The following is a 72,089-nucleotide window of genomic DNA, read 5'->3' as shown; positions in this document are numbered from 1 at the left end:
CACGCGCGCCCGCACCCGCACCCGTCCCGCACTCGCGCCCCTGCCACCGCGCCCCTGCCCCGCAGCGCCCTCGCGCGTGCACGCCGCCCGCCTCACCTTGCTCGCCTCCTTCGTGCCCGCTCTTCGTCGGCCCCGTGCTCGTCGTCCTCACCGGCCCAGCGAGCGCACACCCCTGCTCCCCTGCCACCGCACGCGCCCGCACGCTCGCCGGCCTGCAGCGCCACCGCTGCCGGCTCGCCCACTTGCCGGTGCCGCAGTCGGCATTTGGCCCGTCCGCAACCGCCCGACCGCTCCGCTCGCACGCTACACCCCACTGCTCGCCGCCTGCCTCGCCCGACCCCGCCCCGGCGCTGCCCGACCCCGCTCCGGCGCCGCCCGACGCTCCTCTCGTCCCACCCACTCCGGCCACTAGCGACCGGCCTCGCCGCGGCCGCGGCCCCCCCTCGCCGGCCGCCGCTCGAGTCCCCCTGTCCTGCAGCGCCCGACAGGGCGCCCGTAACCGCGCTCGCGCCCGCTAACCCGCATCGCCCCCCTGGCCCAATGACATATGGGCCCCGCCCACAGAATGTGTTTAACAAAAAAAGGATTAAAAAAATAATAAAATAATAATAATAAATTTAATTAATTAATTAATTAGTTAAGTTAATTAATCCTATTTAATTAATCTAATTAACCTGTTAGTTTAATTAGACAGTAATTAGTTTAACCTAAACCCTAATTAACCTAATAGTGTATGACACGTGGGTCCCACTGGGCCCACACGTCAGTTTGACCAGTCAACACCTCTGTTGACTGCTGACATCATGCTGACGTCATGATGACGTCAGCAAACACTGTTCTGGATAATGTTGATTTAAATTAATTAAATAAATTCTAGAAAATGATTAAATCTTTAGAATATCATATAAAATAATCCGTATCTCGGATGAAAATACTTTCTACATGAAAGTTGCTCAGAACGACGAGACGAATCCGGATACGCAGCCTGTTCGTCCGCCACACATCCCTAACATATCAAACTCACAACTTTCCCCCTCCGTTTCATCTGTCCGAAAATGCGAAACATCGGGAATACTTTCCCAGATGTTCCCCCCCTTCGCCGGTACCACCTACTCCTGCGTTAGGGCACACCTAGCACCGCTCATTGTCATGTCACGCATCGTCATGCTTATGTTTGCATTGTATTTACTGTTTCTTCCCCCTCTTCTCTCCGGTAGACTACGAGACCGACGCTGCTGCTGCCCAGTTCGACTACGGAGTTGACGACCCCTCCTACTTGCCAGAGCAACCAGGCAAGCCCCCCCTTGATCACCAGATATCGCCTATACTTCTCTATACTGCTTGCATTAGAGTAGTGTAGCATGTTACTGCTTTCCGTTAATCCTATCCTGATGCATAGCCTGTCCATGCTACTACTGTTGTTACCTTTACCTGCAATCCTACATGCTTAGTATAGGATGCTAGTTTTCCATCAGTGGCCCTACATTCTTGTCCGTCTGCTGTGCTATACTATCGGGTCGTGATCACTGGGGCGGTGATCACGGGTATATACTTATATACTATATACATGACACCTGTGGTGACTAAAGTCGGGTCGGCTCGTAGGAGTACCCGCAAGTGGATCTTTGTGGCGGAGCGACATGGCAGGTTGAGACCACCTAGGCGAGAGGTGGGCCTGGCCCTGGACGGCGTCCGCGGTTACTTCAACATAACACGCTTAACGAGTTCTTGGTATTTGATCTGAGTCTGGCCATTTGGTCTATACGCACTAACCAGCTACGCGGGAACAGTTATGGGCACTCGACGTCGTGGTATCAGCCGAAGCCTTCGTGACGTCAGCGACTGAGTGGCGCGCGCCGGATTGGACTGGAACGCCACTAGGCTAGGTCTGCTTCCGGCCGCGTTCGCAACGTGCAGGTGTGCAATGGGCGATGGGCCCAGACCCCTGCGCCATAGGATTTAGACCGGCGTGCTGACCTCTCTGTTGTGCCTAGGTGGGGCTGCGACGTGTTGATCTTACAAGGCCGGGCATGACCCAAAAAAGTGTGTCCGGCCAAATGGGATTGAGCGTGTTGGGTTATGTGGTGCACCCCTGCAGGGAAGTTTATCTATTCGAATAGCCGTGTCCCTCGGTAAAAGGACAACCCGGAGTTGTACCTTGACCTTATGACAACTAGAACTGGATACTTAATAAAACACACCCTTCCAACTGCCAGATATAACCCGGTGATCGTTCTCTAACAGGGCGACGAGGAGGGGATCGCCGGGTAGGATTATGTTATGCGATGCTACTTGGAGGACTTCAATCTACTCTCTTCTACATGCTGCAAGATGGAGGCTGCCAGAAGCGTAGTCTTCGATAGGATTAGCTATCCCCCTCTTATTCTGGCATTCTGCAGTTCAGTCCACTGATATGGCCCTTTACACATATACCCATGCATATGTAGTGTAGCTCCTTGCTTGCGAGTACTTTGGATGAGTACTCACGGTTGCTTCTCTCCCTCTTTTCCCCCTTTCCTTTCTACCTGGTTGTCGCAACCAGATGCTGGAGTCCAGGAGCCAGACACCACCGTCGACGACGACTCCTACGACACTGGAGGTGCCTCCGACTACGTGCAGCCCGCTGACGACGACCAGGAGTAGTTAGGAGGATCCCAAGCAGGAGGCTTGCGCCTCTTTCGATCTGTATACCAGTTTGTGCTAGCCTTCTTAAGGCAGACTTGTTTAACTTATGTCTGTACTCAGATATTGTTGCTTCCGCTGACTCGTCTATGATCGAGCACTTGTATTCGAGCCCTCGAGGCCCTTGGCTTGTATTATGATGCTTGTATGACTTATTTATGTTTTAGAGTTGTGTTGTGATATCTTCCTGTGAGTCCCTGATCTTGATCGTACACATTTGCGTGCATGATTAGTGTACGGTCAAATCGGGGGCGTCACATGGGTTGCCTGGCTCTTGTGTTTATGCCCTACGTTCCCGTTAATTCGGCTAGGGCATAAGGGGAGCACCTCTGCGATTGTTACTGCCGGTTCAGCCAGATGTGTACCTCAGACTGGGTGAAGCCGAAAGCTAGCGTTCTTAAGGGAATACTCGGTCGGTGAACAAAAGATGACTTTTATTTATTGTAATACATGCCCCCAGATGTTTATATCCTGCGTCTCTTTTCGCAGTTCGGACATGCACATTAATGCATGCGTACCCAGGGAAAGGAACCCTTAGCGGAACTATTCTCCCTGGAAGATGTTTCTTACTATCCATGTAATATAACATAGCTCGTTGGGTACTTGTCTGTTCAAGCACTTATGACCCCTACGCCTGGTTTCCACGCGTACCCCGGTTTTTACATAACTGAGCGGGTATTCGGATACACTCCGGACTATCGGGTCCGGAGGTTGAAGCGAAAAGGTCCGCCATGACAAATGATTTACAATCCGGCTAGGAACAATACATGTCACTTGAAGTACACAGTCACTTAGACTGACTAAATTCTTCTTCTATACCATCCAACAGGCAGTCTAGCCTACAATCCTGTTGGGAATACTTTGCGGCTAATTCTACCTGGTTATACACCAAACTGACGGGGATCTCTTTCCCATCAGACCCCACAGGTCCGACCTCGGCCATGTGGTTCGGGTCAGCCTTTGTATATCGCGTTTTCACCATGGCCCAGGCTTCCTTGCACCTTGTCGGAAGGCTGATATCTTCCATAACCGGAAGCGCCGCCGCGCTCCCTTGAGCTTCTCTACAAGCTCCCCCATGCCTCCTGGCAGGGAGGCGGATGGCCACAAGGCTTGGGCAATGCCCTGCATCACCTTCCACACTTGTTCGTGCAGTTGTGACAGCTCTGGCAGAAGATCGCCCGTAGACCCGGGCATCTCCTCTGCGGGACGACCCGTCAGCATACCTACAAATATAACTCTGTTAGACGGTTTCTTCGCCGAACTCTATAAAAGCTCGTTCAAGCACTTACTAAAAATGCCGCGTCGAAGCCTATTATTCTCCTTTACGGAGTCAGCAAGCTGGGCCCGAACATCTTTCAGTTCAATGCTCAGCCGGGTATTGGCGTCTTGGAGATCGTTTTTCTCTCGCCTAACTTGCGTAAGCACGCGCTCGCCAGCCTTTAGCTGTCATTGAGCATGTTGCTCATCCGGATTCACTCTGGGACCATCTGCATAATCTATTGTTAGATTTGCACGCATGCCGCATACTACCTCGTACATGACATTCTTTGCAATGAAAACAAGTGTTACCAGATGGGGCCTTCTCGGACTCCTTCACCACGGCAACTCCGGCCTGAAGCTAGGCTTTGCACTCGTCCAGCTCTAGAGGCAACTGGGTATTCTTCTCCGTAAGAACCTATGCAAACAATGATCCTTAAATCAGTTGTGCCAACTGTTTCAAGTCTCAGGGGCTACTGATATACATAATTATTAGATTTCCTTACCCGTATATCTTTTACATACTGGTCCGTGGCTCTGGCAAGACCATTTTGAGCAGCTCGGATGTACGCGTCTCCTGAGTTGAAGGCATCGAACGCCTCTTGGGAGAAACAAGCGTCACGGAGTATGGCCCGGCGACGCCTGTGATTCATGGCGCTCTCCACTTCGGAATTTGTAGCGGATAGCCTATCCGCATCCTCTGTAGGAGGAACATCCGACGTTGGCCCCATGTTAGCGTCCGCCTCTATGTCCAGCTCTGGAGCCCGCTGGTGGAGGCGTGACCGTCAACCTCTCCGGATATAGTCCGGCGAGCGTTTTTCCTACCAGGAAACATGGGCGTTATTATATTTTAAAAGACGACCACCACAGAGCGGGGTTCTCTTTCGTACCTCTGCGACGGCGTTTCCGTCCTAACTGCCTTCCTTTTAAGCCTACCCGGCTTCGGTGCCCCTTGTTGGGGAGTCACTGCGGGTTCGCCGTGGCATCCCGAGGGCCTTCCCTGTAAGACACCATATGTGTGCGGTAGGTGAAGTGCAGAAAAAGGGATCCTTCTTGGAAGTTAGGGCTTCGGTTTTACTTACATGCGATGCGGGGAGCAGTCCAGGATAATAGGCTATGATGGCCACCAAGGTACCGTCACAGCTCAACTGATAGAACGTTCTGTCGATGAGCTCCACAAATGTGTCCGGATCCTCTTCGAGTCCGGGGTCGAGGGCCCGGTCAGGGTCATCTGGTTGTGGAGACGGGCTGTGGACCTCCCTCTCAGCTTTTCGCAGTTCCTGCTATGAAATAGAAAGGTAAATACTTATGACAAAGAATGCGGAAAGGATTGGAGTGGAAAGTAGCAGCTCACCCAGCTTGGGGGGTTGTACATGGAGAATCCATCCCGTGGCATAATACGGGCGAACTCCTCTTTTTCTCCTTTATACAAATCGGACAGTATCTTCGCTAGGGCAGCGACGGAGTCCGGACCTTTACGACCGCAGCGGGTGGCATCGTCTTCTCCATTGAAGTGCCACATGGGTTGTCCCTGATATTGAAGTGGCTACACCCCCCGCATTATACATATGAACATAACCTCGATTATCGTCAATCCTGATTTGGCCAGCATCTCTATCCGGCCCATCAGGTAAAGGACTTCTCCGTTATCTTCCTCCTAGGGGCTCCGAGGGCACCAGCTGCGGCGTTTCTTCAAAGGGGCATTGTCGAACTCAGGAAGGCCCATCCGAATAGGGTCTGGAAGGGGGACGTCCTCCATATAAAACCACTCCGAAGGCCAGTCTTCGGACGTCTTCTTCGGGGTACCGGACAGGTATCCGGTCCCGGCGATGCGCCATATTTCGGCTCCGCCCACTTGATATATTGACCCCTTCTGTGTACGGGGCACAAGGCAGAATAGCCTCTGCCATAGCTCGAAATGAGCTTCGCAGCCTAGAAACAGCTCGCAAAGGGCGACATAGCCAGCGATGTGTAATATGGAAGCGGGGGTAAAGTTATGCAACTGGAGGCCGTAGAACTCCAGGAGCCCGCGGAGGAACGGATGGATTGGAAATCCAAGTCCCCTTAATAAGTTAGGGACAAGGCATACCCGCTCCCCTGGATGGGTTAGGGAAGCTTTCCGCTTGCTCCCCGCCATTGTAGGTAGCGAGCCCGGCTCGAACGGGGACCATATACGCTGGAGGGAGAAATCCCTGGGTCTGTAACTCTACTACTTGGCTGTGAGGGACGGAACACTTCTTCCAATCACTGGGCTTAGGGCTACGGGAGCGAGAGGAGGAGCTGCGATGGCCGGCCATGTTGGAATGGATTTTTTCAGGCGCGCTCCGATGGATACTCGCTGTGGGAGGATGGTGTGATCCGGATCTAAGAATCCCCGTCTCTTTAATAGACGGTTTACTCACATGGCTAGGGAGGCAAATGTAAAAATGCCCTGGCTTCTCGCATTCGCTCGACACGTGGAAGATAGCCATTATTAGGCACGAAAGCCAAGGAGTGCAACATTTATGGGAAGCCGGACACTACTCAACAGGTACTCAGAATTTGGAGAAGAACCCGCCTTGCAATGCCGAAGACAATCTACGCGCCGGACTCATCGTCATTGAAGCCTGGTTCGGGGGCTACTGAGGGAGTCCTGGATTAGGGGGTCCTCGGATAGCCGGACTATATTCTTTGGCCGGACTGTTGGACTATGAAGATACAAGATTGAAGACTTCGACCCGTGTTCGGATGGGACTCTCCTTGGCGTGGAAGGCAAGCTTGGCAATACAGATATGTAGATCTCCTCCCTTGTAACCGACTCTGTGTAACCCTAGCCCCCTCGGGTGTCTATATAAACCGGAGGGCTTAGTCCGTAGGACAACAACAATCATACCATAGGCTAGCTTCTAGGGTTTAGCCTCTATGATCTCGTGGTAGATCAACTCTTGTAATATTCATATCACCAGGATCAATCAAGCAGGAAGTAGGGTATTACCTCCATCGAGAGGGCCCGAACCTGGGTAAACATCGTGTCCCCCGCCTCCTGTTACCATCCGCCTTAGATGCACAGTTCGGGACCCCCTACCCGAGATCCGCCGGTTTTGACACCGACAATCTCATCACGCAATTTTGCAACCTCCGCGTTATGCTGATCTTGATTAGTCGGGTTAACATTTGCTGTAAACAATGTTGTCAGATTATCCAGCAAATCAGTCAAAACCTGAGCCGGCGGGCGCACAGGGCCTCCTGCCCCGGCTGCCGTTGTTGCTGCTAACCCGGAAACCATTACCGCTGCAGTTCAAGAATTCTGCACTGGCTGCGTACCGGCCATAAAAACCGCGACCCGGTTCGGCGGCTATTGGGGATATAACTATTGAGTATAAACCGCCCAGGAGGGGCCGGGTTATACTCAGAGTGAGTTCTTCATATTTAAGCCCACGAAGACAAGGAGTATGGCGCTTTATGGAGGAGATTTAACATGAAGGCCCAAGGACCAAAGGCGGATTAGGGCCCGTAGATGAAAACCGCCATATGATGTATGATTTGTGTTGTAAGATAGGAAAGGGTAGAAACCGAGCCGGACACGTTTATGAGCCGGCCGGGATTCTGTAAACCGCCGGGCATCAACCTGCGTATATAAAGGGACGACCCGGCGACAGTTTAGGGACAAGAAACATCAGATCGAGAGCCAGGCTTAGCGTATTCTCTCCCTGGTCATCAAAACCCTAGCAATACCACTGCAACTGGATTAGGCCTTTACCTTCACCGCAAGGTGCCGAACCAGTATAAACTCCTCGTGTCCTTTGTCCTGTTTAACCCCTTTAAGCTAGCTACGTTGCGATGACTCCACGACTAAGTCCTCACACTAGGACATCTGCCGTGACAATTCCACGACAGTTGGCGCCCACCGTGGGGCTATCGCACGATGGTTTCATGTTCTTAGAGGGCAATTTCGAAGGGCTCAAGGGATACGATGTGGGCCGGATGACTAAGAGTCGTCGTGGCAAGCTCTACATCGAGACGCAGGTTGGGGCCCCGAGGCCGGCTCAATCGAGTACGGGCACCGGGTCCCCTTCGGCGGAATTCATGTTTTCATTGGCAAGATTGGCGAACCGGGCCCTGAGCCGGACATCTGCACTGACATCGTCGAGATGGCTCAGCGTGCAAGACCTGCCCGAGTTTAGCCCGCTGTGAAGCGTGCCTTCGTGGGATTCATCAACGGTGCAGAACCTGAATCGGTATCTTACGGTGAGACGGTTGTCTATTCAGATGGCGAGTCATCCACCGGTGAGACCGAGTCATTATATCAGTTGCGAGATGGCCGGCTTGGGGGCTGTTCCGATGGCGACAGTATTCCGGACCCCCGTGAGTCGCCGAATCGGGTTGCAATCTTCATGGCCGGTATGCAACCTGTGCAGCATTCATCAACTGCAGCAGAATTGATTTCTGGATCAGCAGCGGCAACGGCTGCCGGGGCAGGAGGCCCTGTGCGCCCGCCGGCTCAGGTCTTAACTGACTTAGTGGACAAACCGACTACGTTAATAACGGTTGTGGTTAATCCGGCGGATCAGGACCAGCATGATGCAGCGGTCGCGAAGTTGCGCGATGAGATAGCACAGGCCAAGGAGGAGCTAAACGCAGAAAACACCAGGATGGCTGAAGAGCGGGCCGCTTTGGATGCTCAGGCACATTGGATTCAGGTGGAATCTTACCGGCTCATGTTAGAATACAACGCTTCAAACGATGCCATGAGAAGGAGGCATCAGACTCGTTTGCCCCCGGTTTATGAAGCAAGAAATCTCTTTAACACGCCAGGAGCAGGAACCAGTACGCCGGCAGCGGTAAACCAGATCAGAGCACCTGGGACAGGAACGCCAGTTCAGCCACACACGACGGACCTGCCTCGTCAGAACAATAACCCGCCTCAGCATGTGCCGACACCGCCGGGTCATTACGCTAACCCTTTGGATAACATGATTCCTGCGGCGTCGCGATTGGTGGCTCTTCCAGTTGAAGGTGAGTCTCCAGTGGCGGTTGAAACCCGAAGAGCTCGAGAGCTGTTATAGACAGCGTTGGTTCAGCAGCAGGCTTATTCTTACAGTCATGAAAGGATTCATTCCACCCCTCGCCCAAGCCGGAGTTACAGCAGACATATCGATGAACCGGCTGTGTCGAGTTGTGCGCGGAATCGTAACCCGCCGCGCGGGCATAACCCGGCGGGCGATGGTGCTGAGACGCGGAACATAGTGGATCAAGGTAGAGCGCGTCGGGAGGCCGAGCTAGCGACTCAGTACGCGGCCCGTCAACCTTCTCCGGTTCATCCGACGACTTTGGTCCAGACAGGTGTAACTTTCAGGACTTTGGGTGTGCCGTGTTTGGCCCCGGCTCTACGTAACGTGCTGTTGCCCAAGGATTTCAAAGGTCCCTGTAAGGTGCCCAACTACACCGCCGATTTACCTCCTGAAGCATGGATTGAGAGTTATGAGATGGCGATGGAGTTGTTGGATGTTGATGAGCATGCATGCGCTAAATACTTCACCATGATGTTGGAAGGGACGGCTCGTACTTGGTTGAAGGGGTTATCGGCTAACTCCGTCGGGTCATGGGCCGAGTTAAAAGCCCGGTTTATCCAGAATTTCAAGGACACGTGCAAGCAACCCATGTCAATTGTGGATTTGGCCTCCTGTGTCCAGGAAGAAGGCGAGTCGACAGCCCATTGGGTGCGCCGGGTTTAAACGATCCTACACTCATCGGACCGGATCAATGCCGATTCAGCGGTCTTGACGTAAGAGAAAAATTGCCGTTTCACGCCCCTCAAGCAGAAATTAGGGCGGCTAAAACGCCACTGCAATGACATGGGGACGCTCATGGAGGCTCTGCTAAAATATGCTGACTCTGATGGTACCAAGGACCCCGAGTCTGACGATGAAAAGACGGGAAAGGGAAAGAAGAGCAGCAACACCAGAGGGCAGCAGCATAACCCGGCGGCGAATCAAGGAGGTAATGGTAAGCGCAAAGCTGATAATAGTTTGGACTTTGTGGCAAATACCAATGCATAGAATAATGGCCAGGGTCGTAAGGGTAGACCGCCCCCACAGACCGGAGGACCCGGAATGAATCTTGAGCATCTGTTGAATCAGCCCTGCCCAAGGCATGGTACGCGTCAAAGACCGTCTACTCATCTCTGGAAAGATTGTTACATCATGAAGGAGTTCAAGAATTCAAATCTTTTCCAAGGCAACCATGGGCCAAGTGGTGGTTCAGGATCCGGCTCTCAGGGTCCGGGTTATGGTGGTGGCGGTTCAAACTATGGATTCCAAGGTCATCAAGGAAATCAAGGCAAACAAGGCAATCAGGGTGGTTATCATCAACAACCAGGTCAGGGAAATCAGCAGCAGCAGTCTGGATATAGAGTAACCCAAAATAGTTGAATAGTGGGCAGTACCACGTCTTTACAACGAGTTTATGCAAGAGGGATCAGAAGCTTTATAAAAGGGCAGTAAACTCCGTTGAACCGGCAGTTCCCCATTATTTGCGCTGGTCTGAACAGCCCATCGTGTGGAGTCAGGAGGATCACCCACCCCGGGTTCATAATCCGGGTCACCTGGCATTGGTGGTTGCAACTCAAGTTTGGGGGTATAAGTTCACCAAGGTGCTCATGGACGGAGGAAGCAGCATCAATATTCTCTATTATGACACCTTCCGTCGCATGGGGTTGACAGATAAAAATCTTAAACCGTCAAACACTATTTTCCATGATGTGGTGCCTGGTAAATCGGCATATCCAGTTGGTAAAATAGCTCTGGAAGTTGCTTTTGGAGATGATCACGATTCTAGGTCTGAGACATTGACCTTTGAGGTGGTAAAAATCAAGAGCCCGTATCATGCCCTGTTTGGACAGCCGGCTTATGCTAAGTTCATGGCAAGGCCCTGTTATGTTTATCTACAGCTCAAAATGCTGGGTCATAAGGGGACCATCACGGTACATGGGAGGCGGAAGATAGCTTTGGAATGTGAAGAGGGTGATGCGGCTTATGCTGAGTCGGTTTGTGCAACAGAGGAGTTGAAGTTCTATAAGGACAATGTTGATCCTGCGGATATGACTTCTTTGAAAAAGCCAAGTACCGAGCATGATAACCCACAAGTATAGGGGATCGCAACAATTTTCGAGGGCAGAGTATTGAACCCAAATTTATTGATTCGACACAAGGGGAGCCAAAGAATATTCTCAAGTATTAGCAGCTGAGTTGTCAATTCAACCACACCTGGATAACTTAATATCTGCAGCAAAGTATTTAGTAGCAAAGTAGTATGGAAGTAACGGTAACGGTGGCAAAAGTAACAGTAGCAGTATTGTAGTGATTGTAACAGTGGCAACGGTAAAGTAACTAAGCAAAGAGCAATATGTGAAAAGCTCGTAGGCATTGGATCGGTGATGGATGATTATGCCGGATGCGATTATTCATGCAACAGTTATAACATAGGGTGACATAGAACTAGCTCCAATTCATCAATGTAATGTAGGCATGTATTCCGAATATAGTCATACGTGCTTATGGAAAAGAACTTGCGCAACATCTTTTGTCCTACCCTCCCGTGGCAGCGGGGTCCTATTGGAAACTAAGGGATATTAAGGCCTCCTTTTAATACAGTACCGGACCAAAGCATTAACACTTAGTGAATACATGAACTCCTCAAACTACGGTCATCACCGGGAGTGGCCCCGATCATTGTCACTTCGGGGTTGCCGGATCATAACACATAGTAGGTGACTATAGACTTGCAAGATAGGATCAAGAACTCACATATATTCATGAAAACATAATAGGTTCAGATCTGAAATCATGGCACTCGGGCCATAGTGACAAGCATTAAGCATAGCAAAGTCATAGCAACATCAATCTCAGAACATAGTGGATACTAGGGATCAAGCCCTAACAAAACTAACTCGATTACATGATAAATCTCATCCAACCCATCACCGTCTAGCAAGCCTACGATGGAATTACTCACGCACGGCGGTGAGCATCATGAAATTGGTGATGGAGGAAGGTTGATGATGACGATGGCGACGGATTCCCCTCTCCGGAGCCCCGAACGGACTCCCGATCAGCCATCCCAAGAGCGTTTATGGCTTGACGGCGGCTCCGTATCGTAAAACACGATGAATCCTTCTCTCTGATTTTTTTCTCCCCGAACACGAATATATGGAGTTGGAGTTGAGGTCGGTGGAGCACCAGGGGGCCCATGAGGCAGGGGGGTAGGCGCGCCTCCCACCCTCGTGGACAGGGTGTGGGCCCCCTGGCCTTGATTCTTTCGCCAGTATTTTTTTTTATTTCCAAAAATAATCTCCGTGAAGTTTCAGGTCATTCCGAGAACTTTTATTTCTGCACAAAAATAACACCAAGGCAATTCTGCTAAAAACAGCGTCAGCCCGGGTTAGTTCCATTCAAATCATGCAAGTTAGAGTCCAAAATAAGGGCAAAAGTGTTTGGAAAAGTAGATACGACGGAGACGTATCAACTCCCCCAAGGTTAAACCTTTGCTTGTCCTCAAGCAATTAAGTTGATAACTGAAAGTGCTAAAGAAAAACTTTTACAAACTCTGTTTGCTCTTGTTGTTGTAAATATGTAAAGCCAGCATTCAAGTTTTCAGCAAAGATTATGACTAACCATATTCACAATAACACTTAGGTCTCATGTTTACTCATATCAATGGCATAATCAACTAGCGAGCAGTAATAATAAATCTCGGATGACAACACTTTCTCAAAACAATCATAATATGATATAACAACACTACAGGAATCAGCTAATTTGCCGTCCGCCAAGGCGGACGGCAAAGGTACAGACGGCAAAGGCCTTTGCCGTCTGCCGCGGACGGCAAAATGCACCGGCAAAGAAAGGAAAGGAAAGAGCTTCTTTGCCGTCTGCTTTCCGAAACGGACGGCAAAGGGGCCTTTGCCATCCGCGGCGGACGGCAAAGAAACCCGACGGCAATAAATTCGCTGTTAGTCCGTTGGGTGGCTAACGACAGTGTTTGCCGTGCGTGGCTGACGGCAAATAGCATCAGGCCTTTGCCGTCCGCCTGATGACGTCAGTTGGACGTCACTGCCCAGCAAGTCTTTGCCGTCCGCCGCTGTAGCCAAAGGCTTTGCCGTCCGCCACTGTAGGCAAACTGACCAAATGGGTCAGCTCCCAGGAAGTACAGTTGGCTGCCACGTGGCTTGTTTGCCGTCTGTCGTGGACGGCAAAGAGTCCATTGCCGTCGGTGGCTGACGGCGAAGAGCCTGCATTGGCTCTTTTTCTGTTTTTTTTAAAATCCAACAATTTTCACAGCAAATATATATGACATATATTGATATATTTCACAGGGTTATTTCACAGCAAACATATGACATATCCAGCACATAGGTTTCATCGTACATACATATATAGTTCCATCCATTCATACATAGCAAGTTGCACATACACATTGTTCCATCATAGCAAGCTAAGAATACTAGAAGAGAATGAAAGAAAAAACAAGCACTCCATCATAGCAAAATAAGAAAGTTAGAAAAAAGGTGACTAGAAGAAGAAGTATATGTCATTTATGAGCTAACTAAGGTGAAATGGATCATTTTAGAGCTAACCTAGGTGAAATGGATCGTTTATGAGCTAACTTAGGTGAAATGGATCATTTATGAGCTAACATAGGTGAAATGGATCGTTTATGAGCTAACTAAGGTGAAATGGATCGTTTATGAGCTAACTAAGGTGAAGTGGGTCATTTTAGAGCTAACCTAGGTGAAATGGATCGTTTATGAGCTAACTAAGGTGAAGTGGATCATTTTAGAGCTAACTTAGGTGAAATGGATCATTTATGAGCTAACTAAGGTGAAATGGATAGCTTATGAGCTAACTAGGGTGAAATGGATCGTTTATGAGCTAACTACGGTGAAATGGAACATTTATGAGCTAACTTAGTTGAAATGGATCGTTTATGAGCTAACCTAGGTAAGCTGCATCATTTTAGAGCTAACCTAGGTAAGATGGGTCATTTTGGAGCTAACCTAGGTAAAATGGGTCATTTTAGAGCTAACTTGGGTAAAATGGATCGTTATGAGCTAACTAAGCTAATTATGCCATTTTTTACATAAGTAAGCTCAGTACATGTCATTTTCGAGCAAACAAAGCTAAGTATAGATCGTTTAGAGCTAACTTCGGTAAAATGGATGGTTTTGGAGGCAGTAAGCTTATTAAGTCATTTTGGAGGAAATAAAGCTAAGTCTAGGTCTTTATGCATTTGTTAAGCAAAACACTAGAGAAACTTACCGTGATCATGGAGGTGTAGGAGCGGGCTACTAATAATCTCGATCACTATCATCAATAAATGCATAATCATCATCATCACTATCATCAATGACGTGCTCATAGGGTTCAGCGGCATCAAAATGTGGAAGACCACCTTGACGTAATCGGTCAAGCATTGACAGGTCATCCGCAACAGTAACCTCTTCTTGTTCCGGCTCTTCTTGTTCCTCCTCTGGGGTGATGCCAGATTCACTGTCGCTGTCTACTTCAATGTTTTGGGGTGAAGTATAGCGGTTCTTGAAATGTTTTTTGGAAAGACGTGTCTCTTGGAAGAATTCTCCTTCATATGTGTCTGGGTTAATGTGAGGTTCATAATCCTCTTCGAATGGTTATAAATATGCAAATGCATGCATATTTATAGATGTAAACCTTTCGAACGGGAGACACATAGTGGTTACGCATACTGATGATTGACACCTATAGCGAGCAAGTTTCATCGGCACGAAGACCGGAACAGAGCAAATGAAGGGGGAGGAGGAGATGTCATTTGTGCTCACCAACGAACGCAGGGGCGGAGCTCGTCGAACGCACGGGGAGGTCGTCAAACACCACAACCTCGCAGCAACGAAACAACTGCACATTTGAATCCACCTGATAAACACAAATATGTATGATGTTTTGCATAACAAAATCGAAAAATATACGACCTAACTCATAATTCACAAATATATGACCCCGCCGGCCTCTGGAAGGCTAAAGAGCACCTTCTACATATTCTTTTCTTCTTCTTCTTCTTCTTCTTCTTCTTCTTCTTCTTCTTCATCTTCTTCTTCTTCTTCTTCTCCCCTCCTCTTCTTCTCCTACACCTACACTTTCTTCTTCTTCTTCTCCCCTCCTCTTCTTCTCCTACACTTTCTTCTTCTTCTTCTTCTCCCCTCCTCTTCTTCTCCCCTCCTCTTCTTCTCCTACACTTTCTTCTTCTTCTTCTTCTCCCCTCCTCTTCTTCTCCTACACTTTCTTCTTCTTCTTCTTCTTCTTCTTCTTCTTCTTCTTCTCCCCTCCTCTTCTTCTCCTACACTTTCTTCTTCTTCTTCTTCTTCTTCTTCTTCTTCTTCTTCTCCCCTCCTCTTCTTCTCCTACACTTTCTTCTTCTTCTTCTTCTTCTTCTCCCCTGCTCTTCTTCTTCTTCTTCCCCTTCTACATATTCTTCTTTTCTTCTTCTTCTTTTTTCATCTTTTTTCTACTTCTTTTAATTATATGACTAATTACCTAAAACCCATGCACTAAATCTAACACTAACACATATATATCTAGCACTAAACCTAACACTAACAATTAACACAGCAAAAAAAAAAGAAAAAAAGAAAAATAACTCACCGGACCCGACGGGGGCCGGGGCTTCGAACCGGAAGGGTGGCGGTGGCGACGGGGGCCGCAGGGCTCCGGCCGGGGCGGTGGAGCTCATCATGGGGGAGGGGCGGTGGAGCTCATCAAGGGGAGGGGCGGTGAGCGGCGGCCCCGAGCCGGCAGGGAGGCGGGGGCGATGGGGCCGCGGTGGCGGGTGGCGGGGGGCGGCGGCGATGCCGGTGTGGTGGGGCGCCGGGGCGGCGGGGCAGCGGGGGGGGGGGGGTGGGGGCGGCGGGGGCGGCTGGTGAGTGGCGGGGGCGGCAGCAGGTGGTGGGGGCGGCTAGTGGGTGTGGCGGCGGGTGGCGGGGGCGGCGGCACGGGGTGGGGGCGGCGACGGGTGGCGGGGGAGGCGGCAGGTGGTGGGGGCAGCGGCGGGCGGCGGCGTGGTGGCTCGGGAAGGAGAGAGGAGAGAAACAGAGAGAGATGGATCCAGGGCGGGGTGGGTCTCGCCGTTAGTTAGGTTAGTTCTTTGCCGGCCACCAAACCTTACCGTCAGCTTTTCTTTCTCTTTGCCGTCCGCTAGCTAACGGCAAAGAGGGGGGCCATTAAGGTTTTTTAATTAGCTCGTTAGTGGGGACCACCACTCTCTTTGCCGTCTGCTAGCTGACGGCAAAGATTCTTTGCCGTCCGCTAGCTGACGGCAAAGAGTAGGCTGATGGCAAAGACCGTTCTTTGCCATCAGCCAGTTCATTGCCATCCGTTTTCTGTAAGCGGACGGCAAAGACCTTCTTTGCCATCAGCCAGCTGACGACAAAGGCTTGGCTGACGGAAAATTAGCTAATTCCAGTAGTGCAAGATGGTATCTCGCTAGCCCTTTCTGAGACCGCAAAACATAAATGCAGAGCACCTTTAAAGATCAAGGACCGACTAGACATTGTAATTCATGGTAAAAGAGATCCAGTCATAGTCATACTCAACATAAATTAATAGTAATGGATGCAAATGACAGCAGTGCTCTCCAACTGGTGCTTTTTAATAAGAGGGTGATGACTCAACATAAAAGTAAATAGATAGGCCCTTCACAGAGGTAAGCAGGGATTTGTAGAGGTGCCAAAGCTCGATTTTAAAGTAGAGATAAATAATATTTTGAGCGGCATACTTTCATTGTCAACATAACAACTGAGAGATCTCGATATCTTCCCTGCTACACACATTATAGGCGGTTCCCAAACAGAATGGTAAAGTTTACACTCCCCCTCCACCAACAAGCGCACTCCACGATGGTCCGAAACAACGGGTACCCTCCAACTAACAACAATCCTGGGGGAGTTTTGTTTGCAATTATTTTGATTTGATTTGCTTAAAGCATGGGAATGGGCATCCAAGTGACCAGCCATTTTCTCGTGAGTCAGGAGCGGAGTCCACTCCTCTTGAGAATAACCCTCCTAGCATGGAAGATAGAGACAGCCCTAGTTGATACATGAGCTATTCTAGCATACAAAATAGAATTTCATTTGAAGGTTTAGAGTTTGGCACATACAAATTTACTTGGAGCAGCAGGTAGATACTGCATATAGGAAGGTATAGTGGACTCATATGGAATAACTTTGGGGTTTAAGGGATTGGATGCACAAGCAGCATTTCCGCTTAGTACAAGTGAACGCTAGAAAAAGACTAGGAAGCGACCAACTAGAGAGCGACAACAGTCATGAACGTGCATTAAAATTAATAAACATTGAGTGCAAGCATGAGTAGGATATAATCCACCATGAACATAAATATCGTGGAGGCTATGTTGAGTTTGGTTCAACTACATGTGTGAACATGTGCCAAGTCAAGTCACTTGAATCATTCAAAGGATGATACCACCCTATCATACCACATCACAAGCATTTTAATAGCATGTTGGCAGGCAACGTAAACCATTATAAGCTCCTAGCTAATTAAGCATGGCATAAGCAACTATAATCTCTAATTGTCATTGCAAATATGTTTATTCATAATAGGCTGAATCAGGAACGATGAACTAATCATATTTACAAAAACAAGAGAGGTCGAGTTCATACTAGCTTCTCTCATCTCAATCATTCCATCATACACTACAAAAAAAGACACATCCGTGACATTTTGGGCCGAACGAATTTTTTTCTGTCATACATATGACACTTCTATGACGATAATTGTGACAAAACCCGATATCATCATAGATGTGGTGGGCTCCTACTTCTATGACAAAATATCATGACAAAAAATGGGCTTTTCGTCCTGGGCGGGCCCGAGACGCAGCTGCATGACATTCTTTGGGCCGTCCATGACGGAAAAAACCGTGGTAGAAGCGAGGGCGAGGAAAATTTCGGGGAGTTCCCGGTTACGGTGGGAGGTCGGGGGCCGAGTGATGCGCGTTCCGCTCGTACACGTACGCGTGTGTGTGCGAGGCATTGGCTCTAATTGAACCCGAGCGAGGCGTTGGGCTCTAACTGAACCCGAGCGATTGCACTGCAGGCTACGCGTTACTGAACCCGAGCGATCGATCGATGGCTGTTAACTGAACCCGATCGAGCGATTCCTTCGCTACTGCTGCTAATGAAGCCGATCGATGCTGCCTCTGGGATGAACAGTGAGCGTTGCGGGGGGGGGGCGGGGGGTTTGGATGAACAGTGAGCGGTGGCATTGCCTTTGGATGAACAGGACCCCGTGGTGTGGTGGAGGGCTGGATGAACAGTAGACGGTGGAGGGGTGCCCGTGGAGGGGTGGTTGAATAGGACCCCGTGGTGTGGAGGGCTGGATGAACAGTAGACGGTGGAGGGGTGCCCGTGGAGGGGTGGTTGAACAGTAGCCGGTGGAGTAGCGCGCGGTGGAGGCTGGATGTACAGGAGCCCGTGGAGGCTGGAGGAGGTCGACGGTAGCCCGTGGAGGCTGGAGGAGGTCGACGGTGGAGATGAACAGTATCCCGTGGAGTCCCGTTTTGCGGTACGCCACCCCCCTCCCGATGAACAGTACCCCCGTTTCGACCGTAGGAGGTCCGTTTCGTCCGTTTTGCGGTACGCCACACCCCTCCCGATCAACAGGACCCCCGTTTCGACCGTAGGAGGACCGTTTCGTCCGTTTTGCGGTACGCCACACCCCTCCCATCAACAGGACCCCCGTTTCGACCGTAGGAGGTCCGTTTCCTCCGTTTTGCGGTACGACACACCCCTCCTGATCAACAGGACCCCCGTTTCGACCGTAGGAGGTCCGTTTCCTCCGTTTTGCAGTACGCCACACTCCTCCCGATCAACGGGACCCCCGTTTCGACCGTAGGAGGTCCATTTCCTCCGTTTTGCGGTACGCCACACCCCTCCCCATGAACACGACGCATTTCGTTGCCTTCCCATGAACACGACGCATTCCGTTGCGTCCCCATGAACACGACGACGACGCTGTTTCTCCGTTCCGACCCAGCCATGTACACGAGCCCTGGCCGTACGTATGCGCGAGTAGGCGTTCGAGACCCCGCCCGTATGTACACATACGTGGCCATGTTTTCTTTCTTGCACCCTGGCCGCTGTACGTACGTGTACATGCTATGTGCGCGCCTCTACTACGACACATACGCGCCTCTACTACGACACGTGCGCGCCTCTACATCCACCAGTATATATGTACGTACACGTTCGTGACCAGAACGACAACGCTACGTACGCTTCGACCAGGTGGGTCCCGACTCTCATGCACTTCCTTGCCTGCGAAGATGTAGCTGGTGTGTCCCAGCAGTCAGGGGGCGAATTGTTTTTTTTGCCCGGACACACTTCCTTGCTTGCGAAGATGTAGCTGGTGGGTCCCAGCAGTCAGGGGCAAACGTTTTTTTGCATGAAATACGGTGGCCCGTCCGGTGGGTCCCCGCTGTCAGGTGGAGGAATAATTATTTTGCACGTAATAAGGAGGCACTTCCTTGCTGCGGCCGTGGACCCAGCTGTCAGCCTCTCCACGTACAGTCCACGGCCGATGGAAGCCGTTCCTTGACAACGTTGACCACGCCGCGCCGAGAGCACCAGGGCGGTGGACGACAGCGAGGCCTAGGAAGGGGACGACGCGGAGCCGGGGAAGACGCGGCAGTGGATGCCCACGCGTAGAGGAGTACGAGGGTTCACTGGTTCGCTGTGGTGTGAGGCTGCCGTCGCCACAGAATAACAGGGGGTGTGGGTGAGTAGAGGGATGGCCTGGCCAGCGGTGGGAGTAGTAGGGGCGGTGAGGCCTCCGCCGCATCGCAGCCGGCCACGAGAGGCAGGAGCATGAGGCACGACCGGCGCTGGTTTGGGCGGCTGGAGCAAGAAGACTAGAGGTTGAAGAAGCACTACGGCCGTTGGATGGACATCGTACGGTCACTGGAGCTAGAATCGTGCATATTGACTAAGTTGACAAAGCCCTCTGTCCCCGTCAACTTAGTAGGCCCACAAGTCAGCCTGCCACTATACTGGGTCCCAGCTAACAGGGGGAGTATTCATTTTTTTTGCGCGTAATAAGGAGGCACTTCCTTGCGTGCGAAGATATAACTGGTGGGTCCGAGCTGTCAGCGGCGGTAACTTTTTTTTTGCGAAATACAGAGGCCCTTTCGGTGGGTCCCTGATGTCAAGTGGAGGAATCATTATTTTGCGTGTAATAAGGAGGCATTTCCTTGCGTGCGGCCATGGACCCAGCTGTCGGCCTCTCCACGTACAGTCCACTTCAGATGCATGTCGGTCGTTGACCACGTTGACCAGGCCGCGCCGAGAGCACCAGGGCGGTGGACGACGGCGAGGCCTAGGAAGGGAACAACACAGAGGCAGGGAAGACTCGGCTGTTGTTTCCCACGCGGAGGGGAGTACGACTGTACGAGGGTTTACTGGTTCGTCTGCCGTCGCTGGAGAATAACAAGAGGTATCGGTGAGTAGAGGGATGGCTAGGCCAGCGATGGGAGTACGATGGGGCGGTGAGGCCTGCGCGGTAGCAGAGCTGGCCGCGGGGAGGAGGGAGCAGGCAGTCCCACCGACGCTTGTTTGAGCGGCTGGAGCAAGAAGAGCAGAGATTGAAGAAGCACGACGGCCGTTGGATGGCCATCCAACAGTCACTCCTTGCGCGTCAACCTTTTTTTAGGAAAGCCTCAAATCTGTGCAAAACAGCATACAGCCCATCTGCCATTATTTCTAATAATTTACAGCCCATTTGCTAATTATTAAGGTTTTTTTGGAGCCCATATTCTTTTTGTTAGCATTACAGCCCATATTGTGGCCACGGTTAAAAAATTATACGAAATTTTGCATATTTCGGTGCGGTCCGAACTATCTTTAATACCGAAATTTTGACTCACATTCAAACTGATTTTAAAAATAAATGTATATCAATATAAAATCCAACAAATTCTCCACGCATAAAAATTAATGTAATTTAAAATCTCGAAATGAAAAAAAAGATATTTGAAACTAATTGCCGGTTTGATGTGTTTTAAAAATGTACAGCCCATTTTTCATTACTGATGGGCCATTTTCTCGGCCAGCCGAATGAAAGCTCTCCTCGTCTTGAAAGATTTGCAGCCCAACAGGCCTGACAAAGCGACTTACTTGGCAAATCACAAAAAAACTGGGATGTGGCCGTGGACCCAGCTGTCAGCCTCTCCACGTACAGTACTCTTCCGATGGAAGTCATTTCTTGACCACGTTGACCACGCCGCGCGGAGAGCACCACGGCGGTGGACGACGGCGAGGCCTAGGAAGGGGACGACGCGGAGCCGGGGAAGACGAGGCAGTGGAAGCCCGCGCGGAGAGGAGTACGAGGGTTCACTGGTTCAGCTGCGGTGTGAGGCTGCCGTCGCCGCAGGGCCTGGCCAGCGGTGGGAATAGTAGGGGGCGGTGAGGCCTCCGCGGCAGCACAGTCGGCCACGGGAGGCAGGAGCATGCGGCACGACCGGTGCTGCTTTGGGCGGCTGGAGCAAGAAGACCAGAGGTTGAAGAAGCACTACGGCCGTTGGATGGACATCGTACGGTCATTGGAGCTAGAATCGTTCATATTGACTAAGTTGACAAAGCCCTTCGTCCCTGTCAACTTAGTAGGCCCGCAAGTCAGCCTCCCACCAAGGTTGGTCCCAGCTAGCCGGGGGAGTATTCATTTTTTGCGCGTAATAAGGAGGCATTTCCGGTGGGTCCGAGCTAACAGCGAGGGGAACGTTTTTTTCGCGAAATACGGTGGCCCGTCAGGTGGGTCCAAGCAGTCAGGGGGCAAACGTTTTTTCGCAAAATACGGTGGCCCGTCCAGTGGGTCCCTGCTGTCAGTTGGAGGAATCATTATTTTCCGCGTAATAAGGAGGCAGTTACTTGCTGCGGCCGTGGACCCAGCTGAGACTCTCCACGTACAGTATACTTCCGATGGAAGTCGTTCCTTGACCACGTTGACCTCGCCGCGTTCCGTTGCATGCATGCGTCCATGGGTGTGGTGCGTCCCCACTGTCAGCCTCTCACGTACAGTCATCTTCCGATGACTCTCGGTTGTTGACCAGTTGACCACACCGTGCCGAGCACCCAGACTGGAACAACCCGGAGATGGGGAAGACGGGGCAGTGGAGTCGCAGATGGAGAGGAGTGGGAAACTTCACTGGTTTGGGTGCACGGCAGCACAGCTGCGGTGCCGCCCACGGGAGACAGGAGCAAGAACAGAGGTTGAAGAAGGAGCACGGCTGTTGGATTAACATCCAACAGTCCAGCTGCTAGAATCATTTCTTGATTAAGTTGACAAAGCCGTGCGTACACGTCCTCTTAGTAGGCCCACAAGTCAGTCACCAAATATGACGGGTCCCAGCTGTCAACGGGATGAATAATTTTTTCGCAAAACAAGGAGGCACTTCCTTCCGTGCGAAGATACAGCCGGTGGGTCCCAACTGTCAGGTGGAGAAATAATTTTTTTCACAAAACAAGGAGGTCCCTCCTGTGGCTGGTTCGAATCCAAACCTAGACTATGACTATATATAGTGCTATGCTACTCTGCAAGTAATGAAACTGACATATCCAACGTTCGCTTCTCCTCTTCTCTACTTACTCTGCCTAGCATCAGAAGCTCTGGCCGCAACAACCATGTCCGCTGGCTGCTCGTCCACCTGCTCTTCAGCAGGCAACAACCAGATATGCGCCAAGTCGCCACCCGTACCATCGCCTGTGGGTCTCATCACACCCCCGCCGGCACGCGCACCGCAGCCAATTGCTCATCACAACCCGCTGCCGTTGGTGTGGTGCCACTACTGCAAATCATGCAGAGTCATCCGTCGCATCTCAACCACAATCCGCAACCCTGGCCGAGTCTTCTACAAATGCCCGAATCATGGGGTAATAATATGTTTAAGTGTTGTTCTGTTGCTTTCAGTTGCTGATTTTTTAATAGTTTGGTTGATGATCTTCCAATTTGATTCATGCAGAAAAGGGAAGATTCGTGTGATTTGTATTTCCGGGAAGTTGCTGATGTGGGGGAATGCAACTATGCTGATTATTTGGTTAGCCGAGGAATCCCAATACCAGCAGGTTGGGGTGTTGGACAAGTAACTGAAGGAACGGCAGAAGAGGAAGATGCAGAGCAGAAGGTTAAAGATGCAGTTCCTCTGATCATGGCCAAGCAACAGCTGCTGAACGGCCTTGACAGCAATGAGGAGATGAAAGAGCTTGTGAAGATAATGGGCAAAATCGATGTTCTCTGTACGATGATTGTCTCTTTATTTGCAGTGTATGTAGCACTCATGATGTATTCAGTGGCTACGACATGAGCACTTTGCTGAAACTAGTAATGAATGAAACCTGTGTAGCAGGCTGGGCGTAGTGTTGTGAGCATCTAATGATTTCTATTAACGGAAATCAGGGGGTAGCCCCTTTTGCTCATATAAATAAATAAATAGCAGAGGCCCTGTCGGGTCAGCTTTGTTCTCATTCGAAGACGTCGAGCAAATTGCAGTCCAACAGCAAACTATGTCATCAAATTCAAGTTTCACAGCCAAATATGAGTACAACTAAACAATGTCATCATGTTTTAGTTGTCATACAATCACCAAACACAAATCAGCATACATAACAAGTGATGTTCTCACAGCAAAATACTAAACAACATGTTCATCAGGTTTAAGTTGTCATAGCAAACACAATTTCACATAGTAGATAAAAAAACGTCTTCTGACAGGGAAATACGACAAAAGCAATGTAATCATCATCCGCAGCAGCAGCGTCAACATCTTCGCCATGTGTGTCAGTCTGAATCGTAATTCCCCACGGTGTCATCTTCTTCTTCGTCCTCAACGTCCTCGAACGTTGGCTTCTTCTTGATCAACTCTTGTATGTACATAGCATGACAGGCAATCTTTTCGCCGGCGTCATTGACGTGATGGTTCTTAAAGATATTAGGAACATCTGTGTTATCTTGTACATCAGGAGCAGTGTAAGCATCATCTTGTTGTGCAACTTCATTAAACGAGTTCCTCTGCTCAAACCTTTGCAATACTCTCCAGTCATCGCTACGTGCAAATGTGTCTTCCAAGAAAAATATCTGTGTTGCTTGATTTGCCAAAATAAAAGGCTCGTTAGTCTGGTACGCCGCCTTGACATTGATGGATTTGAAATAATCATCAGCTCTGGGTTTTGCGATCCTGGAAAACAGGTTATACCAACGACAGCACAACAGAACCACACACCGATGATCCTCAAAACTGGAGATATACTGCAACTAAACAATGTATGTTATGTTAGCATACATTTCAGTTGTCTCTTTGTCATACGTATCCGTGCTCATGATGGCACTGTTTTGTGTCTTCCTGCCTTCGTCTCGTGCAAGGGTGTTGTAGCGCACATCTCCAACAACGCAAGATTCATAATGTCTTACCCGAGTATCAGGACCCATTGCTAGTGAGTAAAGGGCATCATCAACTGCCTGCCCATCCTCCCGCATCTTCTTAACCTATGGTTAGAAAATAGACAAGCTGATCATCTTATGTACTCAATATATTAAAAAAACTGACAGTGCACTTCAAAAGCTTACATGGTACTTGAACCATTTCTCGAATCCTGCCATAACCAGTTTGTCAATGTTTCGTGGATTTTGCGGCAGTAACTCCTCTTTGTAGATGCTGCACAACATAGTGATCGCGTCAAACATCTAAATATATAAGAATGTGCTGCAAGTTTAGTAGATTACGATGTATAAGCTGCAGTACTGCACTTACTTGATATAAGGTAGTATCTCAGGACAGTTATTCAACACATACCAAACCATTTTGTCCAAATCTTTAGGTTTGTCCTCTTGTCGACTCTTCCCTGTAACTCGAACAGAATAATCGAAAACATTGAGCCCGGGATTGTCTTCACCCACCTCTTTGCTAAGTTGATCAGCTGTTTCAATGTATTTTGAGCAGAATGTCAACGCTTCTGTAGCAATGTAGGCCTCTGCAATGGAACCCTCGGGTCTAGCTCTGTTCCTAACATAGCCCTTGAAAGTGCCTAGCCGCCTTTCAATAGGGTACATCCAGCCATACTGTACTGGACCTCTAAGTAGTGCCTCATCAGGTAGATGAACAGCCAAATGCACCATCACATCAAAGAAGGTGGAGGATATATCTTATCAAGGTCGCATAGGATAGTTGGTATCTTGTCTCTAAGACGCTCCAAAGCATCTATCCTGATATTCCTACTACAGAGTTCCCTGAAGAATTGTCCCAACTCTGCAACTGCTCTATATAAGTCAGGGCGGCCCAATCCTCTAAGGATAACAGGTAAAACCCTTTGAAGTAGGACGTGGCAGTCATGAGTTTTCAACCCTTGTACCTTGTTTCCATTTGCACTGACTCTCCTTTCAGGGTTGGAAGCAAATCCATGTGGGAATCTCACACGTGACAGGACGTCGCAGAATTCTTTTCTTTTTACCTTGTCCAAGACGTACACAGCTGGTGCCATATCCCGTGGTTTACCTTCATCTTGCACCTGCAAATCCTTTCTGATACCCAGGTGTGTCAAATCAATCCTAGATTTTAAGGTATCTTTCGTCTTGCCTTCAATATTAAGAAGTGTGCCGATAATGCTGTCACATATATTTTTCTCGATGTGCATCACATCAAGATTATGCCGTAGATCCAAATCATTCCAATACTCCAAGTCCCACAAAGTGGACCTGCGGGTAAACAATAATCTCTCTTCTACACTGCCACGCTTCCTTTTCCCGCTACCATTACCAGGATGGTTTCCTGGTGTAATATGCCTGACCTTCTCTAATTCCACTTGCAACTCATCGGCGGTGAGCCTCTTTGGCGCATCACGGTTTTCATGCTTTGCATTGAACACATGTCTTCAGTATTTTCTAGGATGCGGCTTGTCCTTGGCAAGGAAACGGCGGTGTCCAATGTAACAGATCTTGCTAAGTATTGCGTATGACAGCGGATTCCTATCACATCGAACACATGCATTGTAACCATGTGTCGTTCGCCCTGACATAGTGCCCAAAGCCGGATAATCATGGATGCACCAAATTATAACAGCACGCAGAAAGAAATCAGCTGGTGGGCTGCTATTTAGGTCTCGAGTGAGAACACCCTTCCATAGCTGTTGAAGTTCCTCCACAAGAGGCTCCATGAACAAATCAAAATCCTTTCCAGGACTTTTTGGACCTGGGATGAGCAAGGCCATCATGTAGTTTGATTCTTTGGTGCAGACATTTGGAGGCATGTTGTAAGGGATAACAAGCACTGGCCACATGCTATATGTGGCGCTCTGGTGGCCAAATGGGTTAAATCCATCTGAAGCTAAGCCAAGTCTAATGTGTCTCGGGTCAACAGCAAACTCTTTGTGTTTATCATTGAAGCTTTTCCACTCACTACCATGAGATGGATGGCTCATTACATTCTGATCTCTGTACACTTGGTTCCTAGAATGCGACAGTACATCCTCTCTTGTTTCAGCATCATGAAACAACCTCTGCAATCTTGGTATAATTGGAAAATGTCTCAGAACATTATGAGGAATCCTCTTCACAGCATCGCCATCTTTCCATCTTCATGATTTGCATTTCGGGCATTCACTTAAGTTGGCATAATCCTTCCAGAACAGAACACAATTATTCTTACAAACATGGATCATATCATATCCAATTCCAACTGCACGAAGGAAATTCTTCATTTTACTGTAGGTGTGTGGCAGCTCAGACGCATCTGGGAAAGATTCGCGGAAAGCAGCCAACATCGCATTGAATGATTTGTTGGTCATCCGCTCAGATGTCTTCACCTGAAGAAAGGTGACCATAGCTGAGAATACTGACGGCTTATTTCCTGGGGTGACAGCAACGTTGCATTGTTCCAACATGCGGGCCCACCGTTTTTCTTCTGCAGGTGAAAGTTCACGGAATGCACGAGCATTTCGTAGCATTGTTTGAATGTTGGTCAAACTCACTGGCTCTGCCACCACCACCTCCTCCTCCTCTTCCACCTGAGCATCAGGCAGATCAAGATGGTGATCTGCTGCTTCCACGTAGTCAATAACATTGACGTTCACAGCTTCACCATGATGAACCCACCTAGTATATGTGACCGACATCCCATACAAGTGTAGATGATTTTGCACAGTTGACTGGGGTCTTGTAACTGAATTCATACAACTGCTACATGGGCAGAGCACATCTGATTTCGGACCACCGTACTCAGCTCTGATAAAGTTCATGAAGTTTTCAACCCCCTCGACATATGCAGCGGAGAATCTTCGAGCAGAAGTTATCCAAGTCCTGTCCATCAGTTAGACATACAAAATAGTTCTTCTACTAGATATTACAGGAAAAACATATATGCTTTTTTATGAAGTCCAGAAAAGAAATACCTAGGTCGATGTCTAAAGCTATGGCAAGATATTTGGACGAGCAGATCTAAGTAACAAAATATATGTAAAGCTAATTCAGCAAACAGATTTGAGTGCCAAATTATGCCAGGCTGTTTCAGCAGTCAACGAGGCCGAGCACACAGCCATCAAACTATCGAAGGCCATCACAGCAACAAAGATCGAGTATAAAATGGTGTAGAGCTATTTCACCTAACAGATTGGCTACTAGACCATGGCAATCTACGTCACAATAAATATATGGCAGTATATTTTAGCAACTAATTGGCCTTGGCATGCCATCTCAGCTAAGCAGATAGAGTGCAGAACAGGGCAAGGAAGCTTCTTAAGCGGAGCATATTGACAGTAAACTACTTCGGCAAACAGTGAGATTAACAGCGTCTATCAGCTAACATTCAGCGCTACGCCGACATGAACGGGGCCTCAGTCTAGAATGCGCATACCGTGGGAGAAGCGGACCACCGTGCGTCTCCACACGAACGTCGCCAGCGGTGGCGGCGCTGACCGCTGTGCGCCTCCACAAGATCGTAGCCAGAGGTGGCGGCGCGGCTAGAGGATGGCAGTGTACGAGAGCGTACTGTGGGAGCGAGAGGATGGCCGAACCGCGGCGCCGACGTATCGGCGCGGCGGGGAGGGCGGCTTTGGTGGAGCGAATGGAGTGGAGGGGGAAAGGGTGGAGGGGGTTTGGGGAATATTATTGGCTAGTTGGCCGAAAGGCGGTTGAATCGGATTTGGGGGGAATTTTTGGGTGTGGGGGGAGGATTTTCGCGCGGTGCGCGGGGGGAGTTTGGCGCATGGTCGGTTTCTCCAAGTGCAGTCCCACGTGTCAGTGAAGAGGCAAGCCGAAGCGCGTTCTGTTTGCGTGAGCCGTGTGCAGGACTGAACGTGTGTGGGGTGCAATGCGACCGCGACAGGAGTGCTATGAGTGTACCGCCTTTTTTCCTTTTAAACTAGGTGCTTCGCCCCCTCAAAAAAAAATTGTTGCTTCGCGCGATCCATCGATACTACTACTAGTAATCCGGTAATCCCGACTAAAACGGCGCGGCCGGGTCTTTTCCCGCGCGATATGCTGGGAGGTTGGCTTAGTTGGGTTTTTTAGGACGAGTAATTACACCTACGTAATCCCAGTTACATAATTAATGTAATGTGAAATGTGTGAGCTGCTGATTGTAGATTGGGGGGAGGGAGGGGCCCACCACCATGAAAATCAGGGGAGGAGAGAGAGAGGCAATTTACGTTAACCCTTTCGTAGGTTCCCGTAGATGTAGAAAGATGTGAAATGCATGAATGTGTAGTGGACATACTATTGGAGTGCCTAAGACAATTTGTGTATGTATAGACCCTATGTGTTTATTTTACTTCGCATGTTAGATTTGTCTCGGTTCAATAAAAAGCAGAGTTGGTGATGATGGTGTGCCTGTCATCCTGCAATATAGGCCGTCCGATCTATATCTAACGGATAGGAAGGAAACTATGACAATTTACCTGCACTCCTCTCCACATTTGCAGATAAGGCTTTCCCTCGTTCATCCTTTTCTCCCACAAGATCTTGATCTTCCGTGCAACGCACGGGCATCTTGCTAGTACTCCTACAATATGTATATTATTGTGAAAGTTCATATACAACGGCTGAGATTAATGCAAACACGACAGATTTTCATTACATTTCGAACTTCTATAGGACAGAAAAATAAAAGAAACCCGACCCTAAACCTATTCTATGGCGGCGACCGACGTCCTCCATCTGTGATATCTATGTACGGGGGCAGGGTTCAAGACCCGTGAAGTGAAGGTGCGGTCTCCAGCGAGGAAGAGTAGAACACGAGATACGGACCGGCCAGTTGGCACACCATGCCTTGCCGCCTCCCATGCCCTACTCATCCTCGGAGGAGTCCCCGACCTCGGCGGTGCCGGACGTTGGACGGCGGCAAGTAGGACGCGTGGCTGACGGTGCTCCCGTCGTCGGCCGCCAGCGTGGCCACCGCTTGTGCGGTCGCGTCCGTGTCTGGCTACGCCGCTATTGCGTCGCGAGAGGCGACTTGAGCGAGGGCGGCGACCTCGAGCTTCATCCCCGAAGACAAGCTCTCCCGCAGAGCGTTCGCACTTGCGGTCATGGCGGATGTGGTGCCAGGTAGGAGCACGATGCGCTATGGTGTGGAGGTTAGCTGGGCGTTGCCGCTTTAAGTAGCGCATTCCGGTGAGGCCAAGCGTCCGGGTGCTTCATTAAGTCGCCGGAGTTGGTTCCTCGGGCACCGAGCCTCTTAACGACGACATACGAACAGACGGCATGAATGCGGGCAGCTGGCGCCGGCTGGGAACGCACCACGCGACGGCGCGAGGGACGAGGGTTTTGGTGTGCCAGGGTAGTCAGCTGCGGTCGTGGCAACATTGGAGATGCCCTTTGCTCACATGCGATCCCCGCATGTCATTGAAAAGCAAGACGACCCGGCATGGTCTCAGGTCCAGAGGATGCAGTTGGCCGCGCTACACCACTCCGCGGACGCGTCGCGGTGCCCCGTGCATCCTCGACGAGCTGGGTGTTGGGGTGTGTTTGGATTGTGGCCAAAGTGCACCTTACCAAAATTTTGGTCATGACCCAAAGATTGGTCTTTGTTTGGATGGTTGCCATTTTTTTGGCATGCCAATGAACTCTAGCCAACTCTAGTTCATTTTTCTTGCCAATGTCGGCCAAATCATGGGCAACCAATATCTCAACCAAAATTTTGGTCATGACCCAATGATTGGTCTTTGTTTCGATGGTTGCCATTTCTTTGGCATGCCAATGAACTCTAGCCAACTCTAGTTCATTTTTCTTGCCAATGCCGGCCAAATCATGGGCAACCAATACCTCAACCAAAATTTTGGCTACCCAATGCTTTGATGGGGCAACCTTGGGCACAAACCAAACATACCGTTGGTCGTGCCACAGCACTAACGCCACCCTCGGCACACTGAAACCGACCATGTCTAGCGACAATATGAGCGTGTCGCTCACCGCGGTCGCCGTGTCCAGAGGCGGTGCTGGAGCTGCGCCCTGTTGTTGGCCCCAACGACCCACATGAACGGTTGTCGATGGCAAGGAGGTCGTGGGCCAGCTCCTCCATTGGACTAGTCTGCGCTACGTCGTCCCGACGGGTGTGCCCCACATGTCGGTTTCCTTGTTTTCCCGGCCATATTCGAGCAGCAGTGCTCCGCGTTGCGCATTAGGCCTTTCACTATGTAGGCCAAGCGAGACAACTTATTGTGTATTTGAGCCGTTCAATTATAATCATGTGGCGTTTGCTTATTTCTCATTCCTCTCCAACCCTCTTCTCCATCGATCATGTCGCCCTCCAGTCGAGTCCATCCTCCCGCATGCCTCATTTGAACATTCCGCCGAGTATCATTTGCATGTACCCACCCTAGTCCTCTTTCAATATATCTCCGGACCCCGAGATGAAATCGAGAGGGAACGAGTGGGGGCACGTGATACCTAAGGCGGATTCAAAATTTTGAACCGGTGATCATAGCATCCGCAAATTATATATAAAGGGTATTCAATGTTCGTTTCGTTTTTGAACGTACAATATACTCCCCCTATCCTTTCTAGTTTACATATAAGTTTTATGTGTAGTCAAAGTATCTCTACTTTGATAAAAAAGGTATCAACATTCAACAACGCCCAATCAATATTGTTAGATTCGTACGTACTCCTAGATTTGTACTCGAGATGGTTTCCAATTTGACTATTGACAAGATTAATAGTACATGAGATGTATAATGTGAAAATTATATCATTGGAAACTCCTTTCACATACGAATTTGACCATATGCTTTGTGTAAGTTGCATGTCATATATTATTACTCTAACATTTGGTCAAAGTTAGCCTCGAAAAACGCATTAGACCCTGTATGCTTTGTGTAAGTTGCATGTCATATATTATTACTCTAACATTTGTGTAAGTTGCATGTCATATATTATTACTCTAACATTTGGTCAAACTAGTATAGTGAAAGTGGATCCTCTAACATAGGTATCCCTGCCTTACCCTCCCTTCGGTCACTTACTGGCGGACCCCATGCTTGCTAGGCCCCACATGTCAGTTACTCAATGGGTTCGGCCACGTCAGGGGATCCTCATCCGTAGTATACTCCCTCTGTTTTCATTTACTCCGCATAAAACGGAGGGAGTGGTGGTATAATAAATGACGCGGGCGGGGGAGGGGGAGGGACGTCGGTTTGCTCTCAACTGCGGTCCCACAAGCGAGCGAAAATGCAAGACGAAGCGCGTTCCATTCAGTGAGCGACGTGGAGGGTCCAGCGTGCCGGGCTGCACGTGAACACGACAAGAGCGATGTACAGTCAAAACCGATTGACCGGTCGTCACCGGAACCACTATTCACACCAAAACCTTCGATGCTCGGCCTACGCCAGCCACTGCCCTAAAACCAGACCAAATCTCCAGCCTATTCCCCCACCTTTCGATCCCCTAGCCTGCATCAAGCGTCCCCTAGTTCGCCGAAAAGCCATGGTGCGCCGCAAGATCACTTACTACAAGATGCTGATGCCAGAGCGCCACGCAGAAATCGCGGCGGCGGTCGGCGCCACAGACCTCCGTTCCCAAGCTCGCTTTGCAGCGGGCCAATCCCCGAGTTCTCTGGAGCCAAGCTACGAGGAGGAGGAAGCCGATCCAATGTTCATGGCGGAGGTCGCGGCACAGAAGGCCCCCGATGGGTATGAGACGATGGACGTCGACTTCGTGCCGGCGTCCGAGTGCCCCATGGTGCAGGCGGACCAGCGGTTCAACATGGCGATACTAAAGGAGGACCGGGTGGCAGAGGCTCAACTCGACGCGGAGCGCGCACATGCCGCTGCTATCGAGGCTCTCCTACAGGCGGAACCGGATGTCGTGGATGTGAACCGGGCGGCGGAGGCTCAACTTGAGGCAGAGCGCGAGGATGCCGCTGCCATCGAGGCCCTCCTGCAGGCAGAACCGGACGTCCTGGACTTGAACCGGGCGGCAGAGGCTCGACTCGACGCAGAGCGCGCGGATGCCGCTCTCATCGACGCCCTCCTGTAGGCGGAACCGGACGTCCTGGACTTGAACCGGGCGGCGGAGGCTCGACTCGACGCGGAGCGCGCGGATGCTGCTGCCATCGAGGCCCTCCTGCAGGCGGAACCAGACGTCCTCGACTTGAACCGGGCTGTTCTCTCGTCCGTGCAGAGCGCCCGCACGCTCCGCTTGAACGAGTAGCTGGAGGCCGAGGACAACCACGGTGCGGAGACACACGTCGGCAGCCACGGCTTGTTCGCGCCGGCAGCCAAAGACGACGAGGCCGTCTCTTTCCGCGAGCAGTGATAGTTTTTCTTTATGTTGTTGTTTTTACGGATCTTTTGCTGTGTAAAAACATATATTTGTTATGCAAGTCGCCTGACTTGGGTCAGTCTACCATTTCAGGCGGTTGGATGAATATCCTATGTCTCCTAACCCTTCTTTCCTTCTTCCTCACCTCTTCTTCTTCCCCAACAGACCACCGCACGGGCCGTACGGATACTCCCCAACATGCGGTTGGATAAACATACTCTATGAACGAAAACTATGTGTCAGCGATAGGATGGCTGAGTTTGATTTGTTCACATGCGACAGCACGTGTCAGTGAGGGTGCGTTCCCTTGGTTCGGTTTGCGGCGTGCAGGAGCGACTGTGTGAGGGTGCGGTGCGACCGCGGCATGCAGGAGCGACCGCGTGAGGGTGCGGTGCGACCGCGACAGCCGTGCGCAAGCGTACCTCCTTCTCATTTTGAAATTTTTTGGCAAGCTTGGCAAAAATGTGTGGCGAAGTTTGGCAATGCAAGGCCTAGACCCAAACAGGATAAATACGTATGTACTAGGAGTACTAGTGTTAAAAAAGAAAGGCGGGGTTTTCCTTCACGGGATTTAATCGATACAAATCCTCGTTTCACGTGTCAATTAATGCGTATTTTTTTCTCCAAAGACCAAAGAGCTAACCATCTCACTCCTCATCGCTTGATTAATGCAGCGCCATGCAAACCAACCTTCTCACTTCCGCATGCATGCAGGGGATATTAATGTCCTTGGTTGCTAACCCCATCAATTTTGCCTCGATTAGTGTTAGTGGCCCTTTGCAAATTGTAATTTTGATATATTGGCCTTGTGTACAAAAAATGGAGGTAGTAACTATATTTGACTTCGTTCCCCATTGCGGTGACGTCGACGATATCTTTTTTTTGGTGGTTTGGCGAAGTGCGTTCGACGGAGAACACCATTGAGGGAGACCACGGTAAATCGTTTGCAAGTGCCGCCTGCAAGCCGAGACAACCGCCTTATTTGCATCCAAGAAGTCCTTTACTAGTACTACTAGGAGTACTAGTGCGGTGAGATGATTTCTCGAAGAAGATGATGCAGAAGCGGAGTCAGCGAAGAGTGAAATGATGGTTGCTTCGTCCGTGCTTTTGTGATTTGACGCCTCACTGCTTTGTGATTTGTGATAGAAGGGACATGGGAGTGAACTCTGTGCTCTATACTGTACTACATGCGTCCAAGCATGGGAGAAAGAGGAGAGACGTTGCATTTTTCTATTCCTTCAATCAATCAATCAGGGAGCTTCGGTTCCATCTTTTTGGCTTTGGCAACACCGTCCACAATGGTTCCCACGACGCCAAAAGCTATTTTCACATTTGGCTACACATTGTGGATGCCCTTAACCGTACCACTTGGTTTTGCTCCTGTGTGCTATCTATACAAATCTCAATTATATTGATCTAAAAAATTATAGAATCAAGATTAGTAAAAAGGAGGTGATTTTGCCGCGCGGATGGCGGGGGAGGTTTCTTATTTGAGCAATGCTACATCCACGTAATGGTTTACGTAAAGTTACGAACTGATGTGATGTGGGACTATTTGATTGGATTAAAGGAGAGGATTAGGCCCACCCCACCTGAAAATCAGGGGGGCATATATAGATTAGATGGAAAGTATACGTAGCAGCTACGTAGCCCTTTGTAAGTCTAGGATTAGGCTTCTTATTTTCGGAGGACGTTGTCCTGGCGGTTTGCTAACATGCGGTCCCACGTGTCAGTGCTTTACCAAGACGATCCGCGTCCCACATGAGGCAGAACAACGGCAGAAGCAACATGTGGTTAAGTTGAAGAAGATGAGGGAGAAGCGGTTCCGCAACGAGTGAAATGATGGTTGCTTCGTCCCTCCAACTTAACTGCGGGAAAGGTGCAGCTTGTGATTTGACGCCTCATTGCTCATTACTACGCCGGTGCCATGACTGGGGTGCTTCACCCCGGCTGCTCTGCACTGTATTCCGGTATGGCACGTGGACCCAGTAGCTTGATGTCCCACATGTCGGCGAAAGGGACTAGAAGATTTATGAAAGCGAGCGCTCCACTCTTACGACGGAGGAGTAGACGACACGACGGCCCAGTGAACTGTCACTTGTAGTACTGTATAGTACTATAGTTTTGCTGTTTCGCACGATCCATCGATACAAACCTGATTAAACAGGAAAGGGCGGGATTTTTCCCGCGCAGTAGATGATACTGGCCATACATTTCAAAGGCAATTTTAATGTATGCAAACTGAATAATTATAAGTAACAATATGATATCTAGTAAAACTAAAAACACATATGATTTATTGCGTTAGAGTGTAGTAGTAGTGATGTATTGCATAGTTGTTAGATGTAACATGCGAGAACGTGTAGAGTTGTAGTTTTGGAGGGCCTACAGAGACAAAAGCGTAATACGGTCACCGAACTTCAGAATAAGCTGATTACGGTCACTATATACGTTTTGCGGTGATTATACGGTCACTTGCTCACAGTTCAGCATCGGATTGCACTCTGTTGACCGGCCAAATAGTCTGCGTGGCGCCATGTTGACTATTTAAATTGACCACGTTCCTTGTGGGTCCCACCTGTCAGTTCACATAGGCAAAAGGTCAGATAAACACAAATTTACGCAGGCGCGACAAGGCTCGAACCCGTGCGCGGGAATCACCTGGTTGTGTATGTGTCTGTCAGGGCCTGATGTGTGCGCATGCACGTGTAGGTTGAGCACTTGAGGGTGAGAGTGTGTGTTGGTCGTGTGGTGTACTGGTGTGTGCATGCATGTGTGCGTGTGTGCGTGTGAGTGTTGCGTGCGTGCTTGTGAGTGTTGCGTGCGTGCGTGGTTGCGTGTGTACGTGTGAGTGTTGCGTGCGTGCGTGGGTGCATGTGTTTGTGTGAGTGTTGCGTGGATGCAGTTCGTGTGCATGCGTGCGTGTGTGTATAATCAACACACCAGCTCCTGTGTGTTAAAACAGACGGCTCAGCATACCACTACAAGGCCACCTTGTCCGCTGTGCCCGCGGTCATGACTTCGAACCACCGTCCAAATATTTTTTTGTCGTTTGTTTTCATTCTTACTAGCAAGATGCCCATGCGTTGCACGTAACATCAAGATGCATTTGTATGACTTGTTTATCTTGTGAGAGAAAAGGATGAACGAGGGAAGGCCTTATTTGCAAATGTGGAGAGGTGTGTGGGTACCTTTTTGCAAAATTGCCATAGTTTCTTTCCTATCCGTCAGATATAAATCGGACGGCCTACATTGCAGGATGGCAGGCACACCATCATCACCAACTCTGTTTTTTATAAGAGTGTATTTTATGTATTTTATAAGAGTGTAGATCTAGAGTAGATACAAGTCGACAGGTGGGCACGATGGTAGTGAGATAATGTGATGCAACACTAGAGGTGCCACGTGGAGCGTTTAACTGGTCAACTAGTCATGTCATGAGCAAATACAGAGTTGTACGGTGAGCCCGTGATTGTATAATAACCACTAAACGTAAATGGTGACCGTAGTGAGTGGATTCTAAAGTCCAATGTATTTATCGTGCTTTCACTTCAAATACAATGATCGTCATTGCATATATCGCGAGAGAAAGATGAAACATGCGTGAATTTTCTGGGGGCTTACTTTTAGAGGACCTGGAGATAGTTTTGTGTGCATACGTGAAAGGGGTGTACAGGGGGGTATGCGATGGAGAGAGAGATGCTCTTCGTTACTCTTTATTATGACTAACTTTGTATATAGTATAAAAATATACAAATTCATAGTGCGGAATAAATATCATTGTGGGCACCATGCAATGCAAATTAGCGTTCGTACTCCTCCATATAACTTTGTAATGTTGTATATATGTAGAAACTCTAAAATAATTTATTGGCCACACTTTATTCAAAAGGAATGTTGTATGTGAAATAAACGTGAAGAGAGGGCTTTTTAGATCAATGGGGTACGTGATGTAACATGTGTGAATGTGTAGTTGATGCATTTGGCGGGGCCTAGAGAGGTATGTGTGTGTATTACGTATTCGAGAGAGGCATGGATAGAGGGGCCGACAGGGGGGGTGGGAGAGATAGCACGAGAAATGAGAGTGGTCTAGAGAGAGAGAGACGAATATGACGTCACGACAAGAGATTCCATTCCCTTGAGTGTGTATATGCAAGGGGGGAATAGAGGCACCAGGAGAAATTTTCTGTGTGTGTGGTGTTTGTGTTGGTATGTGTGGGTGTGAGAAGATAATGAGACGTGGGGCCAGAGGGTGTGTCACCGCGTGAGGTCCGGTGGGTCGAGGTGAGGCCCTTCGTTCGGTTCCGACCTGCGCCACATTGGTCGGCCCGTGACGCATTTAGGAAGACCCATGGATCACTAGTCGTACAAGACAAAGATAGCAGAAATGTGAAGGACTCTATGTCCACTGACAAAGCCGGCTAGGATTTGTAACCCTAGGTTCTCGGACTAAGGTAACCCCTTTATCTCTGATATTACTCTTCATCCAACCTAACTTTAAGGGGCATCCTACAGAATGCTCTGCTAGAATCATACTCGTCGATTAGGAAGAGAGGTGTGAGACAATGCGTGAGAGACAGGCGTAAAGATAATGTGCGTACATGAGACACGTAGGCAGGTCCATGTATATAGAAAGGGTCGATGAGGATTGTGCGTGTGTATGTTTGCGAGGGGAAGAGTGCTTGTGATAAAGGTTAGTGAAAACAGTTGTAAATGGTTACGAGAGGGAGGGAGGGTTATATCTAGAGCATGTGTGCGAGAAAGACACCTCGGGAGAGAGTGTGTGAGCATGTGCGAGAGACCACCGATGGAGAGTGAAACTACACGTAAAAGACTGCTCTACACATTGATTAAAGATATAAATTGTATCCAAATATTAGGATGGGATCATGATATTTGCAATTCGCGTAAGGAGCGGTCATTGATCCATCAGACATCTAGATTCTATCGAATTTGAGCATGTCTATGTTATTATTCGACACAATTGATCCACATAGTTAGTATTTTGAATTCCAGACAATGCATCGCTTTGGCAATCGAATATAAACGTGAGTATAGTTCATGTTGTGTGTGTAAAGCACATTATACATATGAAAGTTACACAATGGACATTATAAATAGCTACCTATGAACTAGCATACATTTGAATTCAACTTAAGGTGGTTTAAAAAAATCGAATTCAATATGAAGTCTATTCAATTATTTGAATTTGATATCATGGCATTTGTAAACCATACCTAAATTATGGGGGCACCAATCTTTGCTCTGATTTTGTACATAATAGCATATGTAGTCGTGTACAAAATAGATTCAAATTTAGCTCCTCCATTCCAAAATAATCGTAGTTATAGGATTTTCAAGTGTCAAAATTTCAAAAAGAAGCGGATAATTTAATGAGGTTTTCAAATATACAAGGTCAAATATAACGTTGTCTATTTAGGTCAATCCTCATAGTTCAAGAGTACTCTAAACGTGAATGCTTGTGTTTCAAAATTTCGAACGAAGCGCCAAAAGAGCCTCTACTCGCCCGAAACCGCGTGAGACCAATGTTTGCTAGTACAAGGAAATTACTTTTCTAATAACTCCGACCCGTGAAACCTACCGGCCTGACGTCCAAAGGTCTAAACCGGGGTAGGTTTGTAGCTTCATCTAGACGCCACGCAACCGCATCCGAAAAACATTCATACACAATGGCCGCCTAAGCACACATGCGCGCGGCCGAAATCACTCCCGCCAACTATTTGGGACACCTGGGATTACCATCCTACCCCCGACGCGCAGTAGGTCCGAAATTTAAGAGGGGGGCAAAGTTTGTACTTCCCCAAATTTCAAACAAGCGCGTCCCATCTTCTGTTCAAAAAAGCCAAAAACAAGCGCGTCCCAGACCGAAACATGGTCCCCCCACCTGTCCGATTCCCCATTCGTACTCCGTGGGCGCCAAAACTACCTCTCCACCAGCCGCGAAACCCCGGCGTCCTCCGTCCGCCACCCCATCCCACCCATCAACCGCCGCCCTCCTCCATCACGCCGGAGCCGATACCCCGACGTCGTCGTCCACCGCAACCTCAACCGCAACGCCCTCCACGGCTAGTAGTTGAAGCCGAGGCCGAGCCGTCCGTACCCGAGCCAGTTCAACCACGCCGTCCTGCGCCTCACCGCTGTCGCTCCAACTTCGCCACCCTCCACCGCACCGGAGCTGTTCCTGCTACGCCATCCTTCGCCGCCTCAGATCTGCTTCCCCTCCGCCGACATACGTCCACGGCAACACAGTCAACAATTTGGCCATGGGTTAGTCCAAGCACGCATCCTCCAGAACATCGGTTTCCCCGGTAAAAAGAAGAAGATCGGCGCGACATGTGGAGGTGACCACACCGGCAACCGAAAAAGGTACTCCTCTTCCCTTATTCGTGCAAATCTTACGTCTCTTCTTCCACGGTATTCATCCCATAGAAGACACTAGTTGACCGCTTCTTCTTGATACTAGATGTTCCTAGTAACTCGCGTTGCACAAGGTTTCTCCTCATATACTATTTCACCTTAGCTAGAGGTCCGTCGCCCCCCTGAATTTCAATTTCTGGCCAGTTGATTCCCAATTAACGGAAGCATTCCCCGGCGTAACAGGCGCTAGTACGCCTATTACGCCGGGGATGCAGCACCTTGGTGTTTATCTTAGGGGCGTGTGCGGCCTAGAGCTACTGGCGCCCGATCTGGAGGTCGGCCGGGATTAAAGGGATGGCCTGGGGGCGCTGCCAAGCACGGCGGTGGTGTGAGGTCGATGGGAGGGCGGGGCGGCGGAGGCAGGGGTCTGGGCCGGTGGTCGCTGGCGGTTCGAGAAAGATCGTCAACAGTGACTGGCGGGAGGTAGACGAAGGCCATCTACCCGTTCCTTATAGATCGGACGGTTCATTAAAAAAATTGACTGACCTATTTATTTTCAGTCGACTGCTATCTTAGATATGACCACATGTGGTGGTGTTGTCGGAGTAAATGGCCACGGGTAGCCTAACCGACTGCCCCTGGTTCTTCTGAAAAAAATTATCAGGCCTACGGGCCTCCAAGCACTCCAAGCATTGGGCCGCCTTCCCTGGCCGGCTACCTCTGAAGCCGACTCCCGGAAGGCGACCCAGCCTCAGCAACCCCTCCCCAGGACGACTACGGGGTGGCCGACTCCAAGAAGCCGGCCAAGAAGAATGCCGACTCCGAGAAGCCGGCCGCGACCACAACCACCAAAGCTATTCCCACATAACGGCGACAAGACGGGGTGTGGCCACAGTGCGGCCCACTACCCCCGAAGCCCAAGGCGGGCATGGCTACAGGAGGCCGTACGGGACGGCCGTCTCCCGTGCGGCTCGGCACTATAGCCATGCTAGCCTCGACGTCATCCACGACAGACTCCCGTACGGCCCACGGGTGGCGGGCCCCTTCAGCCAGAGAGAGGCGTGAAGGCGGCCCGGCCTTTCCCAGTCGGCCAAGAGCGTAGCCAGCCCCCAGAAGCCGGCTACTCCCTTCCTCGAAGCAGGAGCCCCATTAAGGAGACAAGACGAGGTAAGGCTACAGTGAGAGCCCCCGAGGCGGCCCACTGTAGCCACGCTTACCTCGACAAAGCCCTCGTCATCAGAGGCGAGGCTACAGTAAGCAGCCGCCGACAAGACCCTAGGCGGTGGGGCCGGCCTGTCGACCAAGAAGCCGGCAGCCAGCGGGACCCACCAGTCGGCGGGACCCAACAGCTGGCGGAGAAGCCGGCGAGCGTAGACACTGACGGCTGGGACCAGCGCCCAGCCGGATTACCATTGTACCCCCGGGGGGTAGGCCTATATAAACCCCCCGGAGCACCCATTCAAAGGGTTGGCTTCTAAGCATAGCACACACACCATAGATAGAGAGAAGATAGAGCTAGCCTTGTTCTTCTTCTCCCTTGAACCCCAAAACAGCTCTAGGAGCGATTGTAGCTACTTTCACCGATCTAGTGATCATGCGGAGACCCCGCAGAGCATGACTAGGGGTGTTATCTCCTCGGAGAGCCCCGAACCTGGGTAAGATCCGCCGCCGTGCATGTCTTCGCCTCATCCCGTTTCCAGGCACCGGCGACGTCTTATTGGCACCCACACAGATAAGCCATCCATTGGCATGTGTCGCACCAACCACCCGACATTTGGCGCCCACCGTGGGGCCAGGTGCACCGTCGTCCGGAGACCTATTCTGGACGGGAACCCTCTTCCTCCCCCGCGAGCGCAGCCAGCCTGCTGCGCCCGATGGCGTTTGCCTCGACGCGCTGCAAGGCGTCGACGACGCCTGCGCAGCGAGCCGCCTCGCCGATCTGCTCGGCGAGACTCGCATCTCCGACGAGCCTGCGTCTGACGCAGGCACCGACTACCCCGAGAGCCGCCTCGTCAGCCTCCTCGACCAGCTCCACGTCTCCAGCGAGCCTGCTGCAGACATGGAGTCGGTCGGCTCCACCGACCCGATGCTCATCGACTCCGACACAGCATCGCTTGACGCCTACCCCTCCGACGTGGTGGTCATCGACGACCCCCTCCCTCGAGCTGACAGCGGCAGCAGCGCTGTCACCGAAGTGCTGGTCATCAGCCACGTCGCCAACTCGGGCGAGAATGCCCACGACGCCCTGCAAGCGGCGATGCATGACCTCTCCGTCCCCATCCCGGCCGATGCCGACGCCGAGACCCTGGAGGCACGCCGCCTCGCCCTCATCGCGGAGGGCCAGAAGATAGCCTCCATGAGACGCCTCACCGAGGCCCACCAGCGCGAAGTCAACCGCGCCGCCTTCGGCACGCCGCCGCCTAGCGGCCTGAGCCGAGCCGGCTTCGTCCAGAAGCGCGGCGCGGCCGTCGCCAGCATGCTGGGGGCAGATCGCCCCGTCTACGCCACCCCGCTCGAGAATTTCCGAGCCGCCCAGGCGGCCGCAGAAGAGCTCAATGGGCTGGGAGCCGACGAGCTCCCCTACATGACAAGACGGATCCAGCAGCTGATCGACGCGGCTGCAGAACGGCACGAAGCCGGCGCCCGTGCTGATAGTCATCCCCCGCGCCGGGAGCACGCCGCGACGTCCCGCTCGCCGACTGCGAGCGGCGCGCGCCAGAAGAAAGATAAGGAGCCGGCTGCCAGCCGCAGCCGGACTCGCATTACCATCGAGCGCGACGCGGAAGGCCGCCCTCGAGCGGTTGAACACCAAGGAAACCTGCCTCCTCCCCCGCCTCGAAGAGAAAGACGCCTCACTCCGCCGCCTATCACACACCCGACTCTTGGCGACCGACTCGGCCGCCGAGAAGGAGTCGGCGAGAACGACGCCCGCCACAGGATCGACCGCCTTGCTTGATCCTTGGCGTTAGAAGAAGAAGATGATGTCGGCCCGCCATGCTTTGGCCCCCACATCCGCGACGATCCCTTCCCCAAAGGGTTCTCGCTCCCCAGAGACACGCCCAAGTACAACGGCTCGGTGAAGCCGGAAGATTGGCTCATCGACTACTCCACGGCCGTCAGCATAGCCAACGGCAATCGGCGCGTCGCCGTGAAGTATGTCCCCCTCATGCTGCAAGGCACGGCACGCACATGGCTCAACAGCCTCAAGCCCTACAGCATCAACAGTTGGCTGGACTTCACCGAAGTCTTCGTCCGCAACTTCACCAGCACCTACAAGCGGCCTCCCAAGCCTCGCCAGCTCTCCCTCTGCGTCCAAGGACCCAACGAGTCAACCCGCGACTACCTCACGCGATGGGCCGAGCTCCGCAACTCCTGCGAGGGGGTGCACGAGGTCCAGGCCATCGAGTACTTCACCGCCGGGTGCCGAGAGGGTACCCTCCTCAAGCACCGACTCCTCTGTGACGAGCCGGCTACCCTCGATGAGTTACTAGTCATCGCCGACAAGTACGCCACCGCCGACTCCTCAATGAAGACCGAACTCCGAGTAGACGCCTCGGGGAAGGTGATTGCTCCGGCTCCCAAGACGCCGGCTGGCGACCCTAATCGGCGCCCCTACCAGAACGACCACAAGCGCAAGGGCCCCATGCCGACTTCCTCCAGTCGGCAGGTGGCCACAGTTGAAGACGAGCAGCCCGAAGATCGGCCTGCTCCCAAGAAGAAGGGTGGCCGGTCGCCTTGGCAGCCGTCATTCTCCTATGAACAAGCTCTCGACGCCCCCTGCAAGTTCCACAGCGGCGCAAAGCCGTCCAACCACACAACCCGGAAATGCCACTGGCTCACCCGCATCACCAAGGGCGAGGGGATGCTGCCGCCTCCAGCCCCCCAGCAGCCGGCGGCTCGGCCGGCAGTCGGCGCCATCCAAGACGAATTCCCCGAAGAGCATGCCGCCTACGTCGTCTTCACTAGTCAAGCCGACGACAAGCGCAGCCGACGCCGACAACACCAAGAAGTGAATGCAGTCGCCACTAGCACTCCCGAGTTCATGCACTGGTCAGAAAAGCCAATCAGCTGGAGCCAGGCCGACCACCCAGAGGTGACGCCTTCGCCTGGCTCCTATGCAATGGTCTTGGACGTCACCCTCGCGACGGAGAGGCGAGCTGCCAGATTTTCCCGCGTCCTGATAGACGGCGGAAGCAGTATCAACATACTGTACCGCGATACCATGGAGAAGCTGAACATCAAAGCGAAGCAGCTCATGCCGAGCCGCACCGTCTTCCATGGTATCGTCCCCGGCCTGTCTTGCTCCCCAATCGGCAAGATCAAAATGGATGTTCGGAGACAAAGATCATTTTCGCCGAGAAGCAATATGGTTCGAGGTAGTGGATTTGGAGAGCCCCTATCATGCACTGCTTGGCCGACCTGCTTTGGCCAAGTTCATGGCTGTGCCCCACTACGCCTACCTGAAGATGAAGATGCCGAGCTCGAAGGGGATCATCTCGGTAGCCGGCGACTACAAGAAGTCCATCGAGTGCGCCATGGCCAGTAGCCGGCTGGCTGAGTCCCTCGTGGTGGCAGAAGAGAAGAAGATGTTGGAACGGGTTGTGGCCATGGCCGGCAAGCAGCCGGCCTTGTCCCCCAACCCCAAGGATTGTGATGCGCAGGGCTCCTTCCAGCCTGCCAAAGAGACGAAGAAGATACCTCTGGACCCGGAGAACCCGGAGAGGTTCGCTGTCATCGGGGTGAACTTGGACACTAAATAGGAAGGCGAGCTCGTCGACTTCCTCCGTGAGAATCGAGACATCTTTGCATGGTCCCCAAAGGACATGCCGGGTGTCCCGAAGGATTTCACCAAGCACAAATTACATGTCCGAGCTGATGCGAAGCCGGTCAAGCAGCCCCTCCGCCGACTGTCAGAAGAGAAGCGAAGAATTGTGGGAGAAGAGATAGCCCGGCTCCTTGCCGCCGGCTTTATCATGGAAGTGTTCTTTCCAGAGTGGCTTGCCAACCCAGTTCTGGTTCTGAAGAAGAATAACAAGTGGCGTATGTGTATAGACTACACCAGTCTGAACAAGGCCTGCCCAAAGGATCTGTTTGCTTTGCCGTGGATTGACCAAGTGATAGACTCCACAGCCGGATGCGAGCTGTTAAGTTTTTTGGATGCATACTCAGGGTATCATCAGATCAAGTTGGACCCGGCTGACCGCCTGAAGACTGCCTTCATCACACCCTTTGGAGCTTTCTGCTACCTGACAATGACATTCGGCTTGAGAAATGCCGGTGCCACTTTTTAGCGTTGCATGTAGAAATGTCTCTTGAAACAACTCGGCAGAAATGCCCACGTCTATGTAGACGACATTGTGGTGAAGACAGAGAAGCGCGGTACCTTGCTGGAAGACCTGAAAGAAACATTCGCCAACTTGCGCCGATTCCAAATCAAGCTCAACCCTGAGAAGTGCGTGTTCGGAGTGCCAGCCGGCCAGCTGTTGGGCTTCCTGGTCTCCGAGCGCGGCATCGAATGCAACCCCGTCAAGATCAAGGCCATCGAAAGGATGGAGATTCCAACCAAGCTGCGAGATGTGCAGAAGTTCACTGGCTGCTTAGCTTCCCTGAATCGTTTTATCAGCCGACTAGGAGAAAAGGCTCTCCCCTTGTACCGACTCATGAAGAAGTCCACTCACTTCGAGTGGAATGATCAAGCCGACCAAGCCTTCCATGAGTTGAAGAAAATGCTGACCACTCCGCCTGTCCTGGCTGCGCCGACTGAGAAGGAGCCCATGCTCCTCTACATCGCCGCGACTAGCCGAGTCGTCAGCACTGTTGTTGTGGTCCAGCGCCCGGAGGAAGGCCGAGCGCAGCTAGTCCAGAGGCCGGTGTACTATCTCAGCGAAGTGCTATCCAGCTCAAAGCAAAACTACCCGCACTACCAGAAGATGTGCTATGGGGTGTACTTTGCTGCCAAGAAACTGAAGCCCTACTTTCAAGAGCACCCCATCACGGTCGTGTGCACCGCCCCGCTTGCCGAGATCATAGGCAGCCGGGATGCATCCGGCCGGGTGGCCAAATGGGCCATTGCATTGGCACCCTACACGATCTTCTATCAACCCCGCACCGCCATCAAGTCGCAAGCATTGGCCGACTTCCTCATCGATTGGGCCAAGACCCAGTACCTACCGCCGGCTCCCGACTCTACCCATTGGCGGATGCACTTTGACGGGTCCAAGATGCGCACCGGCTTGGGAGCCGGCATCGTCCTCACCTCTCCCAAAGGCGACAAGCTCAAGTACACGGTGCAGATCCACTTCGCCGCCTCCAACAACGTGGCCGAGTACGAGGCGCTCGTACATGGGCTCCGGCTAGCCAAAGAGCTTGGCATACGCCGGATCCTGTGCTACGGCGACTCAGACTTGGTGGTCCAGCAATCATCTGGCGACTGGGACGCCAAGGACGCGAACATGGCGAGCTATCGATTCCTCGTCCAGCAGATCAGCGGATACTTCGAGGGGTGCGAGTTCCTTCACGTGCCAAGGGCCGACAACGACCAAGCAGATGCCCTAGCACGGATCGGCTCCACCCGACAAGCCATACCGACTGGCGTCTCCCTCCAGCGCCTCCTCAAGCCGTCCATCAAGCCGTCTCCAGAGTCGGATTCCATCTTCGTACCGCCTGCGCCAGATCCAGCCGGATCCGACTGGAGAAATCCCGCAGGCGGCACGGGGACTTCGACAACTGGCCCGGGGACTGCCGTAGTTGCACCCGGCCCGGGGACTTCAGAACCCGGCCCGGGGACTGCAGCAGTCGGCCCGGGGACTGCAACGACACAAGAAGCGGTGGCCGACTCCAATTCAACGCCACCCAACCCACCCACCCGAGTCATGGTGGCCACATTAACAGAAGAAGAAGTCACAGCTCCCTCATGGGCCCAGCCCATCCTCAAGTTCCTAGTCAGCAGAGAGCTGCCGGCTGATGAGATCTCAGCAAGACTAGTGCAATGACGAGCCGCAGCATACATAATAATCAACAGAGAGCTTGTGAAGCGCAGCGTCACTGGAGTCTTCCAGCGTTGTGTCGAGCCAGAAAAAGGAGTGGCAATCCTCAAGGACATCCACCAAGGCGAGTGCGGCCACCACGCAGCCTCAAGATCCCTTGTGGCCAAGGCTTTCCGCCATGGTTTCTACTGGCCGACTGCCTTGGAGGATGCTAAAGAAATAGTCAAGAGCTGCAGAGGATGCCAAGTTTTTAGTTCCAAGCAACATCTGCCGGCTTCTGCACTCAAGACCATTCCCCTCACCTGGCCTTTTGCCGTATGGGGACTGGACATGGTGGGCCCCTTCAAGACAGCCCGCGGCGGCCTGACACATCTACTTGTTGCTGTGGACAAGTTCACAAAGTGGATCGAAGCAAAGCCAATCAAGAAGCTCAATGGGCCGACTGCCGTGACATTCATCACCGACATCACTACTCGGTACGGCGTGCCGCACAGCATCATCACCGACAACGGCACGAACTTCGCCAAAGGAGCACTGGCACGTTTCTGCGCGACGCAGGGCATCCGACTGGACTTAGCGTCCGTTGCCCACCCGCAGTCAAACGGCCAGGTCGAGCGAGCAAATGGACTCATCCTCTCCGGCATCAAACCCCGACTGGTTGTACCACTGGAGTGATCGGCCGGCTGCTGGCTCGAAGAGCTGCCGGCTGTCCTCTGGAGCCTGCGCACTACAACCAACAAGTCAACCGGCTTCACTCCATTCTTCCTCGTGTACGGTGCCGAGGCTGTCATCCCAACAGACATCGAGTTCGAGTCGCCTCGGATCACCATGTACACGGAGGAGGAGGCCAAAGAAGCAAGAGAAGACGGCGTGGACCTACTGGAAGAAGGCCGGCTGCTAGCACTCAGCCGGTCCGCCATCTACCAGCAAGGGCTGTGCCGCTACTACAACCGCAAGGTCAAGCCAAGATCATTCCAAGAGGGCGACCTTGTGCTCCGGCTAATCCAGCGAACAGCCGGCCAGCACAAGCTCTCGGCCCCTTGGGAAGGCCCCTTCGTCGTCGGCAAGGCACTCGGCAACGACTCCTAGTACTTGATCGACGCACAAAAACCAAGAGCACGCAAGAGAGACGACTCCGGCAAGGAGTCAGAGCGACCATGGAACGCAAACCTCCTGAGACGATTTTACAGTTGAAAGCAGTATGTATCATGCTACCCCTTTTGTATTAAGTACAAACCAACAGGCCCCCCGAACAGTACTCGGGAACTGCCTTTTATTTATCTCTGAATGACGAGTGTCATATCCATGAATGTATTATTACATTTTGAATTCCTATCCGGCACCGGGTCCGACTAGTCGGCCCGGGGACTGGCCACCTTGAGCTATATCGAAAGTTCTTCCTGAAGTCAGAAAAGTAGTGCGCCGGCTCCCAAGTCCTCTCTTGTTGAAAGTCGCAGCTCAAAGAACTGACTGTCCGACTAGCAAGAGGGAAGACAGAAAGGATGCCCACACAAAAAATGGCTAAGGAACAACGAACCTATATAGCAAAAAGACGGCCTCCAAACATGCCTGCCGGCTGTCAAAGCAGCCGGCTGGCCGGCTTCCTAAAACACTTAAGCTTTAGTCCAACAAAGCTAGAGTACTTCCCCCCCCCCAATCGGCCAAGCACTCCCCCGGCTACAGATTGCGGAGCAACTGTTGGACTGGGGAGGCGGCAACCAAGGGAGGGCGGCAAAGGAAAAAAGCAGAAGGACAAAAAGCAAAAGTACAAGGAAAGGCCAAATGCATAAGTTATATATATACATAAAGCCCCCAACAGGCTGGCAACAGACATAAGTTCGAATACACCCAGTGGGTGGAATTGTGCAGACTTAACCAAACATTGTTCCTAAAGTAACAAGACAGGAAAACAAAAGACGGCAGACTAAGGCGCGCTGCGGAGGCTGAGCTGGTCGGTGAAGGTGGCCTCGCCGGCTGAAGGAGTGGCCGACTAGCGGGTCCCGGCTTGACCACCACCTGCGGCAGGAGACGCACTCGCGCGCGACGTAGTGCTGGAGGCGCGGTCAGGCTGAGGCTGGCCGGCTGCTCCACCAGCCGGCTCGGCGTCTTCACCCTCCTCCTCCTCCTCTTCGCCCTCGTCGCTGGAGTCGATCTCCTCCGCCGAGTCCTCACCGTACGCCGGGTCCAGCCCGAACCACTCCTCCGGCTGGGCAACACCGTTGTCGTCCACCTCGGGGGCGAAGACGCTGGTGTCGGTGTAGTCGGCGATCGCCGAAGCCCGCCGGATGATGGCCGGCCGCGCCGGCTCCAGCTCTGTGTCGGCTTGCTGCCGCCAGGTAGCCAGCTGGTCCAGGCTCAGGCCAGGATACCAGGCCTTGACGAACTCCAGCGCCCGCCTGGCGCCGGAGCGAGCCGCCGAGGCCTTCCCAGCTTCGAAGCGGCCGACTGCCACCTCCAGCCAGTCGGCAGACCGACTGGGGGTGCGAGGGACCACTTGGCCGGGCCAAAGGGCGGCCAAGACCTGCGCCCCGGCACGCTGAAGCCGGCGGAGCAGCCGGTGAGCCGGCTGGATGCGAGCCTAGATCGCCAGGAGCTGTTCCTCCAGCGAGCGGCCGGCGGTTGGCGAGATCTCAAAGCCAGCCAGCCTTCGCGCTTGGCGACGGGCCTCGATGGTCTGGTTGGCAGCAGTAGAATAGCCAGGGAAATATTCTGCGCGAACAAGAAGAAAGGAAGAAAAGAACACCAAAATCAGAAAACAAGCCAAAGTGGCAGATGGCAAGAAAGGACGGAGAGGTAGGCAGCTTACCGTCAACCAGATCTTCGATCTGGCCGTAGCCAGAGACCAGAGTCTGCCTGGCCTCAGCCCAGCCAGCCGCCTCCATCTCGAACTCGGCCTGAAGAGTGGCTTCGCGATCCTGCGCAGCCTTCAGTGCCGCCTTGTGGCTTTCCTCCTGGTCGGCCAACTTCTTGGCCAGGCGGTCGCATTCCTGCACCAAGGCGGCGAGCTCGGCGTCCTTGGCGCGAATGGCAGTCTGAGACTCTCCCAGTTGTGCCCTCAGACTGGCGTTGGCCGCTGCAGAGACGGCAGGAAAAGAAGAACAGTAAGAAGTCGTCAAGGAAGATCCGACCCGACTGCTCAGCAGTCGGCCCGAATCTCGGGGACTACACCCAGTGGGTGCGCTGACGCGCCCCCACATGAGATAAAGAACAAAGCACGTACCTCGGCTCTCAGTAAGGTCGGCGGTCTTCTGAGTCAGCTCCCGAGCCTGGGAGTTGAAGGCGGCCACTCGAAGGTTGTGGTAGTCCTGCAAGATGGACAGAAGACCGAAGTAAGAACAAGAATAGCAAAAGACAAATCCACCAAGAAGTTCCAAGCCGCCTGCTCAGCAGCCGACTCGGAACTCGGGGACTACACCCAGTGGGTGCGCTGACGCGCCCCCATGGAAGAAATCAAGATCAAGAAGAGAAATCAAGATCAAGAAGAAGCAAGATGGGAATACTAACCCGGATGGCCGCCCGCGTTGCGAGGAACTCGTCGGTGAACTGCCTCAGCGCCGCGGCTTGGCTTTGGAGCCGGGTCCGGACGTCATGTGCAGCCACGTTCACCACGGCCGTCCCTCCGCCTGGCGTCCACCCCGAGGTAGCGCTGGCCGCCTCCGCATCTCAGGCCGACGAGCTGGAACCCACGGCCGGCTGTGGCTCCGACGCGGCATTCTGCGGCTCCGACGCGGCCTTCCCCGCACGCCGGCTCGACGAAATCCGGACCGCCGTCTCAGCCCTCACGCCCGGCTCGCCCTCCGCCGACTGTGCAGGCGGCGGACCAGGCCGGCCGCCTTGGGCCGCCCCAGTTGGCGGGGTCGGCTCCGGCGCCCTCTCCAAGATGATAACGTCGTCGCCGCTTCCCCCCAGCCCTGGCCAGTCGCCGCTGGCTCCCCCTGGCGAGGGCTCCATGTCCCCAGGCGCCATGACACGCAGCGGGGTGACCATCAAAACCTCCCCTGCCGCCGCCGTGTCCTCAGCCTCTGCCTGGGCCCTGGCTGCGGCATCGGCGAGTGCCTTCGCCGCCTCCTCCTCCCGCGCCGCCTGGGCGGCGGCCGCCCTCCGTGCCTCCGCCTCCCGCGCCTCTTGCTCCGCCCGCGCCTCCCGCGCGTTCCTTTCTGTCGCCTCCTAGAGGTCGGCGCGGGGGTCCACGCGGCGGGTGGTGCTCCCAGAGCCCCTCGGCGACTCAACGACAGAGCCGGCAGCCGCCCGCTCAAGTGACAACGGAGCTCTGATCGTTGAAGAAAAAGACAAAGGTTCAGGAACCACCAGAGAAAAGAAAGAAAAAAGAGTATACGAAAGAAAGTGAACTTACGCCGACACGGTCTGCGGTTGCTTCACCGTCTTGCGGAAGCGAGCCGCCTTTGTGGCCGCCTCCTCCCGCCTGGTGGCTGTCGCCCCGCCTCTGGGCTTCTTCGTTCGGCTGCCGAACAGACCCTGGGCAGCGCGACGCTTTTGACCTCCGCCCCGAGCAGGCGGTGCAGCAAAGGAACCCGCGCCGCGCCCAGAAGCCGGCTGGCGGCGCGGGACGGCTTCGGCCTCATCGTCGTCCGGCCAGTCGTCAAAGGTGGCACTGAGCCCGGAGCCGCCTGCTTCGCCGCCGGCTTGGCCACCACCCGGCTCGACGTCGTCGTCCATACCGGCCACCGCCAGGTCGGGATCCTCCAGATCGTGTTCGGCCCGGTCGGGGACGAATCGGCGCTCCGCGTCTGACCCGCCGGCCGGCCGAAGCAGAGGGCTCTGTCGAAAAGCAAACCGGCTGAGTTAGAATCGGCTAAGAAGAACTCGGCAACAAATCAAAGAGAGAGAGAAAAAGAGACAAGGAGAACATACCGTAGGCGGCGGATTGGCTCGGCTATATGGCTCCTTGCCGAACTGCCACTCTTCGGTGAGTTTGCAGTTCGCAAGGTAGTTCACCATGTAGGCGACCTCCTCACGCGACATCTCCTTGGTGCACATTCGGCTCGGATCGAGCTGGCCGCTCATCTGACAGATCAGATGAGGCCGGCTCTGGAGCGGAAGAACCCGGCGCGTGACGAACGCGGCCAGAAGGTCGGGCCCCGTCAGGCCCTCCGACTGGACCATCACCCGCAGTCGGGCGATGGCGGCGTTTCCGGCCGGCGTCAGCATCACAGCCCGGAAGGACCACTGGGGCAGCCTGCCTGCCGGTGGGCCGGCTACATAAGCCGGCAGGTTGATGTAGTCGCCCCGTGGGGCGATGTTCTGCACGTAGAAGTACGACTTCTGCCACTTCTTCACCGATTGGATCAGCGTGATGACGGGGAAGGGGTTGTCGGCGGCCGATCTCCGCTACGCGATGAAGGCGCCAGTCTGAGCCGGCACGCCCCGCATGCGCGTGCCCAGCTTCGACTGGAAGAACTCCCCCCAGAGCTCAAGGGTGGGGAGGACGCCGAGGTAGCCCTCGCACAGGGTGACGAAGGCGGACAGCAGCACCACCGCGTTTGGGGTGAGATGGTGCGGCTGGAGCTGATAGAAGTCGAGCCAGGAGCGGAAGAAGGCGCTCACTGGGAGGCCGATGCCACGCAAGAAGTGCGAGCGGAAGACCACCCGCTCGCCCTCCTGCGGCTCCGGCATGATTTCCTTCGCCGGCGCGAGGCGGACCTCCACCTTGTCCGCGGCCGGCAGCCGCCGAGTCTTGCGGAGGAAATCGACGTGGTCTTCGTGCACGTTGGAGCCGTCCCAATCCCCGCCGTACTGCTCCGTGGCGGGAGGCATGGCGAAAACTAGCGCGGCGGCGGAGGAATGTGCGGTGGAAGAGCGCGGCGGCGAGGCGCTGTCGCAAGAACGGCGGGCGAGGAAGATGGTGGAAGTAGGAGGAGCGTGCGTGGGCCTGCCGCCCTCCACCTCCCCCTACTTATAGCTTCGCGAGGCGAGGCTGAAGAGGCCGGACGTGGGGGGGAGACGTGGGATTAACTGCACCCACTCCCCCCACGCCTCGCGATTATTGCGCATAAATGCGAGCCGAAACTGCCGCACGGGACGTGCGGGCGGTTTCGGGATGTAGACAATTCGCGCCTGGGCCAGGGCGTGGACGTGGCGGGCCCCCTCCCTGCGGCGACGTCCCGTCGCGCGCGTGGGCTGGCAGGCTTTTCGGCCACGTGGTTCGCAGACGGCCAGTGGCCGGCCCGCGGCCCGGTGCACGCGCCAGCGGGCTCCCGCCCTCCGACTCCGGAAGATTCTGACTCAGGCGGCGCGCCTTACCAAGGCCGGCTCCCAGCTGCCGGCTTGCTAAGATGGGAAGCTGATCGATCTTCTCAACCCCTACTCCACCTCGAAGCCCAATCAGCTTCGGGGACTACTGTCGGAGTAAATGGCCACGGGTAGCCTAACCGACTGCCCCTGGTTCTTCTGAAAAAAATTATCAGGCCAACGGGCCTCCAAGCACTCCAAGCATTGGGCCGCCTTCCCTGGCCGGCTACCTCTAAAGCCGACTCCCGGAAGGCGACCCAGCCTCAGCAACCCCTCCCCAGGACGACTACGGGGTGGTCGACTCCAAGAAGCCGGCCAAGAAGAATGCCGACTCCGAGAAGCCGGCCGAGACCACAACCACCAAAGCTGTTCCCACATAACGGCGACAAGACGGGGTGTGGCCACAGTGCCGCCCACTACCCCCGAAGCCCGAGGCGGGCATGGCTACAGGAGGCCGTACGGGACGGCCGTCTCCCGTGCGGTTCGGCACTGTAGCCATGCTAGCCTCGACGTCATCCACGACAGACTCCCGTACGGCCCACGGGCGGCAAGCCCCTTCAGCCAGAGAGAGGCGTGAAGGCGGCCCGACCTTTCCCAGTCGGCCAAGAGCGTAGCCGGCCCCCAGAAGCCGGCTACTCCCTTCCTTGAAGCAGGAGCCACATTAAGGAGACAAGACGAGGTAAGGCTACAGTGAGAGCCCCCGAGGCGGCCCACTGTAGCCACGCTTACCTCGACAAAGCCCTCGTCATCAGAGGCGAGGCTACAGTAAGCAGCCGCCGACAAGACCCTAGGCTGTGGGGCCGGCCTGTCGACCAAGAAGCCGGCAGCCGGCGGGACCCACCAGTCGGTGGGACCCAACAGCCGGCGGAGAAGCCGGCGAGCGTAGACACTGACGGCTGGGACCAGCGCCCAGCCGGATTACCATTGTACCCCCGGGGGGTAGGCCTATATAAACCCCCCGGAGCACCCATGCAAAGGGTTGGCTTCTAAGCATAGCACACACACCATAGATAGAGAGAAGATAGAGCTAGCCTTGTTCTTCTTCTCCCTTGAACCCCAAAACAGCTCTAGGAGCGATTGTAGCTACTTTCACCGATCTAGTGATCATGCGGAGACCCCGCAGAGCAGGACTAGGGGTGTTATCTCCTCGGAGATCCCCGAACCTGGGTAAGATCCGCCGGCGTGCATGTCTTCGCCTCATCCCGTTTCCAGGCACCGGCGACGTCTTATTGGCACCCACACAGATAAGCCATCCATTGGCATATGTCGCACCAGCCACCCGACAGGTGTGCTGGAGGAGTACCTGCATTTCCTGTGCTCATATATTACAAAATCATACGGAGTAGAATCTAATTTTGTTTGCCATGCAATGTTGTAGAGCTATCATATGTCTCCTGTCATTTATTTTTCAGCCACCTGCTATCTGCTACTTTTACAGTGCACTAGTTCTGCACACACTTCACCCTTACTCTCACTATGGTGTTTTTATGCAAGGGTATTTCAGACTCTGCTGCCATGAGAGAAGCCAAAAAGAAAAGAGAGAAGTCGCTCCAGCTTCGTGTGCGGTTAGGCAAGACACGTTACAGCGCTATAAAGGGTGCAGTGTCAGCAGATGGAGACGGTAAACGTAGCTCTGGAGTTGATGACCTCGCTCGCAATGAACCACCATCCCAAGTGCTTGCTTTAACTTCGCGGTGTCATATGTGGTTGCATGTTCCATATGGTGTCTAGCTTGTATTCGAAAGGCCGAAGTCGGTAAGATAAGGAAATATATTTTTTTACATGAACCACCATCCCATGAGCACCAGAAGACAAATAGCTAGTCAGGGCACTGGCCGAGCCAGTGACAAGCCCAGCAAAGATAGGCATCACCTGGAAGCCAACTAAAACGCTGCGATGGTGGCGAAGCAGCCCGCCTCCCACCAGGCTCTCAGGTCCTAGATGATCATGCTCACCACTCCAGCCGGATGTCTAGCTTGTATTGCTTCCAATTTGGTTAAATTGCATCTACTTAGCTTACACATTATACCTTTGAATATGACATGCCTTTCTGTTTTTGGTACATACTATTACATCTGTGTATTAACCATGTTCTTACATCAAACTAATGTTCTTGTGTATCCCTCATCAATCACTTATGACGAGGCAGGCAGGCAAGGGGACTACTCCTCATTTAAAGAATGCAGCGTCAGCCTCCCGACATGATTCTCAAGAAACAGAAATGCTAGATGAAGATAGTGAACGTAGCTCTGTAGTTGATTACAGCATTTCCCCTACACTAGCATCGCAGGTGCTTGCTCTAACTTGGCAGCGTGATATGTGGTTGCATGTTGCATATGGTGTCTAGATTGTAATTCTTCCAATCTGGTTAAACTGCATGTGCTAGTCTGCTTAGCTTATACATTATACCTGTTCATGTGACATGTCTTCCTGTATTTAGTACATAGTACATCTGTCTATTAAGCATGTCCTTACATAAAACTATTTTTTTTGTATCCCGCATCAATCAACATGACGAGACACCTTTGGTATATGCAGTGCGATATTAGTTGCATCTTTCATATGATTTATAGCATGCACTGCTTCTAATTTGTTGAAATTCCATTTATGATGGGACGCTTTTAACTTGGCAGAGTCATATTTGTTGCATCTTTCATGTGGTGTCTAGCTTGCATTGCTTCTTATTTGATGGAATGGTTTCTGCTTAGTTTACACAAACAGTTGTGAACATGCCATGCCGTCCTGATTTTCGTACATATTCCATCCTGGTATCATGTCTTTGCCTTACATCAAAGTAGTGATTGTCAGTATCATGCATGAATGAGTTCTGAAGAGAGAATTTTATTGCTTTTTCTTGTCAGTTTTACTTGACAATTCAAAATCAATAAAGCGGAAGGAAGTTAGAAAGGCAGCGGATAAAGGTGCTCCTTTTGAACGGAGGGCCTCTACAGTTTCTACTCCTCCACACCCCCAAGATGATTTCCAAGACAACACATGCATAGACACTCAACAAAGCTGTGTTTATGATGAGCACGTCTCCCCTAGTGCAGCATCACCGGTGCTCCATCTAACTTGGCACTGTTATATGTGGTTGCATGTTATGTGTGATGTCTAGCTTGTATTGCTTCTAATTTTGTTGAATTCCATCTGCTTACTTTACACATTATACTTGAAGAAGACACGTGTTCCTGTTTCTAGAACATACAATATCTGTCTATCACACCATGTTCTTACATCAAATTACTACTGTTGTGTAACCTGCAACAATCACTTATCATAAGACACGTTTGACTTCGGAGTGTGATATAGGTTACATCTCACATTCTTTTCTAGCTTGTACTACTAATTTGTTGAAATGGCACTTATGACGAGACAGTTTTAACTTGGTAGAGTGATATTCGTTGCATCTTTCATATGGTGTCTAGCTTTCATTGCTTCTAATTTGTTGAAATGCCTTCTCCTTAGTTTACACATCATAAGCTGTGAATATGCAATGCTGTGAATATGCAATGGCACTAATGACGAGAGACCTCTAACATGGTAGTGTGATGTTGTTTGCATCTTGCATATGATTTATTTCTTGTACTGCTTCACATTTGTTTAAATGCCATTTATGATGAGACACTGTTAACTTGGCAGAGCGATATTTGTAGCATCTTTCATATGGTGTCTACCTTCCATTGCATTGCTTCTAATTTGGTGAAATGTCTTCTTCTTAGTTTACACATCATAGTTCTGGTTATCTCTTCCGTCCTGTTTTTCATACATATTACATCCTCCTATCATGTGGTTGTCTAACATCAAAGTTTAGTTCGTCTGCATCACGCATCAATTTGTTCTGAAGAACTAAATTGTTGTTCGTTGTTCTTGTCGGCTTGACTTAACATGGCACAGAGAAAGAGGAAGAAACACAGAATGGCAGGGAATGAGAAGCGGATGAATCCTGCAGATTCTGCTGGTACTGATGGTGCAATAGAAGGTCAAAGTCCAGTGGAAAGTTCTACAAACACGGCATCCCATGCTACACGAGTTGCAAAAAAATCCAAACAGAAACAAATAGCTGCCACCAAACAAGCAGAGACAGCCCTAGTTCTTACAACACCTACCACAGTACTACCAGCTGCACGACTTACTCGTGCGTCAACTGAGCTAGCAGCACGTTCCCAAGCTCCCTTGCCACCTGACACTACTTCCCAAGCACTCTTGACACAAGACGAGTTGGCAATATCAGATGAACCTTGTGAGCTTCAACAGCAAGAAGGTAGTTGCTGGAGTCAAGTTACAGTTGCATGCTTCTTTATATGTAGTCTCACAGTTTGATGTACACTAACACTTCCTATGTTCGTTGTTGGACTAGCACCTAGGCGCAAGAGGAAACAAACATCAGGGATAATGCTCGATAGGTTAACTAAATCTAGAGGAGGAAAAATGGAGATCCGTTTTGAGGCAGGTTTAAAAAGGCCACGTGATGCTACAGAGTCAGCCAAGTTAGTATCAGAGGCAGCGGTTGTCGTTAGGTGTCATGTACGTATCCTCCCAACATGGATTCAGTACAGGAATGACAAAGACGAAACCCAGTTCAACACCTTCCTCGACCATTTATCTGTAAGTATGGTTATGTATGGAAACTAGTAATATCATCTTGCTCTGTCCCATACTTTCTAGGTTGCTGATAATGAGACTCCCATAATTTTCAACAGATGAGGTTCAAGTTGGATAGCCAAGATGATGCAACCAGACAAGCTTGCAGCCATGTTTTCAAGTCTGCTCTGCGACATTATCGGTATAACTTGAGGAAAACTCACTTTGAAGGCAAGGCTAACAGTGAACTTTCCCAAACATCTCGAGTGGAAAATATATCGGATGAAGACTGGAGGGGCCTTGTTAAACACTGCTCTAATCCGAAGTATCAGGTACATTATATATATATGTGATCAGATCACATGTTCAAGTCCTATTTACGCATGTGCCACACAAATCTATCTTCTTGTAGGTGAACTGTTCAAAGAACAAGGCCAACCGTACGAAAGTGAAATTCCAACAGACGACAGGATCTCGTAGCTATATTGCACACTGCGAGGCTCTTGTAATTAGCTGTTATTTCACTCTTTTTGTTGTACCATATTACCAGATCTATATTGATTTGTTCGAAATGCAGTGGAAAGCCCGCAAGGACCAAAAAGTACCTAAACCAAATGCTGTGGAAATCTTCAAGGACTGTCACACCAACAAGAAGAAGGGCATGACTACACCAGTCAAAGTCGCTGTTGTAAGTCCTTAATCCTCATGCCTTTTAACTACTACTTACTCTGACTTGTGCCTTGAACTGCATGGTTTGCAGCCAATGTCTATTACTGTTTTCAATTTTATACACAATTGTCTTAGCGTATCATTGCACCTTACAAGGTTTAAAAGAGAGGAGTGATATTCCTTTGATCTTGACCCGTAATCTAGTTCCGTGCTGGACTTGCCCACACAACGTTACAATTGCATGTTTGTCTGTTCTCAGTTGTTTTGTGATATGAATGATGTCATACTATGCTTACCGTATTATAAACTTCGTCTCTTTATCCTTAGCCCTCAATACAATGTGAAGAAATAGACAATACATTAGCGATGGTACATGGTCATATTTTGGAACCTGGTTTTATTATGTACTTTGCAATAAAATACAACTAATATTTTACATGGGTTAACCAGAATAAGTTCTGTATGTAGACCAAAGCTATTTTGTTTGGTTTTGCTGCCTCCTGAATATCTTCTGTTCTGGTACTACAAATGTAAAACCTCAACTTCTCAGCAAGTTATGGAAAAAAGGGTGGAACCGCCACCTTCTGAAGGTGGCGAGGCAACTATAACCGCAATGTCAGCTCTTGCTGCAGTGGGTCAGTACCTGTCCACTAACAGTGCCAAAAGCACGTTCCTGCGTAATACTGGGTTGGTTGTTAAGGCAATATCATCCAAACTGCCTCATGATCAAGATATGCAAGCTCAAAGCAATGTTGTATCTGCGCTCCAGACATAAGTCCATTCCCTAACAGAGACCCTTTGTGAGACAAGGAGAAACATTGCTCAATGTCGTCAAGATATGCATGGTTTTGAAACCAGACTATCAGACATTTGCTATGTTGTTCAGGAGCCTAGGGGAAATGAAGGCGAGGGTTATGGTGCTCCATCGGACAATACAGCATGAAAACGTAACAGTCAGGTCAAATGAACTGAGCTTATGAACTTCTGGTGGTGCATTTATCTGCTAGACTGTTAAGTTTTATGCCAACCTTCCTTTTGTTATATAGTTGTAATTTGTTTTGGTGCGATACAAAATTTATTCTTAACATGCAGCCACCGGCTGAAGAAAACAGCAAGCCATCTTTGTATAGTGTAGGGTGTTCCCTATAATTGCACTGGTGGCGATCTTTGATGCCTAGTGGATGTAATCTGTGCAATCGCCTTAATAGCCTAGCGTTAGTTTCGGCCTTATTTATTTCCTAGTCTTCTTTTTCCCTGGTTTGCTAGTGGCCGCAACTACCATGGGCCATATACGGGTCGTAGGATCCATGGGTCTCCTACGGGCCGTCGATAAATGGGCCTGTAATCGGTGGGCCTCGGGCCTTCGGATAAATGGGTCTACATGGGCCGTAATCGGGCGTAATTGGTATCGGCCCAGCACGGTAACATGCCGTTAACAGGCCGTAGGACAACAAAGGCTTAATTCTGTCACAGGCATAACGGGTCGTTAATGGGCCAGAATATAGGACGGGCTGGAAACGGCGCAACGGGTTAACAGGCCAGAAACGGGCCGACTATTGCCATGGGCCGAATTTGGCCCATTAGGGTAACATGCCAGTAACGGGCCGACTCTTGCCATGGGCCGAATTTGGCCCATTAGGGGAACAGGCCAGTAACGGGCCGACTCTTGCCATGGGCCGAATTTGGCCCATTAGGGGAATAGGCCAGTAATGGGCCGGAAGTAATCGAGGGCCGAAAAGGAGCCCAAGAACGTATGGGTCGTCAATAGGCCGAAAGCTAACACGGGCTGGAAACGGCCCATGTAGATCACGGGCCGTTAACGGGTATAAAGAAAATTACTGTTCATTATGGGCTAGAGTCACCGTGGGCCTGTAAAGGGCCGAAAGATACGAAGGCCTCATATGGGCCGAAAGACGTCGTGGGCCATACATGGGCCGAAAGTGAAATGGGCTGGTGTTATATTCGACGGCCCACATGATGTTGTTGGGCCGATTTCCTTTAGGGCCTAACGGGTCGTGAGTTAACGGGCCGTAAAATGGGCTATTTGCGAAGAGACCGTTAACAGGCTATTCATGGGCCAGCCCGTTAACTTTTGACCAAGTCAAACGGGCCAGCTTTGTAAGCTAAATGGGCCAGTGGTGGGCCGTGGCACGTGTCGACATATCATAGGCGCCTATCTGACCCACTGATGAGCTGACACGTGTTTCGTCCGGCCAATAAGAATTTTACACGTGGAAATTTCCCATTGGTCGGGGTTGTTAACGGGTTATCGGATCCAAAACCCGACCCGATAGCTTAACGGCGTTCCGTTACGGTGGATGCCACGTGTCGGTCACCCTTGACGAAAGCACTTCTGTGACGCGCGATTTATCTTCATGGAAGTGGACACTTCCGTGATGATAATTTTGGTAATGTCATGGAACACTTCTACGACAGCATAGGTATGACTATCTTGATTCTGTCATAAAATCGTCATGGATGTACATGCATGACAGAAAACGTGACCTACTGTGACAAACACGTATCATCACGGAAGTGTATTTTTTTGTAGTGATATATCGTCATTATTGCCTTTCACTGGCATGACGGAATGATATGTATAATAATAATAGTGCACGTGCATTGGACTAAGCTGGAATCTACTAGCATTTAATAAACAGGAGAAGACCAGGCAATATGGGCTCTTGGTTAAATCAACAATAATGCATATAAGAGCCACTTCAACATTTTAATAATAGTCTTCTCCTATCGACCCCCAAAGAAAAGAAAGGAAATAAAACTATTTACACGGGAAAGCTCCCAACAAGCAAAAGAAGAACAAGAAATCTTTTTGGGTTTTCTTTTTAATTACCACTACTACAGCATGAAAAGTAAACTAGCTAAAAGCTACAACTAATTTTTTTTGGTTTTTCTTAAGGTTTTTTAAACACACAAGAAGAAAGCATAAAAAGGAAAATAAACTAGCATGGATATTACAGTGAAAAAGTATGAGCACCGACAACTAGCATGAGTGTGAGAACATAAATGTAATGTCGGTGAGAAATACGTACTCCCCCAAGCTTAGGCTTTTGGCCTAAGTTGGTCTATGGCCACGGCTGGCCTGGCGGATATCCGAAGTTGTAACTGGGGTCGTACTGAGATGCAACGGCTATTGCATCGTGGGCTTCAGCTTGGAGGCGAGCTGCCCTCGTCCTCCTCTCGTACTCATTTGCCTCCTCCCTGGTTATGACATATCTCCCCTTTGCCTGAAATTCAAAGAGAGTAGGAGCAGGGAGAACAATATTGACAGCGTGACGCCTGTCAAAGATTAGTCGATACTGGAGAGGTGGTTCATTCCTCTCAACAAACTGATGGCGAACCATGGCATTAAAATCTAGATAAGCAGGAGGCAATTCCATATCATAATCACAAATAGGTATCGCCAGATAATTAGCTAAACGGCTTGCATAAATTCCACCAAACAAATCTCCATTCATACTGTTATTATGCAACCTACGCGCCACAATAGCTTCCAAATTATAATGTTTATCTCCTAATACAGCACTCGTGAGAACACTGAGATCAGGAACACACATGTGGCATGCCTCATCCTTACCGTTTATGCATCGGCCTATAAAGAGAGCAAAATAATGTATAATAGGTAAATGAATGCTCCCTATGGTAGCTTGTGTTATTTCTCTAGATTCCCCCACTGTGATACTAGCAAGAAAATCTCTAAACTCAGATTTGCGAGGTTCACTAGGAATACCCCATTGCGGGAGTTTACAAGCAGTGCTAAAATCCTCTAGGTCCATGGTATAGGATTTATCATAAAGATCAAACAGGACCGTGTGAGAGTGGCGTGAAGATGAAAATCTAAATCTTCTCACCAAAGAATCAGTAAGGTAATAGTGCTGGAGGCACTTATCTGACATGAAGCTCTTGAAATCAGCGTTACGCACATATGCCTCAAATTCCTCCTTAATTCCTGCTCGGATCATGAAGTTTTCTGACGGCCACTCACAAGGCCGCACTTGAGCTTCTCTTGGTGGTTCATGGTCCAGATCACGTATTGCAGGTCTGGGTCCTTGCTTCCTTGAAGAACCACCTTGGTACATCTTCCTAAACATATTTCTTCCTCTGAAAAATTTCTGAAATTTTTAGTAACTTCAAATAAAAGTGAACCAAACTCAACAAAATTAATAATAACTACTCCCACAAGTGCCTAGAGACTATATCATGCGTTAGAACTACTTGGGACCATATAAATTTGACATGCAAGCTCAAAGAACAGGGTCACCTAGGCAGCAAAAAATTGCAATGAATAAAGCACTAGAACAAAAACTAATTGGACCATTGGAGGAGTCACATACCAAAGAACAATCTCCCAAAGCAGTTTTGTGAGTGGAGCTTTGAGCAAGGAGATCGAAAATGGCAGCAAGATGAGCTAGAACTCGTGCTTGAGCTGGTTGGTGATTTTTTGGGAGGAAGAAGAAGTGTGTGGGTGCTGGAATAAATGGAGGGGAGCCACCATGGGCCCACGAGGCACGGGGGCGCGCCCAGGGGGTGTGGGCGCTGATACGTCCATTTTGCATCATGCTTTTATATCGATATTTATTGCATTATGGGCTGTTATTACACATTATGTCACAATACTTATGCCTATTCTCTCTTATTTTACAAGGTTTACATAAAGAGGGAGAATGCCGGCAGCTGGAATTCTGGGCTGGAAAAGGAGCAAATATTAGAGACCTATTCTGCACAACTCCAAAAGTCCTGAGACTCCACGAAAGTTATTTTGGGAAATAATAAAAAATATTGAGCGGAAGAAATACCAGAGGGGGCCCACACCCTAGCCACGAGGGTGGGGGCGCGCCCTACCCCCTTGGGCGCGCCCCCTGCCTCGTGAGCCCCCTGTTGGCCCTCCGGTGCCCATCTTCTGCTATATGAAGTCTTACGTCCAGAGAAAAATCAGAAGCAAGCTTTCGGGACGAGACTCCGCCGCCACGAGGCGGAACCTTGGCGGAACCAATCTAGGGCTCCGGCGGAGCTGTTCTGCCGGGGACACTTCCCTCCGGGAGGCGGAAATCATCGCCATCGTCATCACCAACTCTCCTCTCATCGGGAGGGGGCCAATCTCCATCAACATCTTCACCAGCACCATCTCCTCTCAAACCCTAGTTCATCTCTTGTATCCCATTCTTGTCTCTAAGTCAGGGATAGGTACCTGTAGGTTGCTAGTAGTGTTGATTACTCCTTGTAGTTGATGCTAGTTGGTTTATTTGGTGGAAGATCATATGTTCAGATCCTTTATGCATATTAATACTCCTCCGATTATGAACATTAATATGCTTTGTGAGTAGTTACGTTTTGTTCCTGAGGACATGGGAGAAGTCTTGCTATTAGTAGTCATGTGAATTTGGTATTCGTTCGATATTTTGATGAGATGTATGTTGTCTCTCCTCTAGTGGTGTTATGTGAACATCGACTACATGACACTTGACCATTATTTGGGCCTAGAGGAAGGCATTGGGAAGTAATAAGTAGATGATGGGTTGCTAGAGTGACAGAAGCTTAAACCCTAGTTTATGCGTTGCTTCGTAAGGGGCTGATTTGGATCCATATGTTTCATGCTATGGTTAGGTTTACCTTAATACTTCGTTTGTAGTCGCGGATGCTTGCAATAGGGGTTAATCATAAGTGGGATGCTTGTTCAAGTAAGAACAGCACCCAAGCACTGGTCCACCCACGTAACAAATTATCAAAGTATCGAACGCGAATCACATGAGCGTGATGAAAACTAGCTTGACGATAATTCCCATGTGTCCTCGGGAGCGCTTTTCTCAATATAAGAGTTTGTCCAGGCTTGTCCTTTGCTACAAAAAGGATTGGGCCACGTTGCTGCACTTTATTTACTTTTGTTACTTGTTGCTCGTTACAAATTATCTTATCACAAAACTATCTGTTACCTATAATTTCAGTGCCTGCAGAGAATACCTTGCTGAAAACCGCTTATCATTTCCTTCTGCTCCTCGTTGGGTTCGACACTCTTACTTATCGAAAGGACTACGATAGATCCCCTATACTTGTGGGTCATCAAGACTCTTTTCTGGCGCCGTTGCCGGGGAGTGAAGCGCCTTTGGTAGGTGGAATTTGGTAAGGAAAAATTTATATAGTGTGCTGAAATTTACTGTCACTTGTTACTATGGAAAGTAATCCTCTGAGGGGCTTGTTTGGGGTATCTTCACCCCGACCAGTAGAGCAAAGAGTTGCTCCTCAACCTACTGAACCTACTGAAAAAGAAAATGTCTATTTTGAAATTCCTTCGGGTATGGTAGAAAAACTGCTAGCTAATCCTTTTGCAGGAGATGGAACATTACATCCTGATGAACACCTAATATATGTGGATGAAGTTTGTGGATTATTTAAGCTTGCAGGTATACCTGATGATGTTATCAAGAAGAAGGTCTTCCCTTTATCTTTGAAGGGAGATGCATTGACATGGTATAGGCTATGTGATGATATGGGATCATGGAACTACAAACGATTGAAATTGGAATTTCATCAAAAGTTTTATCCTATGCACCTTGTTCATCGTGATCGTAATTATATATATAATTTGTGGCCTCGCGAAGGAGAAAGCATCGCTCAAGCTTGGGGGAGGCTTAAATCAATGTTATATTCATGCCCCAATCATGAGCTCTCAAGAGAAATGATTATTCAAAAAAATTTTGCTCGGCTTTCTGACAACAATCTCACCATGTTCGATACTTCTTGTGCTGGCTCTTTTATGATGAAGACTATTGAATTCAAATGGGACTTACTGGAAAGAATTAAATGCAACTCTGAAGATTGGGATCTCGATGAAGGTAAGGAGTCAGGTATGACACCTAAGTTTGATTGTGTTAAATCTTTTATGGATACCGATGTTTTCCGTAAATTTAGCACTAAATATGGACTTGACTCTGAGATAGTAGCTTCTTTCTGTGAATCTTTTGCTACTCATGTTGATCTCCCTAAGGAGAAATGGTTTAAATATCATCCTCCCATATAAGTAAAAGTAGTTGCACCTGTTAATGTTGAAGAAAAGACTATCACTTATAATGATCCTATTGTTCCTACTACTTATGTTGAGAAACCACCTTTCCCTGTTAGAATAAAGGATCATGCTAAAGCTTCAACTGTAGTCAAAAAAAGTAATATTAGGACACACAAACCTCCTGAGCAAGTTAAAGTTGAACCTAATATTTCTATGGTTAAAGATCTCTTGGCTGATAATATTGATGGGCATGTTATTTATTTCTGCAATGAAACTGCTAGAATTGCTAAACCTTGTGCTAAAGATAAACATAGACCTGTGGTAGGCATGCCTGTTATTTCTGTTAAAATAGGAGATCATTGTTATCATGGCTTGTGTGATATGGGTGCTAGTGCTAGTGCAATACCTATTGACTTATACAAAGAAATTATGCATGATATTGCACCTGCTGAGTTAGAAGATATTGATGTCACAATTAAACTTGCCAATAGAGATACTATTTCACCAATTGGGATTGTTAGAGATGTTGAAGTCTTGTGTGGGAAAACTAAATATCCTGCTGATTTTCTTGTTCTTGGTTCCCCACAAGATAGCTTTTGTCTCATTATATTTGGTGGACCCTTCTTAAACACTGTTAATGCGAGGATAGACTGCGAAAAGGATGTTGTTACTATTGGTCTAGGTGATATGTCTCATGAGTTCAACTTTTCTAAATTTCGTAGACAACACCGGGAAGAAGAATTGCCTAGTAAACATGAAATTATTGGTCTTGCTTCTATTGCCGTACCTCCTAGTGATCCTTTAGAACAATATTTGCTAGACCATGAAAATGATATGTTTATGAATGAAAGAAGGGAAATAGATGAAGTGTTCTTTAAACAGGGACCTATTCTGAAACACAACTTGCCTGTTGAAATCTTAGGGGATCCTCCTCCACCCAAGGGTGATCCCGTGTTTGAGCTTAAACCATTGCCTGATACTCTTAAATATGCTTACCTTGATGAAAAGAAGATATATCCTGTTATTATTAGTGCTAACCTTTCAAAGAAGGAGGAAGAAAAATTATTGAAAACTCTGGAGAAGCACCGTGCTGCTATTGGATATGCTCTTGATGATCTTAAGGGCATTAGTCCCACTCTATGTCAACACAAAATAAATTTGGAAAAAGATGTCAAACCGGTTATTGATCATCAACGACGGCTGAATCCTAAAATGAAAGAAGTGGTAAGAAAGGAAATACTAAAGCTCCTTGAGGCAGGTATAATTTATCCCGTTGCTGGTAGTCAGTGGGTAAGTCATGTCCATTGTGTCCCTAAGAAGGGAGGTATTACTGTCGTTCCTAATGATAAAGATGAATTGATTCCTCAAAGAATTATTATAGGTTATAGGATGGTAATTGATTTCCACAAATTAAATAAAGCTACTAAAAAGATCATTACCCCTTACCTTTTATTGATCAAATGCTAGAAAGATTATCCAAACATACACATTTTTGCTTTCTAGATGGTTATTCTGGTTTCTCTCAAATACTTGTGTCAGCTGATGATCAAGCTAAGACCACTTTTCCTTGCCCTTTCGGTACCTTTGCTTATAGACGTATGCCTTTTGATTTATGTAATGCACCTGCTACCTTTCAAAGATGCATGATGGCTATATTCTCTGACTTTTGTGAAAAGATTTGTGAGGTTTTCATGGACGATTTCTCCGTGTATAGATCCTCTTTTGATGATTGCTTAAGCAACCTTGATCGAGTTTTGCAGAGATGTGAAGAAACTAACCTTGTCTTGAACTCGGAGAAGTGCCACTTTATGGTGAATGAAGGTATTGTCTTGGGGCATAAAATTTCTGAAAGGGGCATTGAAGTTGATAAAGCTAAAGTTGATGCTATTGAATAGATGTCGTGTCCCAAGGACATCAAAAGTATAAGAAGTTTCCTTAGTCATGCCGGGTTTTATAGGAAGTTCATTAAGGACTTCTCAAAAATTTCTCGGCCTCTGACTAATTTATTACAAAAAGATATACCATTTGTCTTTGATGATGATTGTGTAGAAGCATTTGAAATACTTAAGAAAGCATTGATCTCTGCACCTATCGTTCAGCCACCTGATTGGAATTTACCTTTTGAAATTATGTGTGATGCTAGTGATTATGCTGTAGGTGCTGTTCTTGGCCAAAGAGTTGATAAGAAATTAAATGTTATTTAATATGCTAGTAAAACTCTAGACAATGCCCAGAGAAATTATGCTACTACTGAAAAAGAATTCTTAGCAGTTGTATTTGCTTGTGATAAGTTCAGACCTTATATTGTTGATTCTAAAGTAACTATTCACACGGATCATGCTGCTATTAAATATCTTATGTAAAAGAAAGATGCTAAACCTAGACTTATTAGATGGGTTCTCTTGCTACAAGAATTTGATTTCCATATTATTGATAGAAAGGGAGCTGAGAACCCCGTTGCAGATAACTTGTCTAGGTTAGAAAATGTTCTTGATGACCCACTACCTATTGATGATAGCTTTCCTGATGAACAATTAAATGTCATAAATGCTTCTCGTACTGCTCCATGGTATGCTGATTATGCTAATTACATTGTTGCTAAATTTATACCACCTAGTTTCACATACCAGCAAAAGAAAAAGTTTTTCTATGATTTAAGACACTACTTTTGGGATGACCCACATCTTTATAAAGAAGGAGTAGATGGTGTTATTAGACGTTGTGTAGCCGAGCATGAACAGGAACAGATCCTACGCAAGTGTCAATCCGAAGCTTATGGAGGACACCACGCTGGAGATAGAACTGCACATAAGGTATTGCAATCTGGTTTTTATTGGCCTACTCTATTCAAGGATGCCCGTAAGTTTGTCTTATCTTGTGATGAATGTCAAAGAATTGGTAATATTGGTAGACGTCAAGAAATGCCTATGAATTATTCACTTGTTATTGAACCATTTGACGTTTGGGGCTTTGATTATATGGGACCGTTTCCTGCCTCTAATGGATATACACATATTTTAGTTGTTGTTGATTACGTTACTAAGTGGGTAGAAGCTATTCCAACTAGTAGTGCTGATCATAACACGTCTATTAAGATGCTTAAAGAAGTTATTTTTCCGAGGCTTAGAGTCCCTAGATATTTAATGACTGATGGTGCTTCACATTTTATTCATGGTGCTTTCCGTAAAATGCTTGCTAAGTATGATGTTAATCATAGAATTGCATCTCCTTATCACCCACAGTCTAGTGATCAAGTAGAATTGAGTAATAGAGAACTCAAATTAATTTTGAAAAAGACTATTACACTACTAGAAAAATGGCTATAGCCAATATCCCTATTAGTGGCGCACCATGGTAGTGGTGTGCCATTATTATTTTTTTAGTAGTGGCGCACCTTTAGTCCAATGCGCCATTGCTATTTTTTCCCTGTGTCCACCCCTTTCTCCAGGTTTACCAATGGCGCACCTTTGCCAGGTGCGCCATTGCTATTTTAGATAGCAATGACGCATCTAGCAAAGATGCGTCATTGGTAAGCCAGGGGAGGTGGGCATTTTTGTGTAGCAATGGCGCACCACTATGTGCTGCACCAACCGGCCCTGATTCGAGAGAATCCAATCCAACCAAAGCAACACAACACAACACAACGCTTCCTCCTCCTCTCCCCTCGAATCGATCCCCTCCAAACCCGCCGCCGCCGCCGTGGACCTCCTATCCCCATCCCCACCGGCGTTCTCGTCTCCTCTAGCCTCACCGTCGACCTCCCGCCCCGCCCTGCATCCCGTCGCTGGCGCCCCCACCCTCTCCCCTCTCCGTCTCTTCCTAGGAGGGAGCGAGGCCTCAGATCCACAGGCCGCGGCAACCACCGCCACCGCGTCCTACTCCTTCCACCCCACCTAGCCGCCCTCCGCCTCCACAGCTCTCCGTCCCTCCCTCCCTCCTCGCGCCCGCAGCCATGTCGACCGAGCTCAGGACCCCTCTCCTCCAAGACCAAAACGCAGGCAGCAGGCCAGGGCGACTTTAGCGCCTCCCTTCTCCTGGACGGCAGTTCAGTCGTGTTGGTCGTGCGCCCCCACAACCAGAGAGGAGGGGAGAGGAGGCGGAGATGCTGCTGCTGCATGGGCTGACTGGGAAGAACAAGCAGGCGTGGAAGGAGGGCAAGATCCGCGGCACGGCGGTGCTGGTCAAGAGCGGCGTGCTCGACCTCGGCGACTTCAACTCATCCGTCCTCAACGGCGTCCACAAGATCCTCGACGGCTAAGGACGATGGCGTCTCCTTCCATCTCGTCAGCGCCACCGCACCCAACCCCCGTAAGCAGTCGCCTCCTCTCCCTTCCTCTCACCCCCGCCCTGCATCTCTGAACTCACCACGCCGTCTCCTTCCCTACACCGCGTGCGTTTCAGTTTTCCTCTTGGCCATTGCAATCTATACTGTTGATTTCAATCCAAAATAAAAGAACAAGCAGTGCAGATTTGGTTCCTTTTCTTTTCTTGCCGGAGCCAATATTTGTAATTTATACAGTTTTTATATTTCCAAAAGGGAGATGCAATCAACGATGGCAGGGGAGTCAGTTTTTCCGGGTCACGTTTGAGTGGTCGAACGACTCACAGGGCATCACCAGCACCATTCCGAGTTCTTCCTCAAGACGCCCACCATCGACGACGTTCTCGCAACAAGAGTTCTCGCGTGTGTTTCAGTTTGCCTCTGGCGTTCTCGCGACAATCTGTACTAGCTGCCATCTGTATTGATTTCAGTTTTAAAAAAAGACGATCTGTATTGATTTTGATTCGTTTCCTTTTCTTGGCGGATGCACGACCTGTTTCCTATGTATGTATAGGTACACTTACTATGTTTTCAAAGTTGGCTGGCACAGAGCAAAGTCATCAACCAATGCCATCTTCCAGTCATTCTTTGTTTATCTGAGTCACTCACTGTAATTTGTAGTACTTGGAAATTTACTTGTGGCAGTCTGAAGCTTTATTTTAGTAATATACTTGGAGAATTCCAAATTGATTTTGAGAGCAGACCATGTTGATAAACTATAGCACTTCGTCTTGTCGTTCCTACTCAGACCCCCTGCTGACCTGCTTCCTTTACTAATCTAATCAGGGATTGAAGGTTGTCAACAAAGAAAGGAAGAAAGAAAGAAAGATCCATTTCTCCATGGAAGGAGGAAGGGACATCTTGATCGCAAGTGACTGACTGGAAGCAACCGAGGGAGGTAAGATGCATGCATATTCAACTTGCTGGTTTTCCAAGTTTTTGTTTAATCAACTTGTGGGTTGACACGGCCGGCGTTGCTGGATGGCATGGCATGTCACGCCCGCGCCTGCAAGTCCTGTGTGTAGCAATGGCGCAACTTAGTGGATCCTTTTAATTTAGGATCTATTCTCCTACTCTCTGAATATTGTTTCCATAAGCTCCATTTTATCTTTAGTTACCTCAACTTGTACAATGTTAAGTGAGTTATCAAAACGGTGAATTACTGTATTTTGTACAATGTTGGTTAACACTTAACTTGACTATTCTTCATTTTGAAACATTAGCCGGCAACCTCTCCGACATGCTGCTCATGACCACCTCCCCAACCAGATGCTGTTGGTAAGCTCTCTCTTCTCCCCCTCCATCTATTTGCTAAGCACACATGTATGCAAGATGGAAATCCATCTATTTAACTCGATTTTGCTGAAAAATGTTTCTTTTTATCCTGTTGGATGTGTAGGCAGTAGAGGAAGTATGGATGTTAATTTTGTTTCACTCAATAAAATCCTTGTGTGTGCTAATTATGCCTTGGCAGTAGGCAGTAGACTTAGCCATTTGTCGAGATGAGGACCCTACGGCACAGCGAGCCGCACTGGACGGTGGCGCAATGCATGAGGTACAGAACTTAAACTCCTTCATCGTCACATCAATCACAATGTTTATGTCACTAAATAGTTAATTTCTTAGGAATAGAGCATGTCTCCTTGGGCTAAACTGTAACAAAGTTCAGAATATTAAAGTTTAGATTATTAACCTTAACTTTCATTTATCAAAGATCTGCACACTTTGTTTTGGATCCACACACCTAGGCTCGTCTAATGTGATCGGATCTGGCCAGATTCCTTTTGATGCATCACCTGTTACTCTTTTCGGTGAATTATGTTAGTAGTAATCTTGATTAGCTAGTTGCATGTGTGTTGTTAACAGGATTAGCGTGGCCGTAGCTTAGGTCAAGCATGTACCTTATGTTTTGTCTCATGTAAAAGCTTAGGACTGTGTTTACTGAGTTCTTCTGGCAGGGAACTATGCATCCTGAATGGCATAGACTCGTGGCTTCATGAAATGACCCATGTCTATATTCAAGGTATCTTAGATCTTCGATGTCGGATGCAAATAATTGCTCAATTTCACTTCTCTGCAATGTTCATTCTCACATATTTCTATCATTCTTTGCAGGGATAAAGTAAAGAAAAAGAAGAAAAGATTACTAGAAGATTAGTTTTAGAATTTTCTTTTATTTCCTTGTAATTTTTCTTTTATTGGATACTTGTAAAGACTGTAATATTCTTACTATAATAAAAATTATGATTCTATTTCATTTTTGTTTTTAAATTATTTTTCCTTATAGGTTGTTTTCTGTAAATTTGGATTTTTTTTGTTTTCCAAATACATTACTAGTGGCGCATTTCAGCCCTTATTAGTGGCACACCTTCCTTTATTACTGGTGGCGCACCTATAAGGCTATTAGTGGCGCACCTAGAGGGAATACGAGTGGAGCACCTAAGGGTTAGTAGTGGCGCACCAGAGGTGCGCCATTAGTATCTGGTATACTAATGGCGTGCGCCATTAGTATCTGGTATACTAATGGCGCACCAGGGGTGCGCCTGGTGCGCCATTAGTATTAATTACAAGTGGCGTGGTACTAGTGGCGCACCAGTAGTGCTCCATTAGTAGGCAAAACTGGTGCGCCACTAGTAGGCCTTTTCCTAGTAGTGTTAATAGATCTAGAAAGAATTGGTCCAAGAAACTTGATGATGCATTATGGGCCTATAGAACTGCATATAAAAATCATATGGGTATGTCTCCGTATAAAATGGTTTATGGAAAAGCATGTCACTTACCTCTCGAACTAGAACATAAGGCTTATTGGGCTATTAAAGAGCTCAATTATGATTTCAAACTTGCCGGTGAGAAGAGGTTATTTGACATTAGTTCACTTGATGAATGGAGAATCCAAGCCTATGAAAATGCTAAATTGTTTAAAGAAAAAGTTAAAAGATGGCATGACAAAAGGATACAAAAGCGTGAGTTTAATGTAGGTGATTATGTATTACTATACAACTCTCGTCTAAGATTTTTTGCAGGAAAACTTCTCTCTAAATGGGAAGGCCCTTACGTTATCGAGGAGGTCTATCGTTCCGGTGCCATAAAAATCAACAACTTCGAAGGCACAAATCCGAAGGTGGTGAACG

General features: G+C 50.0%; 1 long non-coding RNA gene across 1 annotated transcript; it reads left to right on the top strand.

The window, feature by feature from the left end:
* Nucleotides 1-68,166: 68,166 nt before the first annotated feature.
* LOC109753821 (uncharacterized) lies at nucleotides 68,167-71,215 on the top strand. The gene is made up of 6 exons (XR_012184028.1): nucleotides 68,167-68,945; nucleotides 69,745-69,856; nucleotides 70,182-70,236; nucleotides 70,358-70,513; nucleotides 70,917-70,981; nucleotides 71,074-71,215. It is a non-coding gene; the product is annotated as an uncharacterized lncRNA (long non-coding RNA).
* Nucleotides 71,216-72,089: the final 874 nt, after the last annotated feature.

The sequence above is a fragment of the Aegilops tauschii genome, chromosome 5 (assembly GCF_002575655.3).
Source record: "Aegilops tauschii subsp. strangulata cultivar AL8/78 chromosome 5, Aet v6.0, whole genome shotgun sequence".
NCBI classification, from domain to species: Eukaryota; Viridiplantae; Streptophyta; class Magnoliopsida; order Poales; family Poaceae; genus Aegilops; species Aegilops tauschii.
Note: the sequence above shows the minus strand (reverse complement) of the source record. Positions and strands in the feature narration are given on the sequence as shown.